We start from the raw sequence: 72089 nt of genomic DNA, 5'->3' as shown, positions 1-72089 counted from the left end.
GACGCACCAGGGGTCCACCAACGCCCATTTAACATTTTAAACTTATAAACTATTGTGAAAAAATTATTCGCAGCAGATGTACAATCAACTCATGATGTAATAGCGATAAAATAAACTGGCCGATTTTACGTTGAATATTTTTTCAGTATTGATGGTACTGTAAAAGCTGGAACTATGGTTAATCTTAAGATTTAAGTGTAAGTCTTAGGATTTACCGACATGAGTTGGTAAATGTAAGTATTTTTGAAAATACGAGGATTTTTTCGAGCTTTTACCATTCGAATTCAATATATGCTAGGTTTTACCACTGTCAGCTGGTAGATGTTGGTTTTTGGATTAAAACAATCAGTAATTCTTAATTATTTACTTTAATGAACTATTAGACAAAACAGGTACATAGTATTATAAAGGTATCATATTATGATACGTGTCTTAACTCAGTTTTGAAACAATTAAATCTATATCACAATTACTTTGAAGTGAATTTCAGTGTGTTGTAACGACCGTATGTTATCAAAGTCGAGGATCTGACAGATATAGAACACATTGGTCTCTTGAGAATGTGTGAAAATGAAACGCCTCCTAAATATTCACAATGAAAGATTCCACTTCATACAATATTTATTAAATTCGCTACAAAAGATCGCCTAACAAGGGTATCTGAAATACAATAAAGTACGAACCAAGCGACAAATTTTATTTGTAACAAATTATCTTTTAACTTCTGCGAAAATCAATCACATCTATTATACAGCTGTCGATTGATACAGTATCTGAGTCTTATTGTCAACGCCATTAGAATTAAAAAAAGTATAAAGATGTCAAAAGTCACTTCAAAAGCCAACAATAGAATTTGATTGCTCCGTCCCCATTCAGAGATTATTCACGGCTATTATATTCTATTTAGTTCCAAATAACCGTTTAATAATACTCACCGGTGCCCTTAGCATGCTTATTAACAATACAATAAAATAAATAACAAATAACACAAAATAAATGCCACTTTACACCTTCTTGGAAGCTGGCAACTTAAAATAAAAAAATATCCGTCTCTTTCTTATTTATACGTTTATCTCCGTCGAATTTCGTATTTTAATTTTGGAATACGCGGGTTTTTTGACATTTACAGCATGGGGCGTTTTAATACGGTTCGGAATGGTTTTGAGTTCGCTTCGGGTATTAGAACATAATAGATTTAGATGAAGTGGAAAACGATATAGTGAACATGTCAATCCCTTTTCAATGTTACGCTAATATAAAATTAATATTTGTGTCGTTAAGGACACAATGGATTGTGTTTTCGGTTAGTTGGGTAAGTATTTCATTAAATTGCTATAGAATTTGATGAGTTCGAAGAAAATATAAAATGGATTCGAGAAATAGTTAATAAATCTAATAATTGGACTGGTTTTTTAAACATTTTTTACACCGTGATGTTTATAATGTTACAGCAATCGCAATTTATCAGTTTAAGAAGTTTTATGAAATGTTTTTTTAAATTAAATTTATCAGCTAAGGAAAGTTTTTTTCTAGCTGAATCGATTTGATCATACAGGGTTTCATTAATTTTCCCCTAACTCCTGATGCGAGTTCTCGGAAGTCCGAGGTCAACTTTTATGACCCGCACATGACCAGAGTTTAATTGCTTTGATTCTTCAATCACTAATAATGATCTGACACTGATACATTTTGATTCATTCACAATTTAAACAAGTATCACCTTTATCCCTGTTGATTAGACTACATTTTCCCATAAACAAAAATTTGGGAGTACAAAAAAAATGAGATTATCGTATGATACATTTTAATATGTAGCCTTGTGTGGCCGAAATTACATATGTCGTAAGTTTGTGATAAGGGATATTATTCGCTATTACTTTGGGATAGGGGTATATTTGGCTTGTATATCTGTAAATTGTTAATAGTTAACGTAATGACTTGAATACTTAGTTGGATGAATCATTTGTGTATTAAATTTAATAGTCCTTATGTGTTGCAAATGCATCGTACGTTGATGCTAAATGCTATTTTGAATTAAATACAATGTGCATTGCATTTTAATATACCACTAATTGTAATTTCTGAATCCTATATTGAATTTAAATTAAATGACATGGTAACAATTAATCACAAATAAGAAGCAAGATTATAGGTATAAAATACAGAAAAACTGACTCTTACTTTAAAATTATTAAAATGAAGAGGGGTGTTTGGTTGCGTTAATTTCAGTAACTGTGATTAGACAGATTGAGTAACTGGATTAAACAAAATGTGTTGGACTCTATCAGATATTCATGAAATTATATTTAATATTGTAATGATCACTAATAAAATGTCAAATACTTCGAAAAAAATTTTATGCAAAATATCTATCCTTAGCAGTGATATTGATGATTTTGTCAAGTATTCGAATACTTAGATATATGTTTGCACGGGCCTGATTAAAGTTTGTTCCTTTAAATAAGTACGCTCACGTTACTCTAGATTTTCATACAATTATTATTACTATTCTCTACGTTAACAATTCCATAGTAGCAATCGACTAAAACCGCACGGAAATCTGCTAGGTTGTTGGATACCAAGCAATAACTTGTAAAAGCTATGACCCCTAAACCCAAGAAATGTCCACATCAGAATAATTAAAGTGCGTTGTGCTTTTCCCTTAAAATGTGTATAACTCAGATCGTCTTATAAAATCCAGGCACGAACACTTTGAGTTACTGATGTGACATTATATAGACATATACGTGGTTTCCGAATATATTACACCTCACCTAAATGTCTAATAACTCGTCACTACTTGGTATTCTCAAAGCACTGCGTTCTACCAAAGACCATGTCCGTGGATATAGCATCAACATGCCATTCCATTCTCTATACCATTGGGTTATAGACTACTGTTCTATGGTCTATGAATTTAGGTTTGATGTCGGAAAAACCAAGAGAATTTTCCGTTGCTGGCGTGAAAACTATCTCAAGGCAGTTGCCAGAAATGTATCAAATAATTTGTTTCTTGATAGCTTAATGTGTAGCACAGAAGTTTATGTTGATGTCAGGTTTTATATGTTGTCTGTAAGCAATAATACTTGTTGCAACATGGCTGGCTATTAACGTCATTTAAGGGATGTCCAAAATTCGACCTCCCATACAAAAATTAATCGTTCCCGTATCATGCATGCATGCAGTGCCACCCCGGAGGCAGGAAGGAGGCTCTGCCATTAAATGATTACATTTGTACACTTTGTGAATGACAAGTGGCTTATATTATCGAGATTGATCGTTCGGAATGGTAACTGTTAACACGAAAGATTTGCTTAAAGGCTAAATCCGTAAAACCTTAACCAAAATAGAACACACAGTCAGAGACTCTAGCGTTGGTAATACAAAAGATTACTAAAGATTAAGATTTATAAACTTTTTAGGTCCAGACCTTAAAAAGGGCCTTACAGAGGCCTGGGCCTCAGATTTCTATATTTTTCACGAGCATCTAATTAACTAAGTCTGACACCGTCGACTTTTCGGGGCCGGTCCTTACAAGCGAGTCCATTTGTCACAGTTGGGTATTGTACTTACGACCTCAGGGCTAAGAGAAGCCCCAGGCTAAAGGCACTACTGCTTCAATATCCAACATTGCTCCAATATACATGATACGATTTGTGACGCCCTCTGGAGGTCAACGATGTAACATCTATAGTGTATGCTATCTTCGGAATGTCTAACTCCATTTCGTTATAAACGTTTTTCGAGGTATTTTTATTTATGAGAAGAACAAACCCATTACATCTTCTAAAAACAACACATATGACACGACAGCTGTATCCAAATCACCTGTAATTACGTCTCGTGTCCATAATTCAAAGAATATTCAAAAATATAGGATTCCTACCGCAACAGCCATAAAGTTTGTATTCAATTGTAAACAACGATTGTTTGAATTTGAATTCACTGCGCGGGCGCAGTCCGTGTGGTCAATAAGGATGTATCTATGCAACGCTCTTGCATGGGTGCATTAAAAATAACTAATACGGGAAATGTGATCGGAATCACAATGAATTACATTGACCTGAGGATTCTTATGAATTTTGATATGAAACGCGAAAATAATTTTAGAATCTGAAGTGCTTAAGATATGTTTCTTAATTTGTTTGTTATGTAGGTTTGTATATTGTTTTCTTCCAATTATGGTTTCTCCTGAAATCCAACACAGGTTCCATGCCATCTGCTACTAAGCTATGTTAAGTTTATTTAAGTTAAATTTATGCTAAGTTTACGTACAAAAATTTAAAAATAACTTGAATTAAAAAAATAAAGTCCTGTTGTATATTGGACGTTTATTTCTTTTACCGTTTACCTCATACTAGCATTTGTAATTACCAATTTATGGGGCGTCGACAGTAAAGACTGACTAAGTCAAGATATGTGATACTTCTCAGAATTTGAACTTAAATCTCGGCGATTAAAAAGGGTGGCAGAGTGTTTCTTCTTGCCAGTTCTTCTTGCCCGCTCTATACCTTTGACTTGAGAACTGGTAATAAATTTGTTTTTAGAATCAATTTAACATTTTATCTGTTGACGTTTTGTTGGTACAATGAATAAATTATTTTGAGTTTGAGTTTAAAAACTCTACGATGCTACTACTATTCTCCACTTAATTCTCTATCACTTATTCCACGTCATTAAATTTGAATCGATTGACTTCTCTACTCATCGGCAAAGAAGACAGAGGGTATAGGCCGAGAGAAAAAGCGGGCGTAAAAAGCTTTCGCAGAGTAGACTAGAGATCTGGTCATCCTGGAATGCAAAAGCAAATCAACGCAACATTTTACGACGCACGGTGGCTTTTAAAGCCTGTAATCACCCTTGCTATTGGAAATATAATTGTCTCGCCTCATGAGGAACCTTCAAACAATACAGTTTAGGTAACTCCTATAATTATTCGAATTTCCATATTGTTTGGTTCGCAAAAGAACTGCACACATTAGCCACAATTTAACCGGATTATGAAAAATGCTTATTTCAAGTAATAGCTTTAATTTGCGAGAGTTAAATAAATGACCAAAGATTACAGATTACACCGACAGCGCTACCACCAACAGCGTATATTAAAATACAATTAGATTTGTTTTCACGCAGCGTATCATTAAAAATGCATTATGATTTATTTTATTCATTTTAAGCAGTTATTAAGTGGCCATGTAAAGAAGTTCTATAGGAGGTTCTATAGAAATATAGGACCTGTACCTAGTCTGGCCATAAATATTGTTACATAAAAATTTTTTTAATTATTTTAAATTTGGAACATTAATATACATGTTATAAAATTTTCAAAACCTTCTTTCGATTTGCGCCATTACACAGATTTTTTGGTGTCCATTATCAAATTACAATATTGAATGTCGTATTTAAGAAACTAGGATTCCAGTGATCGTCGTGCACAAATTTCGTATGGAGCCGTCGGTCTTATTCTAGATACTTCAAGGCTTGATATTGTATCTTAGTTTATCGTACTATCGACAGATACAAAAACACTTCGAAGCACAGAAATGAAAATGACAAAGTATTTACAGTGGCGCAATTGCGCCATTACTCAGTGCGTAAATCCGTAGGTGAAACAGACAAACAAAAGGTGGCCATTTCGAAAAGAATATTTTTTTAGAGACTTGTAAATATGTAGGTATAAATTTGAATAATACTACATTAATTTAATTGCTGGATATTTAAATAATAAAATATTTCATAAATAAACGTACAAGCGCTAATCATATCTTTCAAAAATTTGTTGCAGTCTCTAGCTGACAACGACACTTGTCGAGTAATGTTCAGGATGAAGACGAAGTTAAGGACCGGCACCGCACTCGAGAACTCTCACTATACTACACTTTAATAGGTGTCTACAATTCAGTTAGATAAGCCCTGTTCTATAAAAAAATGTCATACAACGAATTTTCTAAAAACTTCCCTTTCTATTGAAAGGCAACATGTCTTGTGTATTTGTAGTTTGTGAGCCTCATAAAGATGAATTCCAACTAAACCACTTGAAAATTCGTATTAGAATAAAATAATTCTAATTCCTGGTACATGTTAAGTCCAAATGTTTCCCGCGCTCCGCCCACCGTTTAACATAATAACTGATGATTGATTGTACTCAGTTAAAACAAATATTATGCTCATTATAACTATTGTTTAAATTTAACGGTTAAACGTGATAAAGGTTTTTTAAATTTTTTCTAGTTTTTCCTGGTATTTTTTTAATCTCTACAATCCTATTCCTATCTAAACCAAACAATTCGTACCAAATGAATTCACGTCAGAAATTTTTAGTCACAAATGTCGTTGTCTCTGACCTACATGACGGACTTCTTACAATGTACAAGAACCCCGCTACGACCTGTAAAATAGTTTTGTTTATGTGTAAATAGGTTAGTTCCGTTCTGACATACGGTGTAGCGACATCTAGTGACTACAATCACTGCGATGATGTCATCATAAAACGCGCTAACTAAGCTATTTCGGCCGCAAACGATGTTCAACTTCGAGCCAGTTAGTGGGTACACTGGTCGAAGATCCTGCTTTTAGGTCGGAGGAAGAGCAGGACCCTCTACAGAGCCTGCACGCGGTCGAATTTGAGATCTTACGAGTAGGTTTCCTTTAAATGTTTCCTCCATCGTATAGGTATAATTGGGTACATAAAGAAATAGAGGTTAACACTGCTCGCTCATAGGAAAAGGTATAGATACTAGATAGCTTTTTGGTAAAAAGTATTTTCACTGAGTTTTAAGTTGTATGAGTGTCTTTTAATTTGTTAAAGGTATAAAAGAGCAAGGCGGGATTATTATCTAGATCACTATGAATTTGTCTAAATCTTAGTTCATGGAAGCTCAGGCTGTGGACGGTACGTTTACTGTTGTGTTCAACTTTCTCTTTCTTTCAGTATACCCACCTCGCTCTCCCATCATTATGTTATTACCCCGGGTTGCGCTGAAGAGCTGTGATCAGCAAGTGATTAGGCCCCATTCAGCATAATCATGTAATTATTTATTTATGTTTAGACGCTAGTGTGTTTTGTGCATAGTATAGTAAAGAAAGCAGATGCTTAATAATAATAAGATTCACTATCAATGCTACGCACTCCCATAGGCCTGGTCATCCTGTAATACAAAGCAACCAATCGACGGGCAGAAATATTTAACCATTTAATAATAACCTTTATTTATAAACCAAAGCCTTTAATAGAAAACACGAACTTAGTGTCTTCCTGACTGTAAGTAGTGATATTGGACACTTTCTTATGTTTGAAATCCTTGTTAGTAAATTAGGTTAGACTTAAATTTCTTATTAGTCTTAAGTTGGGCTAGATCGTAATACTCCATGATGTGTCAGTGAAGAGACAATGTATTAAAAAAATACAAAGCCTGAAAATGATATACAATACAAAATATTAGGTCAAATGTTTCTCATACACAAGCATACACCATTAGTACACTAATATTCAGATTAAGTATATTTTACTAGGTCCGTTAATGTCAATTGATATTTTTATATTAAATAATATGAGAACTATTATATAAATTTAAAATTACAACTAATTGCTATTATTCTTTATTTGATTTTATTTTTAAACGTGTGTATTACTTTAATTTCCGTTATAAGATATATTATTAATATTTAATAACATAGTTCAGTGCATTCTATAATTTCTTATGTCGGAGACTAAAGGTAAGATTTTGAAGCAAGACTTAGCGCTAAGTCTGACTTAACTACGTCAAAAATGTGTTGGATTTTGACATACGGTAGTCGTAGTTTCATACCTAACTAACTAGTTTCATACTTCGTTACAGGTAAAAAATCGTCTTCCGACACTTTGTAACCAACGCATCCTGAGTTTTTGGATATGTTCAAAGAGTTCCAGAAAGTATAGAAGAAAATATCGTAACTGACAGAGTCAAGGCCTATTACAGGTCTTACCACCACCCACGTGCAGAGGAGCACAGTTGTTCGGCGCCACTACGACCTTCAGAAAAAAAGAGTGCTACTGTAGAAGCAATAGTTACGCACAATTACGCTAAAGTATCGTTTTGGACTCTCATTCTAATACTTATTTTGGGTCGGAATAAGTAACAGTGTAAATAGCAGTTGCACTTAACTTGATATTTTTAAATCTCGTCTTTTTTGTATTGGGTAAAATTATCTGTTATTTCACCATATACTGTAAACTGTGAGTGAACGGCACGCAGATACGATATCACGACCGCTAATGAAATGAACGAATGAACGAATAGTCGATTACCTGCGGACTAAAATATTGGTTTTATTGCGTCATTAGTTCAAGACTAGATTGACATTTAATGTATAGAACATTAAGTTTTATCTGGCTTTACTAGAAACGATGCTTCTTTTCATTGAGATATGTATGCTATGTGTACGTCGTGGACTCTGGCGTTTGCGTTGAAATCTTTAATTGCCCTTTAAATTATAATAAAGAAGAAAGCTGAGCTAAACGATGTTAATTCAATTATTGAATTCAATGATGAACATGGTGTAATAGTTGCAGCTCCTTACAAACGATGTGTAAAAGAAAAAAAAAACTATTTAAAAGAGTGGCGGAGAGTTTATTGCCCGTTCTTCTCTTCCGTTCTACGCCCTTGACTTGAGAACTGATTTTTTTTAACGTTTATAAGTGTCTATTGTGTTACTTACATGAATAAATGATTTTTGATTGTGATTTTTTTATTTTTGATTCAATATAATAGTATACATACAAGACGTTATGCTACAAAATTGCCATCTAAAGTTCTAATATGTAATTACTAAACAAATAAATAATTCAATAGCGTTTATTTTTTCTAGTTCCCCCTTTCTCTCTCTATCTCAATCTTTTTCACTATAGCTCTCTCCCTACTCTCGCTCCATGGCTATTTACTTCATGCTATTCGCCCTTTCTCACTCTCTCTCAATCGGTCTCAATCGCTCCCCCCTTTTCTTCAACAAAAACGCTGCACATATTCGTGACGCTTTATTATTATAGTGTTTCATTGTCATGCGCCTTAAGAAGTTTCACGTCAAAAAACTCGATTTACTCGAGACACTTGGAATTACGTGGAACTCACGTCGAGACTGAAGTTATATTGTAACATTGCTGGGATTATATTGCAATTAATAATCACAATATTATGATTTATATCTCATCACAAATTAATGCCATATACATGTAGTGTAAGCGTTTACTAAGGCATCGAGATCGTTGTGATATTCGACGTCTTCATTAACAAGGCAAACTGTGCAAAAATTAAATATGTTAATATATCCAAATAAAAATTGTTAAGCTATATTATTATTCGGCAAGGCTGATGTTTAGACTATACCGCATTGTCTTACATGTACATATATTTCTCTAGCAAATTCGAAAATGTCGGCATGTATCTTTTTTTTCATAATCCAATTTTTTCTAAATTTGAATTATTAAAGACAATAACCCCACTAATAAGCGAAATAAAACCTCCTCCTGCTTCGAAGATTATACACAGCCACTTAAAAAACGAATGAACCTAAAATCTTTTGTTTTCACGTACCAAAATGACTAACTAACCTGCAGTTATATGTATAACAAAGTGCTATTAATACTGGAGTGGCATTTATGGGTCTTAATAATTGGTTTACTAGCACCTCGTTAGTAGGTTTGATTCCCGTCTGTCAGGAGCTTGTTAGCAGTCCTCCTGTTACACCGACACGATTTATTAAGTGTTTTTTACTTGTAAGAACCTACTGTTTTAAAGGGGACATAAACAACATCGGGGATTTCAAGTTTATATAAGCCTATCAATAGGCTTTTGTATTAGTTAAGGTATCTGTCGATTTAATCGATAATAAGTAGACTTCATAAATCATAAATCAAGAAAAGAATTAAAAAAGAGAAATTATTTTAAACAGGTGTTATGTCAAAAAAAATTGTGTGAATCATTAAATGTTTACAATATTTACATATTTTTTGGCGTAATGAATGCATTTAATATACGAGCACCATACAAAATAATTTAAAAAACGAATCCCATATTAAAAGATTTAAAACAATTATCTCAGTCAAAACTATAATTAAACCATAGTGAAAATTTTATCATAAATAATTGTAATAAATAAAACATCGGTGTCATGGCGGCCTATAATTTGGTGGTATGTATGCACTTTTATAATAGTACCTTATTAGGATAACCAATAAATACGGAGAATTCTTTTACACGATCATTAAAACTAATAAACGCAGGGAATCTGGTAACGAAATTTGTTTTTTTTTTCTTTTCAAATTACCATTTAAAGGTTCTTGTTTCGTCAATACATTTTGAGTGTTTGGAAAAACAATAATTGCTGGAACAAAACGTGTTTATAATAAAGTTAAATTTAAAATTGATATGTGTATTAATACATGGCGAGATAATGCGTAGGTTTGTCTAAACAATAGAACGTAATACTTATAAAATAAATTATACCTTTTGATTAGACCATTAGATAAAGAAAAGTAATAAAAGAATTTGATTTTGCGCTGGAGATTCTCATAACATACTCATTTAAACACACGCGATGCTGCAGAGCAACGGTAGAGATACTTCTATGTCTAACAGTTCCTTTTAAGTAGGCAATTTACGGATCAGACTTCGCATATAACGAAACAATTCGCAACGAATCGATCCCGAATAGCATTAGCTAAATCTTAACCACTAAGCTATGTCGATGGTTTAGGCCTACCAGGAAAGGCTAGCTTCAAATAAACCCATAACCCACCAATTAAGGCCTGCAGCGCATAAATCAATCAAAAAAACCGACCATAACTAATGAGGTACAAAATTATCAGAATTCCCACAAACAAACGTAATTATCATTTAACTAATCTCAACCGTAGCAAGGTGTTAAACCGATTGAGACAAATAAAAAGAAGAAAAAAAAAAGTATAGGACAATCTTTTGGGATCTTAATTGGGGTGGACGGTATGTGGGGAATGTTGTGTTGCGACGCTACGCTTTTTTGTCTTTTTTTTCGTATAAAACCTTTTTCGTTTAGAGTTCCGTTAAGTTATTGCATTTTGCGGAACACACATGACAGTTAATACATCCAAGTTAAGATACTAGAAAATAGAGAAGCAATAATACTGTTACAAATACAAAAAAAAACAAAATGTTTTAAATAATTTGAACTAAAATATAGGAAAACTCTTGTTAAGTTAAAAGAAAATTAAATTCTACGTTGAGTGTTACAGAGCCGTTGCTTTGAAGTATGTTATCAAAGCTAGAATGAGGTATTAAATCTAGGTATCAAACAATTTACATGAATTAGGACAGGTCTTTGACCTAATTTAAAAACCAGGCGTCCGGCACGCCCTTGACCGTTTTTTATTTGTTTTTAGTCTGTGATTGTCTTTGGCGCGCTCGTACGTCTCTGTCACAGCCCGTCCGTCAGTGTTGCCATTTCAATTTTAAATCAACGTCGGATTTACGCGCGAACATCGTAAAAACGGTGTTTCTTTGATTTTTTCACCGTTTAAAATATGTCGCTTTGTTTTTTAACCTAATTTGTGTAAAACTCTAAATTGTCTCAACTACAGTTGGGAATGTTTTTTTTACAAAAATGTTTTAGTAACCCGGTATATATTATTAATCCAACTTTACGTGTTTACACATCCGACTTAATATCGTATAGACTATTACTTACATAGGTACGAATGTATTATTCATACTCCTTACCTAACATATTATATAATTTCTCTTAAAACTTAACATATGATTACTTTTTGTATTTTATTTTTTTGTTATTCTAATTTCCATTATTTTAAATATACTCGCTTAGGGTCATAGAGTGAGTGTCAATAGATAAAATTACGTTAACGGTCTTCATCACTATAATTATTTTTAAATTAAAATACATAATTGTAAAATTATACTAACTAAACTTGTTTACTCCGCTAAAACTGTATTATCTGTGTCACTTGTAAATTGTAGTTGTACGATATATATACAATACATTTGAATAATTTATTTTTTATTGTATCGTGGCACGCATCATTTTGCAATAAACACTTGTTTTCTGTATCTCGCAACATCATAAAGATATCATCGCTAAACTTGGAACCACTTGTAAATAACGACTTTTTTAATTTCGCGTTTAACCTACTTTGCAGACAAGTAAAAAATATTTAAATTATTACTGTTTTGTGACTGTTCTTGCAGAATAGTCGATTTATTGTAATTTGTATATTTCTACATTCTTCAAAACACCTGTCAAATTCCATTTATAAGACAACTATTTGTCCAAGTATAAATGTATAGTAAGTAAGTTAGTATATTAAGTATAGATTTTACCTACTAAAAGAAAATACACGGACTCGGCTGATAAATAAACTATTAAATTTTATATGTGACCTATTTGTCAGGTGTTGACAGATGACATCGTATGATGGTAATACACAGTTTACAATATTTCTTATTTCCAGATTTTACAATAGACTAAACGAACTTTGCCTTTTTGATTCTATTTATTAGAAGCGTGCGATTCAACTCTGAGGTCTTGAGTTCGAACCCAGCTATGCACAAACATATTATTAAGGATGGATATTGTTATATGCTCTGGTTAAGAAGAAATACCTACATTCAAGAAACTTGACCGTGCGGTAAAAGACAAAGTGCTGATAACGACATATCTCAAGCAAATAAATTGACTAACCTAAGGCCAGGAATCCTAAACTGATTAAATAAATAAAGGAAAATCGGCAATGAAACAGACACAAAAATGTATCTATATTTAAAAAACCTCAGTTCTCGTTGAATAATTCATTGGATTGAAGTCGCTTAAATCCGCACAGTGTGTAAAAGGCTTGACTAAATTATGCCCCCATTATTTAAATAACCCTCACAAGCATTATTTAAACGGACAGTTTGTTAATTGCTGGTTAAAAAATCAATATTTCTGTTTATCCAACTTGTCAAAATGACGTATGCAGCTTTGTGCTGTAATTGGGACTCCGAACGTTATAATTTGTGATGAAGATGGGGTTTTTGTCGATTTTGTGCTATTGTTAATAAGGCGGTAGCTATAAATTGTTTGTTTTTACAGACATTTACGATGGAGGATTGTGCTTTAACTGTATTTTTGTTCTAAGGGCTATTTTAACCAACTCTAATTTTAAAGTTGATTTGGCCTGAAAGAGGGTTTACGATTTGATGTAATTATTGTTTGGGTGTTTTTCAATAGACTTTCAGCTGGCCGATGCATAATCTAGATGGTTGAGTCGTCAAAGTATCCCAATTCGACATTCAAATGTGAGCCTCATACTTGCCCTTGGATATCAATCAATTTTTACACTAAAAAAGCTAGAGTGCAAAGGTTTTACTTTCACTTTAATTTTGGTCCCTTTGGAGCAGAATTTTTATGTATGCATGTAATATTATTATAATGTATACATATTTAATTAGCGTGTATTTTTCTCGATCTCCCTTTCTCACTCTCTCTCACTCGGGCTAACACAAACACGTCAGAAAATAGCTCTTTTTTTAAAGTTGGTTTAAAAGTCGCATATCTTAGAGTCAATATAACCTCAAAATAAGCGGAGTTGGCGACGCGCGCTCATGTTAAATTGCGCTTAAGAAGGTACTGATTATGCGCATCGCCGCCAACGAAGGCTCATTAACCAACTGTCAATGGGAGGTCATGTTTTTCCTCTTTGATTAATAAAACTAGCTAATATTGCCGACTTCTCATCCCATATAAACATCAAGATAATTTTTAATCGTAATTATAAAAACTCTGGAATAACAAAAACAAATATTCGAATTAGAATATATTTATCGACCACGATCAAGGCTCTATCTAAGCATTAGAGTAATATTTTTTTATACCAATTGAGCTTACCATATACCAATTTTAGCGGGTTTCTTTGCCGGCCTTTGAGAGATCTCTATGATCTTTTTTAAAGCATTTGGAGGTCGTAGTTCCTAGGAAAATACTGGGGGTCGATTCCACAGTTCGCTAGTTCGTAAAAGCAGGCCAGTTTTGCGTGGCCATTCTATATTATCGGTAAGATAAACAGCGTTTGAAGCACATCTACTAAACAGTGCCGGTGTCTTTAAGTGGGCTAAGATTGAGGTCCAAAAAACTTCCAAGTCCAACCCGACAATAACTCTGATATATAATATACTAATAGAATACTCTGTCTTGTCCTCGAAAAAACAAATTTCCTTACATAGAAAATTAAGCTAAAAATTTAAAATATATTGATAGCATCCTTTAGTGGTATATTGTAGGTCAACATGACTTCTTTGGAAACTTTTACAAAATACAAGCAACATACGATACACCCAACTTCTTCATTTCCGTTTAAATTAATTAATTTTCTCAGAAAATAAAGAAGATCCAATAGGTTTATGAAAAGTTCAGTGGCCATGCGCGAGAGCAATTAATTTCACGAGCCGTCGGTTTGAATATCGAACGACGCCATTTTATTTTGCACAAAAAACGAGGAATGTTCGTATGCAATATTATTTAATTACACTTTGGATTGAGACAAGCGAACCTGGAGTGATGTTTGTTGAAAGCCCAGCAGGTTTAAAATTATTTTATTAATACAGTAATTGCTTTGCGAAAATAAAAAAATACTGAAAAAGGGTATCTACGTCTTCATATAATGAACAATGACATAATTTCTTATATTGATGACGAAGAATTTGATATAGTGTAAGCCAGACATTAATTTATTACCAAATGAACTGGAGAGTGATAAGGACAAATAATTCTACAGGTTTGAAGTTTACTATTTATCCATAAGATACTTTATATTTAATACGGGTTTTCTTTGACCGTGTCCTTGTATTTGTAGCTCGCAGTTTTTTAATTCGATTTCCAGACAATAAAATGATATATACATTTTTTCTTTTAAAATTTTTAAACTATGCAATATTATGTGGCTCATTAATATAAAAGTCGATCGCGCGATTAATTCCCTATTAAATGTTTTGTAAGGTACCAGAAACCAGTTAATATAAAGTCAAAAGATTGAAAGACGCGGGCTCCAATATGACCGTTATTCATTCATTTTACATTATGAGCGGAAATTTAAAAGTAAATATTTTTTTTACTATATCCGTGCAATGAAACAAATTATTTGCAGTTCTTTGGCCCTGTGTTGAGAAAATATATAGCCAGCTACGAAGCGCGGACACGGCTAGCAAAATGGGGGCGTCTCAAGTCTAATTAAATTCTATAAATAATTCTTGAACACCTACACGGTTTAAGCCAGTGCATTGTCTATGGTTTATGGGAATCGGCCCAATCGGTGTTCCATTTTCAAACCTCCTTTGACAAATCGTATATTTAGGCAGTCTGTAGAGAAACATGCAAACTGTCTCTCAAAAGGGAAAATGACGTTTTTAGTCACGTTGAGAATTAATTAAATATATTCTAAGCACAGTTGTGTTTTAGTTAATATAGCTGTGAACTGCAATTACTTACGCAATAATTAACACGGAAGCACACAAGTAAGCTTCTAGCGAGTCATACTTTACTTTGGGTCGTATTTAGCACTGCAAAATATAATATACTGAAGAATTTATTTATAACTAGCTGAACTGGCAAACGTCGTTTTGCCATGTATATCATTTATGGTTATTGTGCCTCACTCGACATAGATAGGTATAGTGTGTCGCAGACTTTTTTGTAGATATTTATAAGATCTACAATTACTTAGAACATTTTATGGTGCTATCTTTAATAGTTTAGGCAGGGAACGCAAAATAAGTAACTTTTTGGTTGATTTTTTACACCTTGTGTCCGAAAAACCCTAATATCTTACTGAACCCTATTTTTGTTCAAAATTAAATATAGCCTATATTACTCGTGGATAATGTAGCTTTCGAATGGTGAAAGAATTTTTAAAATCGGTCCAATAGTTTATGAGCCTATTCATTACAAACAAACAAAGTTTTCCTCTTTATAATATTAATGTAGCTATATGTACGTGAGTTACTTGTTTAGTGAGGGAATACCTTAGGAGTTTATTCAGATATTTAACTATTGAAATATCTAATAATTTAAAAAACGTAGCACACCCAATTTCATTAATAAATATTAAATTAGAAATTATTTGATAACAAAAATGATTTTGGAAGAAGCATCACGTTAGAGGTATTGAGATGGATATCCAATGATAGGCTTCGTCTAAGAATTCCTGTTATGCTGATGTAAGCAGAATTACTTAATAGTAGGAAACAATCCCTTATAGGGGAATATATAAAAATGTTTTTAAGCTATTGCATAGATTTTATCGCCGAATTAAAAAAATCCGTAACGAAAATAAACCTCACACACGATGACGTAATTCATATAGGTTCGATTCGTTCGCGTTCGATACGCGTTAAAAAATTAAATAATTACATAGAAAAAAAATACTACATATATAAAAAATCAATAATTCATTATAATTGCATAAGTTGACATAAAAGCAATGCAATAGCTTTACCGCGGCAATACCCGAGTGCCACACGTTTTTTTTTTTGTCTCTGTCTGTTGTAATTGATTTTTTTTGTACCAATTGTATTTCTTTTTAACTCTTTGTTTTATAAGGAATGTAATGTGTGATGTGGCACTTCAGGTTAAACCCATTAGTGGTTTTTTGGTGTTATTAAGCAATAATAAAATATAACAGAAAGTCAAAAATAACAATTCATATTTTTTCGTTCTTCGAAAAATGTAGTAGTATCCTCCTATATGCACTAGCAACTCTTCATAACAAATAAGTACTTATTTAAAAGCTGTATACTTTCTTATTATAAAAACAAATCGATAACTCGATAATTTCGTAACCAAATTACGCCCGTAGCGGGCATTATTTTATGAGCCCAATTTAGGTGCTAAAGGGTATTATTTGGGCCAATATCGGCTCAATTATAGGCCCCTTCTCAGAAACAAATGATTTGTTGTATGCCTAAAATTTAATATGAGCTGAATGCAAGGTCAATCCCACACGGGGTACTTTAGAAGTGTTAATCTTTTATTTAGTTAAATTATTATAATAAGATAAATGACATAAGTTCGTGCTTTATGTTAAATAGAGTTTTCTCGAAGTGTCAAGGTTCTTTAAATTTTTTTTTTGTTCAAAGAAAAAATGTGTTATAATTCCTAATTATTAGTGTAAAATAATGTTAATATTTTCTCCAAATATCATAATTATAATTCGGTCTTCCGCGGCATAATACCTGTGTGATTCCATTTCAATAATGTTTTCGGTGACTCTAATATGAATTTTAGATCAATTTATTAGTTTTGAATTTTAATGCAGTTGTTGACGCCTTAATGAGCGCCCGCGTTCGGCGTCTTAGCCGTTAATCATTAATAATAACAAGAATATCAGTTTATTTGTATGTATATTGGTACATCCAATCTCTACCTAACGATATTTTATTGAATAATTAATAATCCTTTAATTTCCGCCGTGTTTTAGGCATTTAAACACTTTCCCAGTTACCTTACTGTATTAACTTAGAATTTCTTGTGTTTTTGTTTTTTTCCAATTGGGTCGATGAGGAGCGTCACAATTGTTATTAAGCTAACAACTAATTTGCAGTGGTCCATCAGCGTATACCTACGTGATTCGGTAAGTTTTCAGTATGCAAAGCAGCCTCAACAACACAAATTATTATATTTATCTATTTATTCAAACTTCGTTGCAAAGTAACACAAATAACAAGGGTTGCAACGGGCGGCCTTACCGCTAATAAGCGATCTCTTCCAGGCAACCCTAGATTATTAGCGGATAAATATATTTTCCTAAAAACGATAATAATGTGCAAGACGTTGTTGACTAAATTTTAGTCTTCGGCAATTAACCAAAAAAATTTTCTTAAAAGCCTTTAATATTTGTTTCTAAATTGTATTGTTTTAAGTATTACTATTACAAGCTGCCTAGACGTATCTTTAGTATATTTTTGACGCGTAATGTCATTCTTAGTAAAAATAATACGCAGCATAAACCACATTCTAGAATATATAGTCTGTGTAGTTTGTAATTCTTGCAAGAATTATCATACTGTACGTGACCACTTTGAGAGGATCAGAAACATGTTTTTATGTTTGTTTATAGTGTAACTCAAATTTACTGTCTTTAGTGACCTGTATTACAAGGCTACTGCTATTTTCTCCAAGATTTCATGCATTTTAAACTATTAAAAGAGCTGAAACAGCTTAATATTAGCTGGATGGATCAGGATCATGTCAAGAACTGGTGAGCCCGCGGGTAAGTGGGCCGATTTGTTGTTAACTCCTTTAATTTATAGCTGTTGAAATGTTCCTCTTAAATTGTTATATTGATCGCGCTCGTGAAGCATAGGGTTGCCACAACATTCTGAAAAAAAATTGCTGCTTATGAATCTGGGGCTCTACTCATAAAGATAATAAAAATATAATAAGTGGCTTTCTCTTTCGTATTCTTACGTTTTTCTTAAATAGCCATGTCAATTGCGCCTTCATCGTAACTGCCTGATTATTGATATAAATCATTTACGTAAAAAACAAGCGAGTTAACACAAACGTGTAGTCTGTGGATAGCCGAAAAAACCCAAATCTGTACGGTGAAATGAGATTAAGGATTCTGTATTGTTAAATTCGGAGCTCTTAAATTAATACTGTCTGACAGAGCCAAAAAAAATACCGAACAGGAATATTCCTTTTAGAGTTGGTTTAATTAAATATATGCTTGGCAGCGCAGTGTGTGTATATAGTTGGTATACATATGATTTTGAATTGTAAAAAAAAATTAAAACATTGATAAGTGACAACCCTACTACCTTGCTCCGCCTATTACCTCAGCGAGCTAAAGGCGTAGTAGGAGCCAATTTAAACTAAACACACACACAAACAAATTACCCATTCTCATTTATGTACTTAGAATAATACGCATTAACTACCAACACTTAACCAGTAAACCATTATTATAATTTTTATATTTATGAGGTAATTTTAAAATAAAATAAATGCTTTAACAAGACCTAATAATTAACAGTTACTTAAGAAAATTATATGGTAACATTCGTTTTGTATTCATAATTCAATAATAAACATATTTCATGAGCTATATGACGGTTATAAGAATATTTTATTATTCATTTACAATTACCTCATATATACCTCAATTGGAATAAAAAAGTATATAAGTATATATGTTTTGTAGACATAATAATTTTTCTACGTGTATGTTGCCAATGTCAGGGCTTACAGACAAAATAAACAAAACACTAATATTTTTTTATGTTACAGGAGACAGATGAGCAGGAGGATCACCTGATGTTATATGCCGCCGCCCATGGACACTCGCACTGCCAGAAGGCTCGCAAGCGCACTGCCGGCCTTTTAAGAATCGGTACGATCTTTTCTTGAAGGACCCTAAAAAAAACAAACACTTTACAACTAACCAATACAATTAAATTCTTACAGCAAACTAAAAAGATGCCTACAGGATTATCCGATACCCATTTCAGTGAATCCGCTGTCGGCCTTTGACAGAGTAGTAAGCTTTCCATTAATAATAATTAGATGTCGCATCTCCCAGGCGAGGGCTCTATCGAGTACGCATTTCGCAAAAAAAAATTTTTACGTGCAATTTGGTCTTTTGTTTTTGTTTATATTAATATGCTTTGCAATTAATACATTATTACATTTTTATTTGGCTTCACATTTTCGTTTGAAAGTGTTCTCTGTCTGAACCAAAAACAATAGAATTCTGACGTAGAAGGTAGACAGGAGCATTGCTTCTACAAACAATTGTCTTAAACAGACCATATCTTATAAAAACGGCTATGAATCGTAGTCTGAGCAATAAATAAAATACCCGAATGTCAAAAAGTATTACATATATTTTTCGTCTAACATTTAATAGAATTTTTCCCACCAAAAGCTGCTAAAGAAGCCGTTTTGTTTGTTTGTCTCTACTTCCGGCACTTTGTGAGCGGCTAAACTGAACCTAATGGTGTTATCTCTATAAACAGCTTTATGTTAAATACAACCTCCAAATGTTAATAAGAAAAACATTACTAAAACGATCTGTTTTTAATTATAAGGTGTGGGTGGCCTAACCTGTTTTAACAACTTCAATTGTCATTAGTATTTGACAATTTTATTTATTCATTATTTAGACATTGAAAGCAGTTTTGGCTTAGTGGCTTCAGAGTGCGACTCTCATCTCTGACGTCGAAGGTTCGATTTGGCCAATGGACTTTCTGTATATGTGAAGGAAAACATCGTGAGGAAACCCGCATGTCGTAAATTTAAAAAATCTACTATATATGTCAGACAGAAGGTTGATCATCTATTTGTCTATGAAATAATCAAGCAAACAGATGCCCTTTGAGAGTTGTAGCGCCACTGGATTATTATTTACAGGCAAAAATGAAAATTTTAGAAAATTTTATAAGAGTTGAGAAGAGATCTTAGAGTCTAACTCTAAGATTTTGAAACGCATAATAAATCGTTATAAGAAAATATTTATTCCCACAATCACAAATCTCCAGTATTGTTTAGATTAAAAGAGAAAATTGCATAAAATACATAATCTGTAAAACTTGAGAAAAAAGGTTACACTATCGAGAAATTTTAGAAAATAATTAAATCTTGATAAAAAGAAGTCTAAAACGAACTTAAAAGGCTTGATCTCTGTGGCAGTGTAACTTTAATCCTGGCATATCCTCGCTGTATTGCGATACTTATTCGTGAGCCAGGAAAGCAGATCAGGGGTCACCGGTACTAGTTAGAGTCCGTGCACTTGAACCTTATTCATGACACTCCAAGGGAACAAAATCAAAGTTGTAAAGGAATAAAATATCTATGGACTATGGTCTCAGATTGCATGTTATTTTGATATTTATCTTTCTGGCCTTCTGTAAGTCGAAGTTCCAAAAGTTGGTCCCTGGTCGTTCAAGCAAGTGTTGTGTGTAACTAGACGCAGATTAATAGATATCTCATTAATCAGAGCTATGCGAGTTATAGACAATTGCTACTTACCAATAATACTTGAATAGCGTAGGACTAATAAATCAACGGTCAACCAGAACTCCATTGTTAAATATTGGGTGTTGACCTTCATTAAACTTGAGATAAATCTATTAGATTACATATGAAACTGATTAACTTTGTTACTCATACGTTTCGACACTATTCATGTACTCACTGCAACCACATCAAATATTCAATATTTGTAAACACTTATACGCAAATTAATTATTAACTAGCGAAAAGTGTTTAGCAAAATATTTTTTTGTTTCGTTTTCGTATTTATAATAAATACAGTTTATTATGATAAGACTGAGGACCCAAAGGATGCCTGGTGCCATGTTTGTCCATATATAAGGTGTTATCCGCCTGAAGGTCACAGCACACAGATCAACTCGGAAAGGGATCGTCGCCGTATGCCCTTTTCGCCTCGCCGCGGCCGTCAACCAGGCATCAACCTAACGTATGCACTTAACCACCGTACCAGCAGCTTGTACGTAAATTCGGCTATGGCTAGGGATGACGAGCCGTTAGCGCAGGAATTGTAAGTTGTCATAGTCATAGTGATAATAGTCATAGTCATAATATCTTAATTCATTTAGGTAAACATGTACACTTATGAACATCAAGACTTGACTTGACTACCACATCGCGGTTCGGTTCATACAAATTAAGTTTTCGACTTTCTACTTGACTAATCCTCCAGGCTGTTAACGTGCCCGGTTTGGGGTGAGTGGGGGGGGGGGCACAATCGGTGTGCACAGTAGCGAGTCCCATATAACCCTCCACACGGCAGCCGCGGGAAGCATTTGCCAAAGAAAAAAGAGTTGAACTTGGAGTCCCGATGCCTAATTGACTGCGACTTAGTACTGTCAGGGTATATACTTTATAGGTATCGCATTCTCTAAGCAATATATCTGGAGTTGGTTTAGTTTAACATACTCTTGGTATATCAATTATCAACTGATGCCGATAATTTCATATCAATTAAAAGCTGTTATTACACTGAATCAATTTCCTAGTTAATTGATTCCTCCGTTATTGGTAATAAAATGGCTTTTAATAATTAATTAAAAAAACCATCATGTCCACTAATATGCAGACCGTACTAAAAGGCGCACATAATTGGGCTTAAAACAAATTTCCATTGATATTCGTGATGGGAAAAAAGTATAAAATCGCTGTCGATGAGATGTATATGTAGTCGATATTTACCAAAATACAACACTAAAATACCACTTAAAAACCTATCGTGAACCTTAACACAACGAGTGAGGGGCGAGTATCGATATTTTTATCGATAAAAATATCTTTGCGAGCGCATAATAGCCCACTTACGAACGCCGCAAATTGTCGAGAATTGCATTGGGTTAAACAAGGTGTCAATTTGGCAGAGTTATGAAAGCTGATGTTCTTGGAACTATTTGTTTTAAGACGTATCGCGCTTACACATTATTTGTGTATTGATTGGCGAAGCAGTGGGCGTTGCTTTATGATATGTTTTATTGAATGCGAACTTGAAATATTATAAATTGCCTTATCTGGTTTCTTAGGGCTTGCAAACAATATTTTTAAGGTGTTTGATCTATTGTGAGATCTTTAAAGAACAGATTTGTATTTGTGATATTTTATTTAACACTAAGTAAAAGCTTGTTATGCTATTGATAATCATGGCCATAATATAGTTGGATAATAAATAATTTCAACGAGCTCATTGCAATAAACAATTAATAGTCGCTTACGTTAAATTTCATTTTACAATATAAATATAATTAACATGCAGATAAATTATCGATTAAAAACACAATTTATCGCTACGCCACATCCCTAGAGCGTCGAACAAGATTTATATCGCGTCATTACTTATAAAATATTTCTTTTAAACATATAATTAGTTGTTATTAATATAATAAATAATGCTCGTTGCCCGAAGCTCGAATGGAGCCGAGACACAGATGGGGGATTAAAAATAGTATAGCATCAAAAAACTACATATTTCCGCACTCAAGTAGCACTTTTAACGATATGCGTTATTAATTAAAAATGAGAATTGAATCAATGTATTCATCGATTTTATTTTTAGCAAATAATCATTACATGAACCGTTATTTTATTTTTCAAAGACAATGTGACAACTTTATCTTCTGAAAAATAAAGTTATTGTTCATGGAAAGATCATTTGCTTATAAGTCCTACTTTAATATAATGATATAATGTAACATTTAAACATTCCTTGCGTTTTTCTCTCCCTTCAAACTGTTTATATTTAACCTGTGATCATGTATGTCGAAGTCGTTTGGGTTTTAACTAGTGTTTAGTTAATGGAGATGGCGGCATAAAATGCTACCTTTAATAATGTTTAATTACCTCAGAACAGTCTAAAATGTTTATAGAGAAAATTATTAGTAATGTAATATGATGGTGAGACTAGCTTCTGTCCGTGAAGAAATTTTAATACTATGAATATTTAATTAAATTATATTGCGGTAACATATTTGTTGTAATAATGACAATATACATTTTACGATTCACCTTCACATATAAACAGGCCTTAACAAAAACTATGTCGGTTCTAAAGAGCCTGCAGACCGAATATCGTCAGAGCTAAAACTGTCAAATGTCAGCTGTCAAGTGTCATCTATTAAATTGTGCCCTACCGTAATATAATTAAAATATAGAATATATTGAAATCAATACATTTAGGTCTTGTTAATATTTTTGTGTATCAATCAATTTTCAATGACAACAGAGTTAAGAAACAGCTTTTTCTTAGATTACTTTATATCTTCTTTATGCCACATAAATCAATTTTCTGTTCGTTTTGGTTTCCTCTGAAATATTTTATGTCTTTAGCGAGGGAATTGTCATGTGCCACCGTTGTAATATTGTTTAATAAATTAATAATTGCTATATATGCTAGGTATCTGATGTTTTTTATTTACCAGAAGATACTTGTCAAATGTCAAACGCAACATGTGAATACGACGTCATCGATAAGTTTTTATCTGGACTTCTATAGCATAACAACGGTTTTTCCACAAATAATCAAATCGAGGACCAAGCTGATACTGTAAGTTACTACATATAGAACGTTAAACTTGTTAAAAACGCATCGCGCGTAAATATTAGATTAAAATTATTTCCTGAGCGCATTTTTATTCAGAAGTCCTCTTTAATGAGTCGATAATAAACTTTAAATGAGTTTTGTCAACATTCCGATTTATACCTGAACACATTATAAACCAGACCAGTCATTATGTATAATTACATTCTACATCGGCAATTTGCGTACCGAAATTACAGAATTCAAACCAATTATCCAAGAGAAGTCCACCATTTTGGCGATTTAGGGTTTTGATACGGTTGGATGTGTATCGTAGCGTTTTTTGACGTAACAACTTCTAATAAACTGATGAAAGCCAGCACGCACGAAAACTCAGTGTTTAGTTACGTTCATTGTACACTCGAGCCCCATCTATCTGTCTTCCACTCTTCTTTTCTATTGCAATAATTCCATCAATGTTTTGTGATGATGTTGTAATGTAAAAACTGTCGTCCGTAAACCGACTTTATAAAATATTTCTGAAAATCTAATTTAATGGGAGATGTATCTATTATAATGGTTGGTACAGGAGAATCTGTCTCTCAGTAATACTTAACAATTGTTTCATGACTCTTATTTATAATATGTTTTGTAAAACAAAAACACCTATTTATGGTTTCATTAAATTACACAAAAGGATATGATATATTGGCATATGGCATGTACAAGTATTTACTCATTCTTACTTTATACGAAGATGACTTTAAGCGTAAAAGGTCTTTCTTCAAAGGTTTCAATAACTTAGTAGATTTAAATAAAACTTCAACGACAATATTTATTTTCTAAATTTGACATTTTTAATAAAACAAAGGCCTACAAAAATGATATACAACATGATTTATTAAGTACAGTCATACATTCTCACAAACACGCACACGTACGTACACACAGACACCAATGGGTAGGATAGGCCTGGGAATTCTGTGTTCATTTGGTCTTGTAATGTTTTAAAGCTGTTGGCTACAGAAACAAAAAAAATATTAGGTATCGTAAATTTATAATATTCAACAGGGGCCAACACGAAATTTAGACTGACAAATAACTTTTTTCAGCGTCAGTAGACATTTAATTTTTTTTTATTTTTCATGTACGTTACTGATTCTTAGCTAAACTTTAGTGTATATACTCTTATTTATGATTCCATACTTTTGACGATGTGGAGTAGTAGTGTGAACTCAATTTGGTTTGTTGTGCATAAAGTCCTGGCTAATCAGAAGTTCCCTGGGCACTTTTCAGGCTTTGCCGAGGATTTGTGTTCGTTAGGAAGCCACAGTCATGCATTCCGGAACTACGTGGGTGACTGATTCCTCTGGGGTGAAACAGCCTCTCACAAGGGACTGGTCTAAGATAAGACCTTGAGATGAACTTTAAGGAGACAGTGTCATGTAATTCCTTATGATCTAAAATATATTGACCCAGTCGAATATATGTTTTGTGTGTTTGTGTACGGTACGCGCGTTTTCTGTCTATGTAGACTTCATAAATACGACGGCCAACCCCTCCGTGTGTAATTAGCCTAAGGTAATTTTAAGTTGCGTCTTTAAGTAAACTTTATCGGTAAATTTCTTGTGTCATTAGTATTCAAATTTAGCTCTTATACACGTTGTTTTAAAGTTGATTAAGTTAATGTTTTTAAATCAGCAAACATAAGACTAGTGCTGGGCCATTATTGAATTTATTTTAAATAATAACGGTTAATCACTTGAAATCATCGAATAAGGCTCCGCGGAGATAATAGAGATGTGTTGTTTATCGATATTTTTCGGAATCGTATTTATCTGATGAGCGGTGTTGGCCAAGTGGCTTCAGCGTGCGACTCTCATACTTGAGGTCGTAGGTTCGATACCTGGCTGTGCAGAAATGGACTTCTATTTGCGCATTAAGCAATCGAAATCATCAGGTGAAGGAAAACATCGTCACGAAACCGCCGTGTGTCAGGCACAGAAGGCTATTATTATTACACTTGCCTATTAGAGTGACAAATGATCATGTGATGCCACTGTTTTTTTATTAAAAGATATTTCTAGTCTTTTGTTAGAGTCATTTTTTTTTAGCTCAAAGCTAAATAGTTTACCAAAGCATTGCCGCATTTTATTTTAATACTTCTAAATATTATACATCTTGTTGATATTACGGTGGCATAGGAATGGCAGGTAAAGTGTGATAAACCAATTTTGATTATAACTTTTGTATGAGCTTCTGTTAATCCCCTTTTTTCATTAAATTAGTTAAACTCTTCAGTAATTCATATATATACACTCTGGCTATGAATAATTGGTTTGTTTTAGAATAGCTCAGAATGCCGATAAACCTGACCAAAACATACAAAGATCTATCCTACATATTCGTGGTAAACGTATTCTGTTTTACGATATAAAGGAGATTATCGATATCGATTAAACCGGAACTGCCCTAGCGCCCGAGGCGGGTCGTGGGCGGGGCGGTCATTTCCTCCAATAATTTATACCTTGCATCTTTAAATAATCGCACTTCAGCACTTTTAGCGGGATTTAAGCACGCACTGATAATTATTGGTTGGCTGTTTGCGTTTATCTAGAGTAATAACTCCTAATGTTTGTAAGAGAAAGAATAGATGGAAAACACTTTAATCGTTTTTTTAATTATACTTCTTCTTTTAGTGCCTTTCCATTACTGGAGTCTCATGAAGGGTATTTGTCCGATGCCAGATGCAAGATGCAGATGCCCAAAAAGGGCAGTCATCGCAGCCCATAGACACAATTTTTAGTGGGTGCGTTTCCAGCCTTTGATGTACGCTCAAATTTTGAATAGTTGGAGGTCATAACTCTTAGGGAAGACCAGCGCCGGGAGTCGATTCCACTGACTGTGGAAGATTTCCAGCTATCAAGGTGATGTTTTTTTATGAAATTTCCTTGTACCAACACGTGCTAGATTTTACCCATAATAATAATTTGAAGGTGGTAGCGGTGAGAGCATAGCCCGTGGCCCAGGTACACAACTTTCTGTTGTTTAATGTTCTGCATAAGTTTTTTTAACTCAACCCGACAACTTGATTAAGTACTTCGTTAGAGACCTTTTGGATCCAGATTATACGAAGCATGGGACGATTACACCACAACTCAAATGCTCTGTTTAATGGTCAAGTGGCGCACGTACTATCTTCATTTTTTTAACTAATAATTAGATATGATTTGAACCAATAAAAGTCACTTTGTAGGGACAATATAAAATTGAAAGTAACTTAATTTAACGAAGTATTCTGTGATGATTTCTACACAGTATCATTAACTAAAGCAGCTGCCGCTTTCTATCAAATGTATTAATGCTGTCATGAAAAGGAACAGAGTATGTAACCTAACTGCATATTCTTTTTTTATTCGTCCAAGTTCCAAATATGAATATAAATAAGTCAATAAAAGTTTGGTGGAAACCGTATTAAAATTCGTTTAAATTTTTTTAGTTTATCGCATTCATATAGGCATCTAAACTAAACTTAAAACTAAAAGGGTTTAGGGCCTCAGATATCTGTTTGAGTCAATCTTATAGGCAAGTAAGTGATCAGCCTCCTGTGCCTGACACACGTCGTCGACTTTTTGGGTCTAAGGCAAGCCGGTCTCCTCACGATGTATTTCTTCACAGTTCAAGCGAATGTTAAACGCTCGAATAGATAGAAAGTCAATTGGTTGGAAAGAGCTGGGGATCGAACCTACGACCTCAAGGATGAGTCGCTCGCTAAAGCCACTAGGGCAACACTGATCTTTATAAAAATTATCTGTAATACAATATTAACCTAACGTGTACGACCACAGACAAAAACAAGTCTAGCTATAATTAAGAAACGTCGTATTTATTATCCATAAAATTACATTTAACAAAAAGTAAATAATTGTACCGTGAAGCGAACATGGCGATTAATTACAAGTCATTAACTAAATTAGTTAATCTCATACAAGATTCATAGTCTAAGAGATGGCCACGATTTTACTTAACTTAACTTTTGCGTCGAAATTAACGATATTTACTCGTTATTTTTGTTTGCAATTAAAAAAATATATACATGTTTAGACTGCTAGGATTATTATTATATTTTAAACTGATTTGTTTTTTGCAGATCCCAAATCTAAGTTTTAATACGATAATTTTAGAGCACCATAAAAATTTCAAGGAAGAATTACTTTTTCCGAATGAACCAATTCGATGTCAAGAGCGTACTAGTTCATTATTCTATCGCAGGCATTGAGTGTTCATAAACGGTATTACTCATCAGTAGTGCTCGTTAATCCCCTGTTCTATAAAAAAAATACAGCCAATTTCTGATTGTAATTTTTTATTTTTTAAATTTGAATTTCTTCTATTTCTTAAGGATTTTGTGTCTTGCCTACCGTTATAGCTTTTTACTAGTGTAATTGACAATTAATTTATAAGCCATGGGGATCAAAGGCACAGGCGCTAATTAAAGAGGGTTAAGTTGGCATCTGGTAGATAGTACCCGTGATCCCAGGGCTGGCGCTTTCCTCGCTCTATGAATAAGTATCGGAACACAGCGAGGGATTGTTGCCAGCTAAAACCCACCCTGCTACAAGGTCCAAACTTTTTACGGCTGTTTTTATTTTCTATTATAAGCTACCTTATTATATTATTTAGTATATATTCTTATGTAAATAAAAATATATCGTAATATTCTTAATGAACAAATTTTCGATCTTAAACTGTTTTTGAATACAAAAGACGCCATGAAATATATATTTTAATATTTCTCTGCTAAAAGATTATTACTTATTTAAACTAGCTTGTAGATATATAGACGATAAGGCCGCCGGTTGCCCCCTTTTTATTTAATTATTGTAATTGTAGGTACTGTAGCTTTGTATAACTGCAACGACGTACAAATAAATATTGTTTAAAGAAATTCTATACGGATAGTATCCCCTCTGGTCGCCGGTAATAAAAAGGCATGACTCTTGGACTACATGTTTGATTTATGCGCAGAACCGTGAATTTTCATTGATAAACTTATTTTTAAATTTAAAATATTATTAATTCATACATACAAAAACTTGTACTTTACTAATTAATTCATAATATATTTAAAAATACATTGTACGTGTTTTAATTAACTTCAAATTAATTTAATTTATCTGTCTCTTTTCTTGGCAATTAAGAAATTGGTTTGCGGGATTCGTAAATATCGAAATAACTTATTTCTCTTTGCCATAGTTTCTACCCGCGTTAATCATTTGTTATTTATAGCCGTTGTTTTGTTTTTTTTTCATATATAACTATGATATTTAAATGTGTTTTTTAATAATAATACAGAGTACTTACGTAAGACTATGACTTATATACATTAGGAAAGCCCTAAAATATGATTAATAAAGTATAGCCATAAGAATTTGTGTTTGTTAAATTTTAAAAACAATGTTAAAGTAAGCCCGCTCTTTGTGTCTGTAGCGCCGTAGCGCCTTAACGGATAAGCCGATTTCGATGCAGTTAATTGTAAACTTTAAAACTACCGAAGGTGTTAAATAAAACTCCTGCATTTACAGAATTTGTATTAAGGCCATGGGTAACTTTTCATCACAGAGTTAACACAATTAAAACTAATTAGTAGGATTACACAATACGAGGGCATTTTTGCAAACACCAATGTCTCCCTTATTCCTGCGAAAAAAATTTTTTTTTAACGTAACAGGAAGCAAACGGATAGGCTCACCTGATGTTAAGCGATACTGCCGCCCGGACAGTTGTCAGAATGCTCGCAAATGCGTTGCCGGCCTTTCAATAATTGGTACGCTCTTTTCTTGAATGACAATGAAATAACTTTAATTAATTTCTATAATATTTGTTTGAGGCCTGCTGAAATATTGCCGTTTTATGCAATACTAATATGTACCAATGCTTGAATAAAATTTCATAACTTCTTCCTAGTATAGGACTTACGTACATACATTATTCTGTATAACATGTAATAAGATAGAGTCGTTGGAACTAATACGTATTAATACGTGATACATTATCGGGGATTACGGTGCGATTATAATTAATTCATGCGTCCACTTCACACGCGAGCCTCCGACCGATCATAATAACAGGCACCTATAAAAAATTAGACCCGCTCTTTTAAACGTAGAATTTCTATACATTGTCATTTTGACAGGACCGGAGATTGCGTGCTGTTCAGTAGTCCTCTACTGTCCTTTTCAATTAAAGTGCTTGGACGCGACGGACTTGTGATAAATCATCAATCATTGTTTTGTAAATTAAATACAAATCGTTAATAGGTAAAAGACAATAGAATATATAACGCCTTAACACTATCTCGTATTTTTTAAATTAAGAATGTCAAAATGAATGTTTTTAATAATGTCAAATAAATGCGTGTTTTATACACAGATTAAATAAGACATAACTTAATGAAAAGAATGTTGTATTCGGTACCATGCAAATCAAATGTTACTTCAAAAGATTTAATTCATTTATATACAAGGAGATTCGAAATTTTGGGAAATTAATATTTATAGATAATCTTTACTAAAACCGTAAAAAAGATTATTAAGATATATTCAAGTTTTAAAATACCTTATAATGCAGTTGCTGTTTTAATTTTCTCCTCTTTACTTAATATACCGAAAGGTTGAAAGTTAAAACGTTTAACATTCTTTAATGACAAGTATTATTCGTTATATTTTGTTTAAATGGAGTAAATTATAAAGATCAGAATATCCTGCAGGACCAACCTTCTACACCTTCATAGCTCTACACAATCACAGCATTAAATTGTTAAACTGTTTGTCAAAGTGTAAAAGGGACAGCACGACATTCCGAACTGTGCGAGTGGGACAGACTGAGAATTTACGTCACAGCGGGGCATCTTCCTTCCACACCATCTTTTTTCAACTGCCAACCATTACTAACGAGCTGTCTAGACATTTTAAACACTACTGCTGGCTTTATTCTTTACATTCATAAATATTCAATACAAAACCGGCAATGTAAACTGTGGTTAGTATGAAACAAGTTTTGATACGTGAATTGTGTAAAGTAACTCGTTAAGTGAAGATGTGTTGGTTTATTTTCATAACTACCCATATCTATCACTGTTAACGATGTTTATTCAAGCTGTTTTGAAGGTGTTACCATGCTTTTAATATGTTTAAGGACATTTTTGCTAATAAATTCTTCGTGTATCATGACAAAGATACTTTATTAATGATCAGTGTTGTCTTATGGCTTCAGCGTACGATTCTCATTCTTAAGGTCGTAGGTTCGATCCCCGGCTGTGCACTAATGAATTTTCTTTGTATGTGCGCATTTAACATTTGCTCGAAAACCGCTTATCTTAGACCTAAAAAAATGACGGCGAGTGTTAAGCTGATCACCTATTTAAATTGACAAATGATCATGAATCAGATACAGAAATCTTAGGACCAGACATAAAAAGGTTATAGCGTCACTGGTTTATTTATTTTTAAACATTATTTATAACCAACTTAATGACAGGATGCATCATGCTTTTAACAATTAAATATGGTCACCCTATCTAATAAGTTTAGGCTTAGCACGATAGACAAGTCACTTATGTTGCAGTAGCACTATATTACTAGGATATAACGAATATCTACCCGATTTCGACGAAATACTGGTAGTAGTTAAAATAAAGTTGTTTTTTATATTAGTCCTAAATTTTAGTTTTAGTTTAAAAATAGATACATTAAGAATTCTTCAAGCTTATATATTTATATTTTATTACGTATTGCACAACTTGATTCGAAATCTACGCTACTGTCACTGTAAAAAATCTCAAAAATCTACAATTAAGTCACTATTTATGATAAACAAACGGATGAAATGTAAAAACCTTTAATTTAACAGATAAACATTGTGTGTAAACCATAGATTAATCAAAAGATCAGTCAACAAAGCATCGAGCTGTCACTCAGTAATTAACATATAACGAACTGTCAGACGAACTGAGGAGTTAATAGAATCCCTCAGGGATCGGTTAGGATCATTTTACACCGACTAACTTTGTATGGGATCCTCATAATTCTGGACTATTTTAGTAAAGATACTTCAAAAATTTTGCATAGTTTAGTTTCGAGAGATTAGAATTAGTTTGAGCTAGCTTTTGTGAGCAGCGAGTGAGATAAGAGAATTTTGCCAAAAAAAAACGATTTTAGTAACTTTTATTTTCATATGACAAATTTAGTGAAATTACAATCTTCGAAAGGTTTTTGGTGTGTTGGCGACTTATGTCCATCGCGATAAGTCCATGGTCTGCGATGCCTACCCTTTTGGCAGGGCCTCCCGTAAAATAATTGCCTTCTATCCCATAAAATATAGCATATAGCGAGGTCCCAAAAAAAAGCGATAAAAAAGTCAGGCTATACTGTATTTACAATTGTAGTTACTTCTAACGTTTGGTGTGTGATTTACAAATATCTTGATACTTTAATAAATTTCTAGTTTTGCCCTTTTTTGGTAAAAAATCAAATAAGTGGGGAAAGTATAAAACATCAAAACATTTAATGTATATAATTATAATAAAGCTCTAGGCCATTACTGGCCATTACGATAACGCTAGACTACACACTGCACAATAGACTACAGAGCTTCAATCGAAATGTCAAAAACATCCACCGTACTCCCCAGACACTGCTCCAACAACATCTTCAAAGATTTTATTGATTCCCGTTTTTTTAGTAAAGGGGTCAATTTAACCACCCATAACTACTAACTACCCATAAATGGCAAAAGTGCATAGATAGCAATAAATTAAATATATTGTGTTAAAAAATTAACTTTTAGTTCCTCCCATACAAAAAGCATCTTACATGTAAGGACCTAATGTTAGTCGTCTGTGAATATGGACTCCGCTTGGGTGAAAGCTTCCTTGCAGACTTTTCACTTTCTTTACATCTTTGCCAATAGTCTGCCAACCTATTTCTGCTATTTCTATCAATCCTCTTCAGGGCTTCTTTTCTAATGTATTCTGAATACAATAATGTACCTAGAACTACAGGTCTCGGTTTTACTTAGTTCAGGGGCTCAAATATCTGCTGAAACTTGTTATTGAATAAAAAAAATTGAATTTTTTAAATATCAAAATAAATACTTTATATATTTGGTATCACTTAACATCAGGTGAGACTCCTTTGCCCCTGTTCTATAAAAAAAAATGTGTATACTCTATATACTTTTCTTACAATTACAAAACAGGCGAACCAACCCATTTAGTCCCTATCCTCAACATCCCGTCAAACAAGCATAGTCTAATCGGCGGCTAAAACACAAATGCCATCGACCTCAACAAAAAGGGACATCTCAATAATTCAGAGCCTCAAAGAAGCGTTAAATAAACACTTTAAAGCGTGACTTTTAATATCTTTATCCGTTTTAAAATATCAAATTATAATATTAAGTATTCTGATGGTGGATTCATTTATTTCTCTCATACAATGGCGGCCCGCTGTGAGGGTGCAAGATGGAATATGAAGCTACTCTTAAGATGTTTTCGAGAGATTAGAATTAGTTTATATGACTCTTTTTATGGTAATATGGCCTTTGTGTGCCAAGTGCTTATTGATAAGGAAGTTATGATCACAATTAAGTACTACCGTTTATAGAACTTTTTTACATACGCAAATTCCCATGTAAAATCGATCATAGACTTACTTTATTGTTTGGAAATTGATTAGAGATTTTTATTAACAGGCGTCTTGTAGCCACACACACACCAAGCACTAACTAACTGCTGTCACAACAACAACTTATACAAGTTACACACTTAAAATGGGTTTTTCTTTGTTTTTCATTTTATAAGGTATTTTTCTTTTTTGAGTATTATTATTATACCTGTGTGTTTCCGTATTTGTTTCGTTCATAAAAAAATATTATGTATATATACATATATATGTCTTTGTCTATCGCGATCAGGCAGATCTCTGGTCGAGAAGTTGGGCAGCAGGAGAGTGTCAAATCTCACCAAAAAAGGTCTTTATTTGCTTATACTTAGGTATCTACCGGCGCGGCGATGCGTTCAACTTAAAATTTCTTGCAATACAGAATATCGTAGGTACGGAAACAGTTTTATTTTTGTATAATGTTTTGATTGGTAATAAAAGCTTACGATTATTTGATTAACCTACTTTCGAATTGGCTAATAAAATATATGAATAAAGCTTTCGCGTATAAAATAAAAATTAACTCAAGGAAGTCATTCATAGTACAATAACCGTTCAAACCGAGAAAAGTCCAGTATAATAAATAAAAATTACCTTGATAATAACGTCGACATGTAAACCAACACTTATATTGCATTTAATTTTAATAAATAAAGTCATTCGTGCAATAATCGCGATTCCTCGCAGCGACTGCTATTTAAACAAATTACTTTTGTTATAATACGCCTTATTCGATCTTATTACAAGGCAATAAGAGCCACAATCACCTGTATTTTTAAACAAGAAAAGTTTGTTTTTAAAACATGTTTAATTCTGATACGATATCGAGGAATATTATCGAGTATATTTTTACATTTGCCACTTTAAAGGATAATAAAATGATTTTTTGTAACTGGTATCCCATTGAGAGATTGAGCTATACATATAATACAAATGTATCTCGTCTGTACATAGACAATTTTGAGAGTATTTTTTTTAGCGACTGAGGCTTGGTCAAATATTTTTTCTATCACCATTACCCAAAACAAAAAACAAGATTATTTTTGTTTTTTAATAAAAATGGATGGTTGCGCTCGCTAAACACTCAAACTCGACTAATTTACATTGTCTTTACTTTATCACCGTACTAAAGTCACCTATCAAATTTATTTTGATAATTAGGTATATACCTATATGTAAAGAAAATACTTAAGCAATTAACGGGTTTTACTTACTAAGTCCTTTTTAAGTAGCGAATCTTTGACGTATTTAAATCTTATGCCCGTACTGCATTTAGTATATATAACGTATATTAAACTTAAATCTAGTTTCAAGAACGCTCAACCCGAGTTTTCTGTATGAAATTTGACAGACAACACTCAAGACGAGATTGTGTCTTAGAAAGTGGATCGTATTCAAAATCGACAGACCTTCATAAATTGCATACAGAATACAGAAAACCTATAAATTATTTTTAATCAGGCAAAGTCAGGGCTGGTTAGTTGCAATAAAAAATATAATAAAAATGCCCTTTCCGGTAAAATGTTTCGACTAAATGACTATAGCGTAATTAGAGAATTTTGCTGATAAAGTTATCCGACGTTTTTTTATTTAATTACCTTTTTTATTTTTCTGACGTTTTATATAATTTGAAGTGATTCCTGTATGTGCTTTATTTTTCGAAAGTTTTTGTAATCACTTCATTCTTTTATTTTTATATATTTTTAATATCCATTCTGGATTCAGTTGAGTATACAGTGTGGGCCCTATTGTAAGGATTTAAATTGTCTATTGGTTTTGATAGTATTCCTCATATTCTGTGGTATGTGGCTACCACGATTGTCAAACAATAAATCATTACCGTCACAAATATTTTGCTTCATCGCGCAAGTCATCGCACTATGAGTCATATTGAACGAATTGTATTATAATGGTTCCGTATTAATTTTTTAAAAGGCTTAAATCCAAATAGGAATTATAATAAAAATATGTTTGATAAAGTACATCTTTTATGATATTATATTAAGCATTTTAAATTTAACATTAACGATCTTATAGGTGTTATGAAAAAAATAAAAAAATATATTAATTTGTCTATATCGGGTATGGATTAAACTCAAATTGTTTTTCACTCAACGAATAATTTGTATTGCATTACAGCGAGGAAATGCCAGCATTAAAGGCAGACTACTACAGGGACCAAACTTTATTTCAATTTTCTATTTATCCATTTCTAATTACTTGTATATAAAGTTTAAGAAGAAATACTCTTTATATTTATTAAATATACTCACTATTTTTTACTAATAAGCATGACATTTTTAAGACACTTGAGATACTACTTGCTTATGCCGGTGGACGGATAATGTTCTGCTATTACCGCATCCGAGGGAGATTGTTGGTGGCGCCTTGAGGTATTAGTGGGTATCTACAATAGCGAGTCCAACATAACCCTCCCCCAATAAGGTGCGCCGCGGAAGGATATGCGCAATGCTTATATTTTTTTATCACAGTCAAAATATGATAACAAAAAAAAGTAGTTTTTTTTGATACGGTAGAAATATATGTGCGTCATCTCAGTTATAAGGACTCCACCTACTCAAGACTAGGACAGGACTATCCTGTAGTATTATCCGCTGCTAGCTCCTTGGATTGCTCAGCAATCTTCCATTGTGTAACCATAGAGCACTAAATAATATAAATGATCCCTAAAATCATCAAAACGCGTAACAAAGTGACCATTTGAAAACAAACTGGAATCATTAGCCGCTATTAGGTGCGCGGGCGCAGTCGTTAATCATTACATCATTATCCTGATATTTAACGATCATTATCGGTGACTCGATTTATTGACACACAATGATGATGCCAAATATTGCTGAGAAATCCTTAATAGCTTTGAAACAATGGTTGATTTTTTTGTTTTGGGTATTTAAGTTATTAATAACGTTACTAAAGGCTTTGTCTGCGAATGGAATCGAGTAAAAGATCACCTGTGACATGAAATATTTTACGAAAACCAGGACGAAAAAGAAGAAAACTTATTAGGAAAACGAAAACATACTGATTATTCCTTTTTTTAATTAAAATCAAGTCAAAGTGCAGTATTGCAAGCAGCAGATGATCAGTCTCAATCATGTCGTCAATTTTTGGATTTGAGACATGTCGGTTTCTTCACTATGAAGGCTCTAGGCCAACACTGTCAAGTCTTTTGTAAATCTCACAGTTCATTTATAACCAAGAAGCTACAAAAGAAACCTAGGTAGGCAATTTAAAAAGTGGGCCGACAAAATCGTGGAAATGGCTGGAAAGACCTGGACGAGATTGATATACAACAAAGAAGATAAATAGTGAAGGCATTTGCCCGTGGGCACACAGAATCTGTTGTCGTACATATTTTATATTCTGATATAAGGCTATAAATAAATAAATAAAAATGCTTCTTAAAACTAAAATATATTTTTTATTATATTGTGTAAATAAAGCCTATCAATACAAACATAACGTATGTCGTAATTCGGTGGGCCTTTTGTTATAGGCCTCCCATGACTCTCTTCATGTTGTAAAACTTAAATCTGTGGTCTACGAGATAACACACTTCATATAAATAAATGAAGAACAACCAAAAAAAAGTCCGTAACTTTATCAAAATAAAAAGCAATACCAATAAATACAATCACATTTGACACTTAAAAAAGTTAAAAGTCTTATCTCAAGTTACTTAGATATCTCTACAATAAATAACTCATAATTACACCATTTTGAGATTATAAAATCTTAAGATGCCGTAATGGTGGGGTCAAAACAAATTACCTTATCTTAAATACATCTCACACATGTTTTAATGTATTGCATAATTTTAAACTGAGTCTGAACATTGTGGCAATTTTAAAAACAAGAATTCTAAATTTAAATATTTCACCTGTAGGCGAAGAAGTTTTCTAAATAACAAAATCATTTAGACATAATTGTTTCGACACTTAACTGGACGTACGTAAATACATACAGAAAAACATTTAGCTAAATATGTACACTTAGGGACGTCAATATTTTCTACAGGAAGATCTTTACTTACATTTATCAAATCAAGGCGTAGAGCTCCATCACACCGCATTCATACATTTCATAGATAACCCCGTTCTTACAAAGAGGTTCTGCTAGGCTGTGCAGCCAATCTTAAAAGAGATTGACAACCTAAAAAATCCTTCTAGGCGTAGAACGACAGTCTCGCACGCTACCCACATTTATTAGAAATTACCTTAAAATCTATGTTATTGATATGATTAAATTATCTCTATATGTCCATATGTTATTTATGTATAAGATCAGAGTAGTGTTGGCCTAGTGCGACTCTCAATTCTGAATCTTCACAAGATTCTTTCTTTCTAAGTAAGAAAGGATGTTTGTAAGGCAAACATCGTGAGGAAACCGGCATGTATCATTTGTCAGAAGGCTGATTCTATTGTCTATGAAATTAAACCCAATTACTATTGTAGCATATTATTATTATTATAAATGTACGCAATTATGGTAATAAGAATATGTTGAAATTATTATTGGGTCGCGATCATTTGTGGAAATATGAAGGACCCGAAGCATAATTTGCAATTTTATGATCTTTTATTAAATTAAATGAATATAAATAATGTATGAGATGATTATCGTTATTTAAATGGTATAATGACAATTTCAAAGCAGTCTGCTATCGACTCATCTGTTCTGAGAAATGATGTCAAATTTAGATAAAGGTAAACAGGTGTCGCTTGATTTATTACTGGACATAGACATAGAAGTGTGTCTGCATTAGACAGGAGATTTATATTCTTGAAAATTGATTTTCATGAAAAAACTGAATTTTGAAACGTTTTCACTTTTAAATGCGAAAAATTGGGTAGACATATTTTTGGGTCCGTTTTAAAATTGGTTGTAGATGAGCCGTCTGTGCGTACGAACCCGAAACAAACCCTTGATTCTCTGGGGCCACACCCGCCTTACGCCATATGCGTCCATCACTAAAGGGGTGGGTCTTGTTATATTAAGTTTTTTTCTAAAGATTTATTTAGAGAGACTAAAAGCCAACTTCATGGCAATTTTTTGATTAGGTCTTCCTCATCCTGCTGTGCTTCCAATAACTGAAGGTCGGTAGATAATATCCGAAAACTCTGCTTGATTAGATTTAATTAAGTACTGTTTTAAAATCTAGACGTTTCTATGTAAACGGAATAGGAAAGTCAATAAACGTAATGAATATTCCAAAAAACTTTAATAATTACATTACACCTCATTACCATTAATTTATCTGCGTCTAATTAACCGTACACTTCAGGACAAATTAATTGAGACGAGATCGAATCAGTTTCGTTACGGTTTAATAAAATAAAATAATGCAGCGCGAGCATCGCTGGGCCAATTAGTTTATTAGCGGCACATGTCCTTCTGGGAATGGCGCGATAACATCAGTAAGGGTCGGCGTATACTGAAATTAATTTACTTTATTTTAAAGACTAAAGGACTGGCTTATGAAAACGCCCTATGCAGTGTTAGAGCTGCTTCTGAGACCTAATATGTAATTACACACTTTATTCATTCACACACTGACTCACTAACACATTTGCACCCACACACTTACTCAGTCACTCAGGCGTGTTGATGACGGTTGAAAAAAAATAAGGTTAAATAATGTGATTATTTTAAGCAATTAAGGACATGGAAAAATTGGTAGATACCAATTTTAACGTAATAAGCAAATACAAAGAATCCAAAGAAACAAAAATCATTGGCATGTTGGCTGGAACAACTTGAATGAATGGGCCTAGATCGGGAAGTGGAGAAAGCATACCTAAGCCAGCCTAGTGATCGAAGACCGCCCCAGGTACCATCAGCAGAGTGGAGCTTTGCCGTAACTGAAAGCCAGCAGTTGGCCGGGAGTAGCATAGGACAGGGAGTGTTGGAAGTTTATCGTTTCGAAAGCCGAGCCATATTTTGGATCGCCGAGACAATGGCGTAAGTGTGTTAAATCTTTTAACTGAAGTTGCGGTTGAACTTGACTGTGCACAATTAATACATGGATATACTTACGTTGTCGACATCACAGACCCAAAATCTATGAAGTGTCAGGCACAGAATGCTGAGAGTCATTTCAGGAAAGTCGATTTATGAATTTAATTATTTTACTTTTTCTGAAGCTAAACCACTTGAACTCGCACAAATTTAACAAAAATTTAAAAAAATGGTAGATCCATTTGGAAAGAGTTTAAATAAAACTCATTATAATAATGAACGCCGATCCTTATTGTATTAACCCATGTTTAAATATTACTCACATTCTATAACAAGGCTTCGATAGATTAAGAAAAAGTTTATCTTTTGTAAGGTTTTGTTAAACATCTAAATTTGGTACCAGAGACCACTTGACGGCTGCCGTAAATAATGCTTTTTGTAAAGATTAATCGGCTATTTTTGTGTTATTTAAATGGTTGGGTTCCATGAATATTTGTGGTTTTATAGGCGTTAATGCTGCATTAGTGTAATTTGATGCGATGGAGATATTTCTAATGATTTACGAGAGGGTTTAGAGCTAATATAAAGAACAACTCCTTTGCAACGAAACCATTGATTATATTGAAATGTCGTGTTATCAGGAATGTATATCTAATATTGCGGTGCGCTGGTAAAAGATGGGAAAAGCAATGGGTTGGTATAAGAAGTTGTGGTTGAGTACGGGAGTGGACCCTCATCATATTTGCCGGGGAACTGTTTCTCTTTTTTTATTTTTGTTTATATTTTTTCTTAATTGTTTTATACATTAGAGATTACCCGTTTTGTATTGCTCTGTTTACATGAAACTCAGAAGAGTATCTGGCGACCAACACAGAGATGTCTTTGGAGAGTAGACATACAATATTGTCGTTTTTTAAATAAATAAATTAGAAATATCAACCATGCCAAAATGCCAACCTTTAGCCATAAAGAGGTACCGAAAATAATGCAAAAATACTTGGAGAACAATATTAATTTTCCTAAACACGGCTGTCATACAGGTTTCTCATTATCATGGCCTTAATCTTTGTAAAAATATTGTTATATTTATAGATATTATTAGAATATTAATAGCCGTTATCTTTAGTGTTATATTTAAAAAAAATATAAAAGTCAGGTCGTTATAAATAACAACTCCTATTGTTGAGTTTGTTATTGTATGAATGTTAATTTTACAATTATTGTGAAAATTAAATATTGTATTGTAAATTATATATTGTTAAAAAAATAACATATGTATATAAATAATTATAATTTATTGCTTGTGTTATACACGAAGTCGCCACTAATCATGTAAGGCGAATTTTATTAATTAATTCGTTTTTATTTGTTTTTAATCGGTGCAAATATCGTTTTTGTACATAAATATTTTCTTTTATTTACATAACTTTTACACATTTAAAGAAAAACACTTTTTTAACGTTTCTGCAGCTGTAATACTTTTTGACATTTAACACCTTTGTCTTCAGTCACCGTGACCACGCACGCTGTAAAGCACGCGAAACGTCGGTTTAAATTTAAAATTATGTAAAAATAATTATAAGTTTAAATATAATAATACATATCTATAATCCGTTAAAAAAGTGTTTTTCTTTACATAAATATTTATTATGCTGTTCTTTTCCCATACTTACAAATCAAATATTGAATAGTTTCGATAAAATCTTCGAACAAAGCCCATAGACACGATATGTTTAGATAACCATACATTTATACCCTAACTAGGATTTATTATAGTTAATACTTATGTGTAGTTAAATCAAGAGCTTTAGCGTGTGAGATTTCTTGAAAAACAAATGCTGCCGAGCAAGTAAGTTCTTAAACATGATAAAATTGTTTTTCTCCTAATCTTGAGTATATAATTGCTTAGTCAAAAAGCTAGCACAGGAAAAAAGGGCTAGAAGATTCTTATTTCGAACACTTTTTGTGTCGCAGTGCCGAAGTAAGTCTACATAGTAACTGTTTCGGTTAATGAGATTTATAGTAATATAATATTTTTTATAGTAAGAAAAACTTGGTTTTTAACTAAATGACAATTTTATAGTGATATCTGGGGCTACTTTTTGTTTCTTTTGTTTAATATGTGGCAGAAGAATTGAGAACAGTTCCTTCAACCAAAAGAGAGTTTCGTCTACCAGTCTCATTACTGAAGGTTCCAGTGACTAAGGCCGAGAAGTTTTATATATCCATAAGCGAGGGAATTAACTCGCATTTCAGGGTATGTTATACCTATTTGTAGCCTAAGAATATAGATGTCGCTACAATAGGATAATGTATAAATATATCACGAATCTTTATATTTAAAATACCTTCAAAATTATTACACAATATATAAATTAGTAATATTTAGATAGGAAATGTGATTTATTGTCTAGTCTAAACTTGCTGTTACCACTTTATTTATTTATTTGATTGTAGCTTGTGTCTTGGACCACTCACAGCATGTGCGCAATAGAAGGGTCGTTAAGTGAGAAGTGGTATTCGGTACCTAATCAATTATAACGAAACGAGGTGTTTAATATATTATCTTTAAGAATGTTATTTGACTGTTACAATCTATTGAAGGATTGGGAATATAATTCGGTATTTACATATTTTATTTATGTAGTAATCAGGGATTTAATGAAGCAGAGTGTAAAGAAGAAATAAATATACTATATACTTTTTACTTGAGTAGCAGTAGCCTGGTAGTTTCAACGTGCGACTCTGGGGTCGTAGGTTCCATCACCAGTTGGGCACCAATGGACTGTCATTGCTTGTAACGCTATTCGTATTCTTATCAGTAATCCTACAGCTAAAATACATTTATAAGTTAGGAATACATTAAATTGTAATAACATAGATTAGTAGATGGTCATACATAAACGTAGTTTTTTTTATAGAATAGAGGGCAAACGGGCAGGAGGCTCACCTGATGTTAAGTGATACCGGCCATGGTCTTAACGCCAGAGGGCTTGCGAGTGAGTTGCTGGCCTTTTAAGAATTGGTACGCTGTTTGCTTAAGGGCCTGTAAGTCGAATTGGTTCGAAAATACTTTAGTGAGCAGCTGGTTCCACAAAGCGGTGCTGCACGGCAAAAATTGTCTTGAAAAACGATCCGTTGTGGAACGGCGGACGTCGAACTGATAAGGGTGGAATTTCAGTATTCGTATATTTCAATTAATTTTATTAGAATAAGTACAGATGTAGAAAAACTGCTGTACGTGTCACCTCGAGGGGATATTTAATAAATGACGTTATAAATTAAACATAGATTGAAATAATTTAGGAGTCACTTCGAAACTTCGCAAAAACTGCCCGCATTTTAGATACAGAGTAATGTTATTATAGAGGTGATCTTTTAATCTCTAAAAGAGTGTGAATATATTTATTGAAAATTTTTATACGGCGGTACTACGAGGTGTTGTTTTATTTGCTACGTTTTATTACTTGACTTGAAAATTTATCAAAAATAATATAGATTAGAAATATAATAAATTTGTACGGTCAATGCAAAAAATATTTTTTAATCTCGTCTCCACATAACCATAAATCGAAATGTGCACAGCATTGGATCGAAAATTTAATAATTTTATTTTAATACAAGTATTGATTTTGTTTTTTAAATAAACGGTCGACGTTTTACATTCATTAAATTAGGCGTCATAATTTATTTCGCTGATGTTTTATAGAAGAGAGAACATTGTTATAATGTTGGAGGGAAAGGCAAAATTAGCCTCCAAAAAGCTCGGTGTGCTCAGCAGGGCGAGACGGTACTTCACTCCGGGCCACCGCTTGCAACTATATAAAGCGCAAATTCGGCCCCACATGGAGTACTGTTCCCACCTTTGGGCGGGTGCTCCCCAGTACCAGCTTCTTCCACTTGACCGTATTCAACGAAGAGCGGTTCGAATCGTTGACGACCAAAATCTCTCCAAGCGGCTTGATCCTTTGGCGTTGCGTAGAGATGTGGGGTCTCTCTGCATCTTCTACCGCATTTACCATGGAGAGTGTTCAGAGGAGTTGTTCGGATTAATACCTGCAGCTGAGTTTCATCATCGGACGTCGAGGCAGAATACAAAATTCCACCCGTATCACCTCGACGTCCGCCGTTCCACAACTGCGCGTTTTTCCAGGCAGTTTTTGCCGCGCACCACCACTCTGTGGAACCAGCTGCCAACTGAAGTATTTCCGAACCAATTCGACTTAGGGTCCTTCAAGAAAAGAGCGTACCAATTCTTAAAAGGCCGGCAACGCACTCACGAGCCCTCTGGCATTGAGGGTGTCCATGGGCGGCGGTATCACTTAACATCAGGTGAGCCTCCTGCCCGTTTGCCCCCTGTTCTATAAAAAAAAAATTGTTATAATGTATCTGTAAAAACTAATTATTACAAGCATGTAAAAGCTTTATTATTTTTAATTTATTATGTCAGGCCGAATATAGATAAATAAATAAGATATTTTCCACCGCAATTATTTAAGACCACAATCAAATTATCATTCATTTTTTTTGTGCAGGAATGCAATCAATATTTAGAAGACATACAAACTGGAACTTCGAATGCCTCTATGTAGGTAGTAGAAATATCGATACATACTTTCACGTCTTAAATATTGACAGTGACGTTTCGTGCACTCTATGCAGTAACTCATCTATGTCTGCCATAAATTCAGTGTGACATCTGTGGTGGGACGTCATTTTGAACAATTCGCGGTATAATCTTACAAATGTTCTTCGGCCATTACGTGCAGTTTCACAGGTTTTTCGCGACGCTTGACGCATTGGTGAGCGAGCGGTGCTGGCTTTATCTAAACGAGTGGTTTCGCGGACAGAAGGGAGCGAATTTCCGGATCTATCCTGTTCTAAAGATCTAATTGTTTTTTTAATAAAGTATTGCAGCGAGATAAGTACTTAATACGCTCTCTATCTATTTAATAATTTCGTTATTTGTGGACAAACCTAACAACATTCTTATTTTTTCAAAGCACTGAAGTATGTACTTCCGAACCAATACTGAAGACTTAGGGTCCTTCAAGAGAAGAGCGGACCAATTCTTAAAAGGCTGGCAACGCACTCGCGATCCCTCTGGCATTGAGAGCGGCCATGGGCGACGGTATCTCATATCCTCAGGTGAGCCTGCCCCGTTTGCAAAAAAAAAAAGATTAGGCACAGGAAGCTTCGGAGACCACTCTTGAACAAAACTTCTTTTTTTAATTTAAAAATATTATATATAATATTACTTTAAATATACAGTGTTAACTCTCTAAAGCGTCGAAATCAATTGACTTTGGTTGCTTTAGCTTGTCTACCATACAATGATACACTCTACATAGCATCACACACACTCATCATATAGAGTTTTCACTGTGTATAATATATATTCCTTTAAATATATTTTTTAATCGAGTCCTATTAGAAAATGTCATGTTTTGTACGTCCAAGCTCCCATAACACGAGCGATGATTCAAATGGCCCAAGTAATAAGACTTGGGCCATACACTCAAATATGTATTTATTTATGAATGCCACGTTGTGTCTCAGCGAACGCTTTTTTGTCCCTCCTGTATAATAATGCTACAGATTTGTTCTGAATAGTCGATGTGATACTGTATATCCAGATCTACTTAGACACAAGAAATACCTAATACTTTCAGTATGAAACTAACTCATAAAATTTAATCTTAAAATAAGACTAGTAAACACATCTCTTAAGTGGTCAACACTGTCACGTATGTATAGGTCGAAAGTACTCTTAAATAAAAGCAAAAAATATTATAATATATAATTACAAAATGTATAAAGAAATAAAATTATAAAGCTAAAGATTTTTTAACTATTAATGTGTGCAAAAGCTCAAATATTCCTTTTAGCCTTAATTAAACAGCTTTAAATTACCTTTGAGGGTATATAGAATCCGAGATCAACTTATAAGTAAAACAGATAAGTATATTAAGTTTACCGGTCTCAAGATCCTAGAAAGAGCTACAAAATCTTAGTATTAAAATCACACACCCAAAAGGTTATAAAATTTAGTAATAAAATCTCATTCAATAGTTATGTAACACAATCCATCATAAAACAGATACATCTAGTAATTTTCGAAAACACATATAGTGGTCCCCATAGACTAATAACAAAATACCGTGTAACGAAATGTCGTGGGGTTGCGCCCTAACTAAAACTTACTTATGGCGTCCAAAATCTTCAGAAAATATTAAAGGGGTTTGATAAAAATATTAAGATTCATACCTCCAGTTGAAATGGGGTTTACCAAAACACATCGTGATGTAATCAAGTCTTATGTTTTTTGTAATGTAAACCAGATAAGTTTAGAAGCTGAGTGGTTTAAAAAAATACCTTTATTTTAAGATTTTTTTTTTAGTTTTAAGGCCGCTAACGCAGTCGCGAGCCCTATGGCATTGTGGAATACATTTATTTAAACGCCTCGTTAAATAAGGAATAAGCCAATATATTCTTACACTCATGGATGAATGACATCGATTGGTGAAATGAAACAATAAATCTTATAAGTAATAAGTAAGTACCTAATAAGTGTTTGTAATTTTACTAAACTTATGTAAATTGGGTTCCAAGTGGAATTTGATTTGATTGAGACAGACCTGGACCAAATCCAGGACGAAGAGCAGAAATAGGTTAGAAGTAACCATAACCGACGAGCATGCATGGTGAATGTCCTGAAAGTGGATGAAGCGAAAGAGCTATATTCGGACCATAGAAAGTGGAGAACCGTAGTGTCTGCATACCCCACTGGAAAAAAGGCGTAAAAATAACATAGATTTTACTTTTTCATTTACAAGATTAATCTTATAGGTATTAGAAGAAATATTCTTCGTTCAATAATCAAACAATTGTCACCGAAACACCGCTTACAACTAATCATTTAAGCTCGTAATTTAACCGTACCTAATATATTGCAATAAAAAGCTAACCAGTTTTAAAAAACCGCATACAATACAAGAATGGAAAAACGGTGTGAATCAACCCATTAGTTAGTTTTTGTACAAACGGACGGACGGTATTATGTTGTCAAGCTAACGGTGACACGAATTTCATTAAGACATTTTTATGTACACAGCATTTTGAGAATAACCGCTGGTTTAGTTAGTCAAAATACAGCCCCGGGCGTAATACAAGTATCTATACTTGGTTTCGCAATATTCATTGGAAAAATCAACTGAATAAAATTGTCTAAGTAGACATTTGGAAAATAATTTAGACTCCTCAACGAGGCCTCCAGACCTCCAAAGAACCTATTTTTTTTCTTTTCATATACGACCCGTACGGTTTGTGCATTGTGGCCCAGGTTAAAAACAGGGAAACTGGTAAAAAATTATAGCTATCGGATGAAACGGAATTAAGGAATAGAAAATAATCTATAAAATAAAATATCATTTCTTATACAGATAGATAAAAAAGTAGTGTAAGAAAAGATATTTACATAATATATATATTCATGTTATCTAAATTTTTATATCATTACTTAAGATAATAGTTGCTTAAAGTTTATATATATTATGTATGTCCATTGAATTTGTAACAACAACCTATGTTACATCATTTTCAACATAATTGTTTATATAGCTGATGCGACATGCTTCGATCCCCGGCTGTGCACCAATGGAGTTTCTTTCTATCTGCGCATTTAACATTTGCTCGAACGGTGAAGGAAAACATCGTTAGGAAACCGACATGTCTTAGACTCAAAAAGTCGACGACGTGTGTCAGGCACTGGATGCTGATCACCTAGATGCCTATTAGATTTAAAAATGATCATGAAACAGATTCAAAAATCTGAGGCCAAGACCTAAAGAGGTTGTAGCGCCACTGATTTATTTTATTAATCTAAAAATGAGGTTTTATATATAATCTTATTTATATTTTTGAGATAAAAGGGGTAATAATCGTGACAAAATACGAACCATATTAGCCTAGCGCGAGGGCCCCTTCGTTGGACTATTATACTGGATTCAGTGGTACGGCGTATAAAATAAACTAAGACTTATTAAGGCTTAATTTAGAGTCGAGTTTTAGCGCTAAATATGACAAAACTTGTTAACTCGTATCTATTTAGAAATGCAGTCTGAACTCCGATTTTAGAAATACGTACCTATATAATATTATAGAAAGAATTGCTAAAAATAGACATTATCTGCAAATGGAAACAATATTTAAACCATACAATCAACCGGGAGGCATGGGAATTTCATATTTAAGTATTTATGAAGTATAATTCTTTTGTCTGTTTGTATTCACTGAAGCGTCCATCACGCTGGACGTACGATTGTCCGTCGACCTGTTTTTGATGAATATTGTAAGGACTTGTCTATCACGTAATATAGGCTAAGTTGTAGGGATTTTTTGTGTCTATGAAGCGACGTAGGTGACATTAGTGACTACTTTTGGTGCGATGACGTCATTCGCGAGTAAAGAAGTTATTCCGACCGCTAAGGATACGAGTATCGTCTATTTATCTTATAGGAACAGTAAATGTTCCTATCCTCCATATAAGTATGTTAAAACATTACAAAAACAACTTTCAGAGTAGGGACTGTCACTAAAACTTTATTTTTTCGGTAAAAAGTTTGTTATCTCGCTTGAAGATTTTTGTCTAAGTTGCACACACGTACTTGTCGCTACAATGGCGTAACTGTCAACTGTCATTGCCATATGACAGAAAGATTCATATATTATCGAATATAGAAAATAGAAGATATTTCATCTATATATTGACAATAACAAGTACTAAGATGATTTAAAGATCGTTTAATAGGTATACCTTGCCGTTGTATGTAGAAAATTTGTTTTAACATCTTTTAAATAGTTTATATTAAGTGTGAATTAAAATATAATTTACTTATTAATTTAGGTAATATACATATATGTTAGAAAAATCATTGCATCTCAAATTATTTACTGCCAGTTCTGAACAGGGAGAAAAACTGGCAATGAATGAGTCGCTCGTTTAAATCCATAAGGAACACAGAATATAAAAAAGAGACAATTTAGAAGGTGGATATACCAGATTAAGGAAACGGCAGGTGCAGGCATGTACATAATAGAAATGGTGGGATTTGGAGAAGACCTTTACCAAAAAAACGGGATATCGAAAAAGAGTGATATTATAGAATTATAAATTTGTTTAAGAGTAAAGTATCTAAAACAAAAGGCTTGTTAATATGTTTAGTTACCTACTGTTTTCTTTAGCTGTTTAGGTACACTGTGGCACATGGGCCTAAGCCAAGTGAACACAGTTTTTATTGGTGATCTTGTACAAGTTGTTCTTATCCTAGTTAATATTTCTATAAATCTGTGAATGATCTCACGCATTTTTACGCCAGATCAAAGATCGGTTGCTTAGAGTCGAAATCGTCTTTAGGTTTAAATAAAAAAACGATACCATTGTACACGACAGTTTAGCTGAACGCTAAAACGCGTGTTTTTCATAGATATTCATGGCGATAAGTTAGTGTTGGCTACAAAATGTCGATATTTGCGAGTCTAATATAACGATAGCCAAGTTTGATGCTGCGGGCAAATGGGATATACGGATGCAAATTTTAGACTTATCCGATACTTTAGCCGATTTTATTGGAATTTGAATTATTATTTTGTCATTTTTAAGAAGTTACGTTAGGGAAACAAAACCCTAAGCAACATCACGATTAAAACAATAAGTAAGGATATTTTTTTTAATTTCTCATTTCATAGATTTCAAAACTTCAAAAAATATACTAAATAAATACAATAAAATATGAAATCATATTTTTCAGATTTTCCTACGTTCACGCAGATGATATAGGCGCGTGTGTTTACCATCATTATGGAATCCTTGCGTCTCTCGTTTTGGCTGATTTAACGACTTGAGAATTTGTTCGTGCTGTTTTGATTGACGATTCGGATACATTACAATGACAATAACAATCAGCATTTTATGTTCATTGTTTATTCGTTGCCATGGTAACGCCACAAATAAGATATTAATAAAGATATATAAGAGAAAACAAAATATTTCTAATTTCGAAGCTAAGCAATCCTAAAATCAACGAGGACATAAAGAGTTTATAGTTGTAAATATACTATAATACATTACCAGATTTTTGCTTGTTTGCGAAGATGCCTATATATATATTCTCTATATCTATATATACCTATAGATTCTCCGGAAAATTGTAAAGTGCACACAATATTTTCATTAAGCTGCCAAGGAACGTTTAATATTACGAATTAAAACAAATTTGGTTCAAGTTCAAATATAATGCGAAAACACTGTTATTCGTATACGCGAATAATATAATATTACGCTCGTAAGCAAAAACACAAATATCTAATAGAAATTATATACTAGAAGATAATTAATTTAGTAATTTCGTCTAATAGCAAGTCTTACTGCTAATAAAAGCATAAAACCAAATTGATCCCGTTTATTATCAAATCACGGCCAATTATTTGCTCAATCTTATGTCATACAAAAACCGACTTTAGTACTTTAACAAAAGATTCTTTTTTAATACTTAAATGTTAATATAAGTAGGTAAGAGAGACGCAATTTAAACCCTATTGTTAAGATTTAAAGTTCAAATAACATTGTAAGCATCTTACGAGTGCTATAGAGTAATTTTCCAACAGCAAGGGGTGAGGTGTCTCTTTCTAACTCTATACTAAATAAGTTTTTATCCCTGTCTCGTGCTCAGATATTGATTTTCTCTCGAATAAACTTAAGAGGAAGGAATTTGCATATGGTTAGGGGTAATTCTAAATTAGTTTTTTTTTGTTGTAATAATACTTTATTCAGATTCAGTTTATAATAACATAATTTGATACTATTTTTATTTCGTGTGGAGACAATTCAAGAAATTGTTTAATATAAGCATATTGTTACTAATGTATAATAAAATAATGTGTTTGCATAAATAAGTTTTATACTAATATTATTTTGCCTCATATGTATTAAACTCAATTTCGTGCTAGTATGAAGCACATTATTAAATAATTATTTTCTCCGTGTGACAGTTATCATCAAATCTACTCGATCGTACCCTTAAACTAATGACATAATAATGCAAATTACAATTATTACAGCTCAATTGCGACCCTTAAACCACACCCATATATTATACGCAACATCAAACGAAGCAGTCCCATTGGCTTAGAACCCCTTCGTCTATTTGCACGTTATCAGTGTTGCAATATGGAAGAAATATTTTATGACGGAAATATAAAGGACTTAGGTATTACATTCATTTTATTTTTATAAGAATATTTCCAACGGAAGTACCGTTCTTTTGTATTTGACTGTTTCAGAAGAAATAAAAGTCCCATATATGAATTATTGTCATGATTTAGCTGCCCTTCCCAAAACCCATCTTTGGAAGCCATGGAATAATGTTTGGTTGAAAAGCAGCGAGTTCAAAGGCAAACATTATGCTGAAATTCAACTCAGGATCCCCAAGTAAACCATGGTTCTTTAAAGTTAAAAATTCTAAAATTGTTACTTTTATCATTTCCAAAATACGTTAAGGACATGTATATGTACTTACACCTCATAATTTAGCAAGGATTCCTAATGTTTCTGAGTGTGGAGAAGATCATGGTGACCAGTTTTATTTTGTATTCTTGTTCCATAATAATATGACCCACCTTCTTTCTGAATTCCTTACAATTACTAGATACATGTTCCGCTTACGACTAAAATCTCCTGCCTTTTGCTTTGTCCTTTTTTGTATTATAACTCATTATCTTCTTTCTTAATCAATAATAATATCAAGATTTAATATTTATATAAATATTATGTTTTTAACTGACTTATCCTTTTATTTTTTCTCGCGTTTAGTTTCCCTACCTTTTACTTGAAACTGACATAAAGTTTACAAGTTTCAAGTAAAACTATTGCCATAAAATAAAAATAAAAAGAAATTAAAAACAAAATCATTTATTTCAAACCAATCAAAAAGTCCATATGTTGTTAGTATAGTAAAACTTATAAGACTTATAACTATGTTAGTAGAATTATTAAAAACATTTAATTAATGTAGTATTTTTCAAAAGATATAGAGTTATTTTTTATTGCTTACTTATCGTTTAGTTAGTTCTAATCTTAAAGAGAATATTAAGTATATACCTAGGTTCAATTCATCTATTTCGATATGTTGTTACCTGTGTAAAGTCTCTATCAGGTACATTTATTATGTCTAATACAAAAATTCAGGTTATATTACAATTACCGAATGTACAACATAAACTTTCAGTAGCTACCTAGATTTAACAAGTTGTAAACTGGCCAAGTAACAAAACAAGATATTGTCCGTGGTTGCCAAATTTTATTGATAGAGGTTTTATTTGTTTCCTTTTTCAAATGCATTTTCTTTTATGGCTTGAGGGCATATTGAATAGAATTGGCGGCAAAGTTATTCGCTCTATGGCTCTATGGAGATTAACCTTTAGGGTTGCGATTACTGTTTGGGTTGTTTGGGTAGTTATCGATACTATGGGCAGTGTAATAGCGAAGTAGCTATATTTATTAAAACAAACTAGAAACTTATTACTTATAATAACTATTACTCATTAACTCAATCTTTGGTAGAGTAATTTGTTGTTTTATCTTATTACTCCCGTTCTGGGCAGGCTTAATTCTCTAGAGTCTAGATCATACCGCTTTATCTTACATATACCTATTTTCCTCTTGAAAATTCCACAACCTCATGGGACAAAAAAAATGCGATATACTAATTCAAGAGAGAAACTACTCATACCGTGATAATTATAATTTAATTGATTTATATAAAAAAGAAAATATTTTGTTGACGTCAATTTCAAAAAGCACACGAAATAAATTCCTATCGTTTTAGGATTTATACGGGCTCGAATTGGTTTTCGCTCAATAAACTGTGATTGGAAGTGTTCTGTTACCACGTTGTATCGTGTCGGGTTGCCAGCGTTAAAATTAAACCGGACCTCTGGGGGCAGTTAGCCCAAAATTTTTATGTTTTGACAGTTGCGTAATGGCGCGAAAATGTTCTAAAGCGGTATTATGTTTCTCTTGTTAAATATGAAGAAGTGCTCTCGTTTCTAGTTAAATCTTACCATATTTTATACAATAAAATTATTTTGTAACTTATAGTATGATATCAGTTTTTATAGCAATTATCGATTTTTATTTTTTTATTTACACAAATGGGTATGGTATAGGTGCGATAACAGAGATGGTACATTATTATTTTTCCCCGATTTCTGCCTTTTGCAAGGGCGTGCAAATTTATCATTTTTTTTTATGTTTTATATTTCTCTAAATTAAACATGAAATTTGATATTGCTATATGTTTATTCTTACTATGTTACGAAATATTTTGGTAAGTAAAAAACATTTCCAATCGCGTGAACCCAGCTATTACACTAGTTTCACAGTAGTTGTACAAAAAGCAAACGACATCGGCCGAGCGATAGATTGTGATTGAATTTGTTTCGATACATTTTCCTTTATTTTATTTGAACGGCTGAACAAATATCGGACCTTTGTATTCGATGGGATTCAGGTTTATCGGTACCAAACACCCATACAATGTAATATTAATGTTACTATTTAATTAAATAAAACGTGCGTTTCTCCACACTAATCGTGAGTTCTAACCCCAGTTGCACTTCGCCCAAATATATTAATAGAGACTTAGAACTAAGCATGATTCACATTTGTCAAAAACATTAGCACTAACTCGTAACTCTGAATCTTATGTTTAGAACTAAACATTGCAGACACACCAAATACAGAATAAGAGAAATATAGACATTAGACATTTATTATCATTTTTTCTCAATTTTTAAATGGTAAAGCCATGACTGACTAGGTTGTTCGTAATTATTAAGAAACCATAAAAACAATTCAAGTCACAGTCATAAATTACCAATCTTCAAAATCCCGTGAAATTACTTCATATACATATATTCACTAGTGAGACAAAAAAAAACAAAAAGGCCGCTACTTTTAACATCTGTAAAATTTCGCGCGTAAATGGGTGGTCGCCAAATCCACTTAATCCGACCTGTTTAGATAACTAATGAGTTTAAAATCTTCGAAACTATATTCTACATTATGTCATCTTCTAATCTGAGTCATTTAGTGACAAAAAATAGGATTAAGTGGATTCAAAACTTGTAATGTGACACTTAAAAGGCAATTTTACGACCGATGTGTCATGTTTAGCTTAGTTTTAAATGTTTGTAAGGAATATGGATTTTTTAAATTCCAGTAGTACCTGAACAGCAATAATTTGGTTACTCCTAGGTCCGAATAAGTAAATTAAAATATTGTAATTTGTCAGCCACTATAAATAATGTACCTACCTACCAATTTCAAAATGCGGTAGGTATTAAAGCCATTTTACTTATTTGTCAGAATTCAATTATTATGTCAATCACCACTTGATTTATATATACATACCATACGAAGTAGTTTTTCTAAATAAAGACAGCTTGTTACCTAAAAGGGCATTATTAATGTCCTGTTAAAAAAATGTTTCTTTTATGGCAACTATTTTTATTCGTAGTTTTTACGTCCTTGACAGAATGATAACGAGTCTTAATAATTGTTTAAATGACAGACTTAAACCAAATCGGTGTGATTAATTAGGGCGCGGGAAATGGTAAAAAAAGTGTCAAAGATTGCCAGTTGTCACATGTTTTCTATTCTAAATTTGAAACTTTCAAAACCTGTACAAAGTACTTAAAAATTACCATTTTAACTACTTTTTAAATTATCTAGTATTATAGGCATACAAAATAAATTGTATAATAAGATAAGGAAAAAAATTATAGCAATAATAGAAATTATACGTAAATTAAAGAAATTAAGGGTCTTTCTTTTTACATAAATTCGGATCACGTCGGCTACCACCAAGCATCATCAGGATGTTTTCCCGTGTTGTCATCGTTTCATTCATTAGAAATCCTCTAGAACCAAAAATTCCAAGAATTTTTTGTAAGTAACCTGTCAACATAGGAGACTTTTATAATAACGACACGATAGGATAACAGGCATATTAAAAGTTTAAGAAGACCAAAATTAATAATGCACAACCTTCCTCAGAATAGTCCTTCTAATGAAGAAAAAATACATCACTCGTCAACTCATAAAACCCAGTTATCGTGCCATAAATATTTATCTACATTACTTAATGCACCTCAATGTATCTGTGGTGTAAAGCTGTCATCGAGACATCTTCGCGCCATCAGGAACAATATGACAGCTATTTAATTTTCCAACGTCGATATGCCTGCTATTACTGAATGTTTTGCTAAAACGTTTTTGAACGTAGTTTGCGCGCACTTACTGAATGTGATGATAGATGTAATATCGTGCAGAAAAGTGAATGTTGTTGCCAGTGGATAAAAAAGTTACTGAACACATTTTTCTCTCTATGTATAAGCGAACCTAATAAACATATTTCAGAGGGTGTGTTATTAAATTTCTATTTTATAAAAAGTTAATCAATATTGAAGACAATAACTCCCAAGTTAATTATACACAATTTTTTTTATTTGTTGGCCTAGGATAAAGTAAGGTAATTGTAATTGATTATGAAATGAGTGATCACATAATAAGGCAGACTTAATTTCATCTTACATATGTATTCATTTTCGTGTTAATCATGATCCACAAAATCTTTTTCTTATCATAGACTGGCCGAGCTGCGATGACGGACTCAATGAATACATTGCTGTGTTTCTTACCCTGAATTTCAATTAAATAAACATATTGTCAAATATCATAGAAGATGTAGATCACAGAAGATTGATTAAAAATAATACGTTTATTTTCTTTTAATTTCAGAGCAATTGAAAGAGTTTTTCACCTGACTGTACATAATTCAATAATAAACTAATGCATTTATATTTAGGCCGCGTTACCCGCTTATAGGTTTTTTATAATCATATTTATGTTGATTTGCCGTTGAGTAATTCCCAGTTTATTTGAGCAATTTGATGTACTGACTTAAAACATTTAAGTGCTCCTAACAAATTACTTTCAGCTGACGCACAATAATGTTATAAATTTAGTTCATTGCTGTTACTTATCGTTATTATTAGGTATATTACATAAGTAGTTATATATCTAATAAGATTTGAATATAATATGTACTTTACAGTAACACCAGGAGCCCATTTTATGTAATAGGTAAGTTTGTGGAAAAAAGTGAATAATAATATAAAATATTTGTGTTTTACTTTGATCAAGTTCTTGAATGTTTTATTGAGTATGGGGCGAACACATTTCTGTTTCTGTCTTTATTAATAATAAAGGAAATTCTTTGCCATTTCGTACGTAGTCGCACATCTACATAAATTGATTCTTATGACTTATGATTCTTTTACTTCGGAAATTTACCTAATGTATACAAAGAAATCGAAATTGTTGTCTGTCGCATAAAAAAATATAAAATATTTAATTATGATACTACTGGATGTACACAATAATAAATATTTTGTAATTATATTCTTAACTTGCTCAAATTATTTGGTAAATTTCAAACCTTTGAGACTTCCTTAGGTACGGTAAAACTACTATTAATCATCACTACATAGTATAAAACAAAGTCGCTTCCTCTGTCCCTATGTCCCTTAGTATGCTTAAATCTTTGAAACTACGGAACGGATTTTGGTGCGGTTTTTTTTAATAGATAGAGTGATTCAGAGGAAGGTTGATATGTATAATAACATACATTAAATAGTGGAGAAGTACTGTTATTTTTGAGGTTTCTAATGTGACGTCGTATATAATTACATTTTTTCCGCTTACATTGAAAACGCAGGCTGAACCCTACGAGTTTTATCAAAATAATGTACTAAGTATTGAAAAGGTCTACAGAAATGGTATATGTTTATCTCTTATAGATAACCCCCATTTTTATATACAACGTTCACAGTCTTTCTGTAGTGTATTTAGTATCAGCATTGCACCCGTGCGAAGCCGGGGCGGGTCGCTAGTTAAATTATAAATGGGTAATACTGCAAGAGGCATCTATTTTAGAAAAGCAAAAATTTGTTTTGCGGTTTACTGTCATCTATAAATGATTTACGCTACTTAAGAGTTTTATTTTCAACCATATAGATGGCGCTTTGTGAGATAAACGAACATCAAAATTTTTCTAGCAACGCAATTATTTTATGTATTTTGTATGAGTTTGTTAAAAATATAAATAACATATTTGCACTATTACTAATTAAAAAATATTCATACTTAAATTACACAGAAATTTATAATTTCATTTCTTCACTTTTGCCTTTGACATCTGGCAAAACATAAAAAGGAACGTAAAAATCTGCAGTGCTGCCAACTACTAAAAGACGGAAATAACTAGTCCCAAATGAAACCTCAATCCACCATTTTCCCTTTGTAACTAACCGGTGTCCAAAACACGTGCGTACTATCAAGTTACATGGAATTCTTAACTGTTCGCGATTAAATATATATAACGGCTATAATAAAAAAGTGCAGCGCGCTTTTATTTAACAGTCACACGTCTTAAATCAACAAAATGAACACGGAGAAGCTGAAAAAACTGCAATCACAGGTGCGCATCGGCGGCAAGGGTACTCCTAGGCGCAAGAAGAAGGTTGTCCATGCGACGGCTGCGACAGATGACAAAAAGTTACAGTCATCATTGAAGAAGTTATCAGTCAATACAATTCCTGGCATCGAAGAAGTTAATATGATCAAAGATGATGGTACGGTAATCCATTTCAATAACCCTAAAGCACAGGCATCGCTCGCGGCGAATACATTTGCAATTACTGGTCATGGTGAAAACAAGCAAATTGCGGAGATGCTGCCCGGTATCCTTAGCCAGCTTGGCCCTGAAGGACTTACCCAGCTCAAAAGGATAGCATCTAGTGTGGCTGCTCCAAAGCCTATTGACGAAGACGACGAAGTACCTAACCTAGTTGGTAACTTTGACGAGGCGTCAAAGCAAGAAGCAAAGGAAGTCATTACTGAAGAAAAGGAAAAAGAGAAAGAGGAAAAGAAACCTGAGGCCGAAACCAAAGTCTCCGACAAGAAGACAGATTAGACATGTTTAGTTTTTAATTGCTCATTCAAAGTGAACGCTAGGGTTTCCAAAGCAGTGAGATGTGTCTCAAATTTGTTATGTCAATACACATTTGAATTAATCATTTCTTTGATGTTTTGGTGACGGTGCCTTGTGGACTCATGTCTTTGGAAGCCTTCATCCATGCTATACCTTGCACTAACAATCTTGTTTCATAAGTGTTGTAAAAACTGTTAATATTGGCAATATTAAGTACATAAGTTTATTTGAGTCATAGATGTTGGTATATTTTAACTATGTAAAATCTGGTTCGCTTTCAATTCAACTTAGATGCTCTTCCTAGAGCCAATATTATATAAAATATAAAAATTGAAAAATGTGTAAAACGGTTAAAGTTTTTGTTATAAGTATATGTGACATAAACTTTAATCTCTGAATTGTGTTTTTTTATCTTTTCTGTTTCCCTTTTTATTAAATACATCTAACCACAAATGATAATAGGTTTTAGTTGTTGTTTGCTTTTTTCAATATAGATAACTATGCCTATCATTCTAGAAATAATGAAGTATTTCAAAAAGTGCTTATTTTCTTTAACTTCGTGTCCTAGGCCATGTTTAGTTAAAAGTGGTTGTCTTTAGGGATGTGAAATTCTGCATGAAAATTGTTAATTTAGCATGAGAAATCGATTTATTCCTAATTTTTGAATTCATTTCAAAATAAACACCTTAATTTTTTTTTATCATATAAAAATTAGTGTTCAATTCAAATTTGAGTTTTTGTAAAATTGGTTTTATGATGTTTATAAAAAAACTGAAATACATTGAGTATACAATACACCTTCAAAGCATTGGATCTGTTCAAACTTCAATGTAATATAATACCTATATTGCATTGTGGTACATCGATGCATATCGAATATCCCTAATAGTTCGAGGTCCGGGTTTTAAAAGACCAGGCTATGTCGGGAGGTGGCAGATGAAAAATCGACTATGATTGATTTTCAATCATAAAAATAATCGATTATTTTTAATATAAAAATCGCGATTATCGCGCGACAGTAATCTCGAAATAGATTTTTTAAATAATCGATTATTTTTTCACATCTCTAGTTGTCTTCTAATTATAACAAATTTTAAGTCTTTATTATATACGTTAAACTAGTTAATTTTAGAATTTTTAAGATAGCATGCAAGAAACTTATTTGTGTAGTTTGAATTCTTTAGTGCAAAGCAGGTTAGAAAACTAGTAAGAGAAATGTAGGCGTTCAAATTTTTTACGATGGTCAAAACTAATTATGTCGTGATCACAGTTCACGCTTCGTGGCAAAAAATAAATATTAAGTAATTTTTACTTAACAGAAATTAAAAGTTAGAAGTCAGAACTATGAGCATAGTTTGACTTTGAAATCAGCAGTGTTGCTCTTTTACTGGCGTATCGATCTTGAACCGATACAAAATATAGAATATTGTTCTAAAAACTTTTTAAATTCATTTAACTGTATACTACAATTATTATAAAATAAACTAGAGTCCTAAAATGGGAAAGATACGATTAAAATATAATCTCTTAAGCCTTCAATAAGTTTTGGAATCGAGACGTAACACTTCAATTTCTTACTTAACCCTGAGTATATCAATTCTATACCTATATAATATGTAGTCCAATTTTTTCAACCTTATTTATCGGGATTTCTGTTCATTAAAATAAAGTATATTTTTCCTAATGCTTTAGTTTTACTTTTCTCTTTAAACTATATATATATATATATAGTTAGTCTTAGTGGAAAGTTTAATATATAATACAAATTGTGACAGAAAACAAAAAATAACAATGTTTCTTCCGTATCTATTTCCACTCTTTTTCTTTACTTGCCTTGAGGGCGAGTTGATGATGGAAATCTGTGGAAAGATCAAAATATATGAAAGTTACCACAGGGCACAGACCAAGATTCAATCATAATAGATATGTTGCTCTCAAGTCTCAATTTGTGTTTTATTAAATATTTTTGGATTTTATGTAAATAGATAAATAAAATTAGCATTATTAAAATTTAATAATATTACTAACCTTGCATTTGCATAATTTGTATTTAACACTTATATTGGACTAAAGGCATGAAGACTGTTGTGCTGTAAAATAAGAAAAACTCTGCGATAGCTAGTCGGAGTAAAGGTCCCGAGAGGGTAAAGTGCAACTCAATATAAGGCTGAAATCTTTTTAAAAAAATGATTGCTAGACCCTGGACCGAGGATCTGCCAAAGTGCCGAAATACCTGCGTAGCCTCTTATTTCTCTCACCTGGGCGATTCTAACTCTACAGACGATTGTTTATGTTTTTATTGCCAAACTGAAGATAATTCGTAAGTAATCGAATTTCATCCATGGAATATTATCAATTTGCATTACATTTGGATTTGGTTAAAACTTAATGTTTAATATCAATTACAGCTGCCTTTATGGTGTATTTGAGCCGCACAATGGTTTAGATGCAGCAAGGTTTATAATGCAGAGAATGGCTGCAGAGCTTCTGTTCCCCCCACCCTCCTTAAGCAATACAGATGAGGAAATTAGGGAAAGACTTAGGTATTCCAAGCCAATTTTTTTATCATATTAGGTCTCGATCTTTATTTTCAAGTTTAAAATGTTATATCAGGTGCACTAATTAAATGAAGTCATGCAACTTGATTTGTAATTTGCATAGATTACAGTACAAACTGAATCTAACTTGTTTATAGATTGATTATTATAAGTATTGATAATTTTAAAAAAATTGTTTATTTGGCCTCAACTTTTGCTTGGCATTCAGTATTACAGTAGATTTTGTGATATTTTATTAATTAAAATTAGTTAAAATACTTATTTTGAAATTGATGAATTTTATCATGATTGAAATATAGATCTACTGTTAGTAATTAGGAAGCAGTGTAGTATGTAATGATATTAATTTACTTATATTACTTTTTTGTAATATTTCAGAAATGCTTTTATATCAGTAGAGAAAGCATATATAGAAAACTATGATGGAATGATAGCTGAACGGACAAGTCTTCAATATAGATTGCAAACTTTAAATGAAACACAAGTAAGCCGATATTCAAGTATTGTATGCTAAACAAAACAAATTCACAGATGTATCATTTAAGCAACTATCCATGTTAGCATAAACAAATGTGGGCATCACACTCGCAAGCCCTCTAGCATCGAGAGTGTCCATGGGTGGCGGTATCACTTAACATCAGGTGAGCCTGCTTTATTTTGCATTTGCCCCCTATTCTATTAAAAAAAAAAAATATAAATGTAGGTCTCACATAATGTATGTTATATTTAAAAACTTGTGTCATAATGTCCAACTCCAACTGCTTACCAACATTATATGAATCTATGTGTGTGTATATATTTGGTAGGTTTGAGAAGCTTGTAAAGTGTATTTTACAGCTCTAGGTAAAATAAATCGTAAACTTATTAAATAGAATGAAGTGGTGTGATATATGTGACTGCATAGACCTTTTAACAAATTTACATTATTTTTGTTGCCTTAATGGATGGGTTGTTGACGTCCTGAGTAGCAATTTCAGTTATTTTTAGAAATAAATATGTTTTGAAAAAATATAATCAATTAAATTATAACCATTGTTTATACAGATATCCCAAAACTGTGATAACATCCTCCATCGCCTTAAAGAAATTGATCATCACCTATCTGGTGGCACTACAGTAGTCTTAGCTCTTGTTCATAACAATAAGCTTTTTGTGGCTAATGTTGGTGAGACTCGTGCACTCCTTGGCAGAACAGATGATAATTCAGTGCTTAGAGTTGTCCAATTGACCATGGACCATAGTTTGAATAATGAGGATGAGTTGCTACGACTTTCACAGTTAGGATTGGATGTCAATAAACTTCGGAATGGTAAGTTTTTACGGTTGATTTTATCTTGATGTGTAACTCATAAGTCCTTGTTTGTTATCATGATTATAATATTTTTTGAAATATAAAGCTATTTGCATTAATTTTGAAGGCAATGTTTTAAGTGGTTATTTTATGGGTTCATTGAAAAATAATATATCAGTGGGGTTAACTAGGACTGCAATCTTTTTAGATTTGATATGATGTATTAGTTACAAAGAGTATAGTAATGTTTATAAAGATTCTATTCATTTAAATAAAAGTAAGTATAGGTTTGTTCAGGTGTATATATTAAGAAGATAAAAAATTTTTTTCAGTGCAATATCTAGGTAACCAAACTGGAACACGGTGTCTTGGTAACTATCTAGTAAAGGGTTTATATAAGGCATTTCCTAGTATTGGTGCAGCTACGTCAGAGCCTGTTGTGGCAACTCCAGAGATACATGGACCCATATTGCTAGATGAATCTTGCAGGTATATTTTTTATAGTGTATGATTTGCTGTTACTTTTCACACAATATAATATCAATTGAAAATTATAAAAAAGCCATACTAAAAGATAAAATATAGTAGGTGCTTAAAATGACGTCTAGTTATATAAATCTGAATTTTACTTTATATAGTTTTTTGTAAGACTATATTGTATTTATGTATTCCAGGTTCTTAGTTCTAGTCAGCGCAGGAGTCTATAAGCGCATTCAAGAAGTCCGAGGCAACAGCGAGGAAACAAACAAACAACTGGCACAGAAAATTGTTGAGAATTTCCGTAAACAGTCAGAATTTACGCGTGTTAGTCAATCAGTGTTAGAAGAAATTGAAGATGATTTCGTCACATTTTGCCTTCAAAATAATTTAACGCCAAAACCAAATACGCATATAACCCTACTAATACGAAACTTCAACTTTCTCCCGCCAATACCAAATGACAGCTGTCAGAAAAACGCCTCGGTCAGATTTAATCCGATAGTTCAATCGAAGTCGAACACGCTCTTGAACGAAATCGATTCTGAATTTTCTAATGATTGCGAGAACGATTCTATTGTTGACACGAATAGATCGATCGAGTCGACATCCGATGTATACCCAAATCGCCCTTATGAAAAGGATAAACGCATTAAGGGTTATGTCGATTTTTCATGTTACTATGAAAATGTGGCGAAAGCTCGAAAAAATGGCACCTTGCCAAGTTTTATTAAGTGATGTGATGATTATTTTATAGACAATTCAATTTTCATAGGTACTTTGCTTTTAAGTGTTGGTGACTAAAATTATTATTATTAACTTCAATTTATGTATTAATAATATGAATAGAGATTTTTACTAAACAGTATTGATTGTTGTTTAATTAAATATTTATAAAATTTACGTTTTAGTGTTTTTACTAAATTATTATTCGTTTGCCAACAAATTGTTATTACTAAATTATTACAAGTTAGCTGACATTTGTTATGCTGAAGTTATAGATAGATATCCACACATATATTCAGTACATATTTACAATTTTACCGAACGTAATAATAATAATTATAAATTCTTAAAGTAATAGCGAGTAGCGCTTATCATTTTTAAGTACGGTAAACAGGCAGAGAAAAGAAAAAATAAATTCTTCAAAATGTATGTTGTCACATAAGTTTCCCTTATTTCAGAGATTAAAATACAGGCATGGTAAGTAACGCCATCTATCTATCATAATAGTTTTTTTAAAGATCTAATGCTTCGGTAAGTTTCCTTACTATGTATTCCTTAGTGGCGAGTGTTAATTGTCCACAAATCCATTAGTTTAATTCTCTAGTTGAGGGGCGTACTCAAGCCACTAGGCTAACACTGCTCAAAAATACTCATTGCATGTAATAAATAACAAATAAATTTTTAATTACATTTTATATATTGAATTAAAGAAATTAATAGAAATACAGGTAAATATATTAATTAGACGGGCTTGTAATCCAACTTGCTTTCAAGTTTCTTGTTATCTGCTACCTTACGTACTGCTTTCATTAGATCCTCCTGTAATTAAATGAATTATTATATGTTAAAAACGAAATAAGAGATTTTAATACAATTAAGTGTCTCAAAAATAAGTATACCTTGTTTGTGTCGATTTTAATATGTTGGTGTAAAACATTTTTGACACAAAAAGGCCTAAAACTAAAATTGAAAATCTTTTACTTAGATAAAGTATCATTTAAAATAAAACATTATTATTTAGGAAATTTATTTGGGAAATAAATATCTTTAATCAAATCGCGTATACTTCCATTACATATTACAAAGTGATAAAGTTTACCTGAATAATATATTCTCTCTCAGCTCTGATTGCGAACAAGCCAGCCTCAGTACAGACATTTCTTAAGTCAGCTCCGTTAAATGTGTCCGATAGTTTGACAACTGCCTCATAATCCATCTCGCCGTGTTTAGCAATCGGTGCCGCGTGGATTTTCAGGATTTCCAATCTGAATAATAAGATATGTTAAATGAAGCTATATATATAATGTAGAACTTTCTTTCTATGTACGCAATTAGTATTTGCTCCAACAGTGAAGGCAATCGTGGCCAGGAAAAGGGCTTTAACACAATAACATGGTATGGTGTAAGATGAATTAACCACCATTTTTAATTAAATTAATTTAATTTTACGTTTTGTAACAATTCACTAATAATTTAAAGTCGACAATACACAAATGTGCATCTCGTAACAAGGTCCAATGCGCACTGACCACGTACCAGCCGGTTACCTTCGTTCGAGAATAAATTCGTGTGAATCATGCAAGACCTGTTTTTCTGTAGGTACATGTGAGTGTCGATGCAGTGATATCGATGTAAGTGTCAAAAATACAGTACATGTATATGCAAAACGGTATGTGTCACTCACAGGAGTTGCCTATTATACTAACAAATGAGGAGTATAAAAGCAAAGGCGCTTCAGTGACAAAACACTTCAACTGAGTTTTTGAAGTGAAACTTCTTTAGAATCGTTGTGATTTCAAACCGGATGCAACGGAAAAGCGACAGTAAAAAGAGACAGAAACATTAATTCATATGATTTAACGTGGGAGAAAATGAGATAGATAAACTTCTTTAGAATCGTCGTGATTTCAAACCGGATGCAGCGGTAAAGAGAGACAGAAACATCAATTCATAAGATTTATTGTAACGTGGGAGAATATGGGATAGGAGGCATTATACAGACTCTTTTTACTGCCGCTTTTTAATTTTATCGAATGTCAAGCTTTCGATATTTTTAGATTTTGCCAAATTAAAGATTGATATTAAATCTATAAATTACAATTTATCATTAAAATATACGGTTTTAAAGAAAAGTTTATTACATTTAGATAGTGAAAAAATTCTAATTTATATAAGATTAATTATAAAAATTTTGTGTTTGAAGGTTTCACTTCTACCACGTGTGAATTACACACATGTTTTTTTTTTGTATTATTCTACTGTGGAGTAAGGAATTTTTATTTTTGGCCAGATACTATTATTGGTACATTATTTAGCAAATAATGAAATTTACGTTTTATTTATCATAATTTAGAAATACTTTTAGGACTTAGGTGCATATGCATTTAAACATTGGGATGAAGTATGTTTGCTCTTCATTGCTTGGGATCGAAGCAGAATTTGCATCTCACTATTTAATCCACATTCACCTTACAAGAAAAAGTAACCGAATCGCCATCTTAGAAAACTTGAAATAGCGGCTTCGGATTGGTTGATTGAGGCACAGGCGTATTTGCTTCTAACTAATTTAGGATCGAAGCCGTTTTGCACTTAATGGTTTTTAACTTATTGTCGCTGCTTTCGAGGGCTACATTTTGGTCTGACCAGCTAAAAAAGCTATTTTGGACTGAAGCGCCTTTGCTTTCACACCCCTCAAATGATCATTAAACAGACACAGACTCATCTTATTATACCTATCAGGGAGAACTTTAAATTATTCCATATTGTTTTGTTACGCTTATATGCATATTAATTCGTTACGTCACAACATCTCAGATTCACGGATGTTAAGCGGCGCTCGGAAGTTTCAGTTCCTGGATTAAAATGTACTGTTGCATTATCCTAAATCTAGGATATTTTTTTAAATATGCAATCAGCGATTTATGATGGATTAAAAATACTAAAAATGTAAAGACTACATGATATGGCACTGAGTTATAATAAAAGCAAGGGTTGACTCGCGGTAGAAAAATGAATTTTCACATTAATAAAACCTGTAGTAAAAAATGTAATGTAAAAAATAGGACAAGTAATCTATGGACCTGGCTTGCTCATTTGGCAGCGGTATCTCAATCTTCCTGTCAAGACGTCCAGGCCTCAACAACGCAGGATCAAGCGTGTCAGGTCGGTTCGTAGCCATAATTATTTTCACTTGTCCCAGGGAATCGAACCCGTCCATTTGGTTCAGCAGTTCCATGAGCGTCCGTTGGATTTCACGGTCAGCGCTGGTACCCTCAGAGAAACGTCTGCCACCTGGAATTAATAATTATAAAGAATTAATAAAAATAACTAGATGTCTGAATTTTATCCATCTAAGAAACGCGAAAAACACCTAAAAACCCGAAACCATTGTTTTGAATAGACTATATATAGACAGAAGGCTGATAACTAAATTATACATTTCAGAAATGTGTCTGCCTAAGGTTTTTTATAGAGGACTTGAATTAGATCATGAATAAAACCTTAAAATTATGTTATATTAGCATGTTATTTAATGTTCAAGGTATACTTGCTTACTATAATATTAAGAAATATTGAAAAAATATTTTCTATCTAAAGCTTTTTCTGTTTATTAATTAGAAATTGATATATTGCCATTTGGTCAGTAAGACAAATATAATTATGTTTATATACTATTATTTTTGAGTGCTTTTTTGCTGCTTTTGCTGACAAAAAAAGTGAGGGTGGGTATAAATTGCAGTAAATCTGCTTAGGTTATACTTGAACGGCTTCTTAACATTTATATACACATTGATATCTTGGGAAATCTCTTTGAAATTACTATTCAGTCACTAAAAATTTAAACTGTATGTAGGAAAGGCAAGCCTCATGGGGTTTCAGGTATCAATGAGTTATCAGATACTTTTAAATGGCTTAATCCTAGTGGCCCCATCTCATATAATAAGGAAAATCTCACCAATGGCATCAATTTCGTCCATGAATATTATACAAGGCTGATGGTCTCGTGCATAGTTAAACATCTCACGAATAAGACGCGCTGACTCGCCGATATACTTGTCGACGATTGCAGAAGACACTACCTGTAATGTGTATTTTCAATTTCTGAATATGATAATTATTATTAAATAAAATATTGTCTTAAGTGTAACTAAATGTTTGAAATAACCTAGTTATGGAGATGGGTTGCAATTAATAAAATTTCTTACCTTTAAGAAGTTAGCATCAAGCTGTGAAGCAACAGCTCTAGCAAGCAGGGTCTTTCCAGTTCCTGGAGGGCCATATAAAAGACAACCTTTTGGAGGAGTTATACCAACACGAACAAATAGCTCGGGGTTCATTAAAGGCAGCTCAATCACCTGAAAAAATATTAGTGTGTGTTAAGTTTTATATTTAAACACTAGCTGACCTAGTGAATGTTCTGCATAACAGTTAATGAATGAGCAGATATGCATTTAAAATTATGAAGCTTATAAAAGTAAACTTCTTGAAGTATTTTAATGACATACCAGAAAGACAAATTCCAAAAACTCAAAAATCAGCCTACCATAAATGGTGAAATTAACACAACTTTGTTTATATAGATAAAATAAGTTTGACTTAGTTTAGGTTTTTAAATATTAATTATAATGAAATAAACAACATTTACATATAAAACTTTTAAAGACAGTTGGTAAATGTATAAAAATACAGCACAAACCTCTCTTAGCTGTCGTATCTGTTCCTGCAGGCCTCCTATAGCAGAGTAGGTGACATCTCCTGGGTCTTCATGGCTCATGTTGTATACAAGAGGGTCTACCTGAAATTATCTCTATTAATTAGTTACTAGTAAATAAAGTACTTTTATTCTTTTTTTTATTTAAAAAAAAAGTATATATATGCCTCAAATTATCAAAATTGATGAAAGTGATACTGCACAATGTATTTATATCCTGAATTGTTAGCTAAATCGTAGGAATTTTGATTTATCCAAACTACTAGTGTCAAAGGTACAATACTGTACTTACTTTACTTTCTTTGACTATAAAAATCATACCTCTCTTGGTAAATGACGCATAATGGTGAGAGTAGTCATATCTAATGCAACTCGAGTACCACCCTTTAGCTTGTTCTTGTCCAATTGACGCCTGCATCCCACAACATATCTGGGACCATTTGTTGCTTTTACAATAACTGAAATTAAACAATGCTTATTAGATTATTATTTTTATTTAAACATTATGATTTAATTATGATATCTCTTATATTTCAACTGCTTATTATTTAAAAATTAAGTGTTGATACACAATTTTGAACAACAATTGTCAATATAATTTAAGGCATTTATTGTTGATGCATACCATAATTTTATAATATTGATTCATTAGATCCAATTTAAGGTCTATAAATAACAAATAACATTATTGCATTGTAACAAAGTATTTCTTACACTTTTCTTCAGTAAGTTGCTTCAACACTTCACCAACAATTTGACCCACACTCTGAAGGGCTTTGAGATCATTTTCACTCTTATCATACTGTTTTGTTAAATCTTTTAACTGTTCTCGCACTGGAAGTTAAATATATTAGTTACATGGGTTACAAATACATAAAATATCGTTCAGAAGCACCTTCATTGGGGTACATATATAAAAGTTAATTTTCTGAATACCTACTAAGTTAAAGGAAATACCTATAAGACTTTAGCATGATTTGTAGAACTGTTAAGAACATCTGACGCTTGAACAATGTCTAATAATTATTTATAAGGCAGTATTGTAGTATTTTATTAAAATCATCAACAAAACCTGTCAGATGATTCGGCATAAATTGATAAGTTTGGAGTATAATACTTACTATCTTTAAGCCTCGACTCAACTTCTTTATGTTCCATCAGCTTCTTTCGATAATCTTGAAATGCTTTTTCTCTTACTGGCTCCATTTTATTCGTTTATATTATAGTATTTTAAAGTTAAATATAATTCGAAACCAACAAAAATAATGTTGCTGGTGAGAATCGAAAATCACCACAGATTACTTCTATTTCAGAATTTACAATTATGACAATGACAGCTCGATGTATTAATATAAAGCCCTGGTACAGATTAAAAATACGCAAGCGCGTACGAGGTGAGAAGTAATGTGCTAAATTCTATCGACATTGGTTTTATAACATTCAATAACGTGAGATTTCCTTTATAAATAATTATCTGATATTGAAAGTCGATTATTTGGTTTCATGTAACATTTAAATGTTGCGATGGAAAAAACTAGCTCAGTTGAGAAAAGTATATACGTACTTTATAAATCATATTACAATTTTATGTTTATGGAGTTAATTTTTTTTTGCATACGTCCTTACTACTTGAGAGATCCCCTATTTAAGAGATTTAGGAAGTAAGGTAATGTAATGTACATTACAAAACTGCACCTAATTAAGTATTCAAACAAACGTGTGATGCTGACGGTAATAAAACTTCAGCTAGGCTATAACGGCTTTAAACACACACTCGTATTTTAATACCCCTCATCATGCAACAGTTTTCCAAACTACTGTAAAAGTTTACTATTGTAACTTTATAGGAGTATTAATTATTTTAATCTCTTTGTAGTGAGTTTAATAATAAGAATTACGACTTAAACATAACTATTCATGTTGTGAAAATAGCAATTTTTTTACATACCATCCAAAATAAAATAGGCTTTAAGATCACGAGCTCGGACTTAACAAATTACTTGGCTCGGGTGACTCATTATATCGAATTGTATACACAAGTATGAGTAAATATACAGTAATATTGTAAGTCCTATATAAATAGGACAGTAGTCGACAATTATTTGAAGAAAACTCTAAGCTTTTTAAACCATTACAATTTGTTGAAGCAGATTTCTTAAAACATAAATTCGTACTTAGCTGGACCCTGGAAGAAACAAAAATCGTTCCTACTACATCTTAAGCACACAATCAAATCTACAGGCCAAACGCATTATGCCCCCAACGGAAGGCTATTTAAACCATGTTTGTTTTGGGAACGATTTTTCAATTTCATTATTATTTCAAGCTAATAAAGATAAACCATTTACTAGATTCAGTGAAGCGCACAAATGCTGACCGGATCTAAAATTTTTAAATCAAACTCAGATTTTATAGCTAGTTTCACAAAGGAAATTATTAGAGTTGACTTGGCACTAGCAGTTTGGTCACGCGGAAGTGACTTTTGAGGAAATTTGATTCATATTTTTTTAACAAAATATTGGACCGAGTTGTTAGGGTTTGTTTAATATTTTATTAAATGATAATAAAATATTAAACAAAATAAAACTTATATGAATCTCTTTCCTATAAACTGACTTTTATCCCACTTGAACAGAAGGCTGTTCCACGTCTTTGATAACCGGTGGTGTAGTATTGTTACAATATTTTATTATAATAACGTTCATGTTAATTATGGTACCTATATTACTAAAATATACTTTGACTATCTTTGATTAATACAAAAAAAATAGCAAAAATAAATAATATTATGAACACCTAAATCATAAAATTGTTGTAGTCAAAGTTAACTTTTCAAAAGTACGAGAAATGGTGTTATCGAATAAAGAATTGAATTCACAACAAAAAGTGATGTTTTGTTTGAAAATAAAAGATTTGGGGCGGAAGTTTTATCGTGCGGTATTCGGGACAGCAACTTTTTACAAAAATTCAACTGATAATGTTCCTTGCTTGGTTACAACGTCTTTTGTTATTTTATCTGAGTTTTTAATTTTCCATTTGCAGAAATGTTTCCTCACAACAAATAGCAAATAAAAGACTATAGTTTATAGATAGCGTATTTTATTATAAATTTTATTTACTTCCATGTATCATTGCTATATAAAAAAAGGATACATACAAGTTAACTCACGATTTTTTGATATTACTATATGAAAATTTCTTCTTACTTTGTAGATATATTGACAAATCAAATAAACCCTATAATGCGTTTGAACGAATTAGACTTTGATGTTATTAAATTATAATTAAAATGGCAGCTGATGCCAGCGCCATTTCTACGATATACATATACAATGACTTAAAATAAATAGATATACGACGTTTTTTTGCGATAACCTCTGCATAACGAAATTATAAGAAATATGTTTGTCTTGCCTTGTTTAGCCTAACTCATGTCAGATGCGTTAACACGTTCTGACAGCGTTACATTCCTCAAAACATTAAAATAATACATTCTTCAGGATTAACATAACGCATTAAGTCAATTTTGTTTTGTTTATTGAAGAAATTTATATTTAAACTATAAACTAATTTAGTACACGTATACACAGTGAACATTGAACACAGAAATGTAATTTTCAATTACTGCTGCAAGTTTAAGGGAACATTTCCCTCGTGGCGGAACCTACAACTTAGTTTAACTACACACGGTACTTTTATTTACCAAACGTACAAATATCTTACGTTGTTTGAGTAAAAAACCAATGGATTCATGTTTTTTATACTACAGGCCCGACTTTACTGCTTTTGGCAAGTGAATGAATTATTATGCCACAAGTATTTTTTTATAGACAGGCAGGCTCACGTGATTGTGAGTGGCTGAAGTGATAAGGCTCGCAAGTACGTTGCCGGCATTTATTTTAATTATGTGGACTTTTTTTCAATTCTCTTATCCACATAAGACTTAAGGAACTAAACAGGATTAAATTTTTATTTATATACAACAAAAACCAAGAAGTTAAGGAATTATTTAATTAACGATACTGAAATTGAGTATGATTTTTGAATTAATATAAAAACGATATTATTAAAAGTGGTGCTTGGAAGAGATCGCTCTAATGCGATAGGGCAAAGCCGCACTTCTTTTCATTTAATTATGTCAATTATATTGTTTCAGCAACAAAGTATTAATTATTAAACAAATAAAATAAGTAACGAATATGAATGTACCAGTACCACACGTATTACGTATTTATAGCACCAAGACAAGAAAACTGTCCATAAAAAAAATAACTTGTATGACCCAAATACTTACAAATATAAAAATAGTTTCCATACCGATGAGACTTAGTATTTTCCAGCTGTTTCGCATTCTTAAAAGCAGAGTGTAACAGTGCTATCTGTGGTCCATTGTGTGAACTTACAGGAAACTCGCTCATATTGATTGGACGTTGGACGTTTTGTAAGATATTTAAGCT

The 72089-nt window shown here is 32.5% G+C and overlaps 3 protein-coding genes across 3 annotated transcripts; 2 read left to right on the top strand and 1 right to left on the bottom strand.

Moving 5' to 3' along the window:
- The first annotated feature begins 57134 nt into the window (after window positions 1–57134).
- Window positions 57135–58267, top strand: LOC111004215 (transcription factor BTF3 homolog 4-like). The gene has a single exon (XM_022275170.2). The coding sequence runs from the start codon at window positions 57321–57323 to the stop codon at window positions 57849–57851; it is 531 nt and encodes a 176-aa protein (XP_022130862.1). The 5' UTR covers window positions 57135–57320; the 3' UTR covers window positions 57852–58267.
- Window positions 58268–59748: 1481 nt separating this feature from the next.
- Window positions 59749–63098, top strand: LOC110992156 (TGF-beta-activated kinase 1 and MAP3K7-binding protein 1). The gene is made up of 6 exons (XM_022257897.2): window positions 59749–60189; window positions 60278–60412; window positions 60806–60911; window positions 61472–61736; window positions 62051–62207; window positions 62393–63098. Exons 1-6 carry the CDS (start codon window positions 60056–60058, stop codon window positions 62931–62933), a joined length of 1338 nt encoding a protein of 445 aa, XP_022113589.1. The 5' UTR covers window positions 59749–60055; the 3' UTR covers window positions 62934–63098.
- A 501-nt stretch (window positions 63099–63599) lies between these two features.
- Window positions 63600–68935, bottom strand: LOC111003785 (26S proteasome regulatory subunit 10B). Its single transcript, XM_022274512.2, has 9 exons — window positions 68754–68935; window positions 68347–68466; window positions 67954–68090; window positions 67618–67716; window positions 67127–67276; window positions 66877–67000; window positions 66002–66212; window positions 64021–64186; window positions 63600–63740 (listed from the first exon to the last, which is right to left on the bottom strand). The coding sequence occupies exons 1-9, from the start codon at window positions 68836–68838 to the stop codon at window positions 63663–63665; spliced, it is 1170 nt and encodes a 389-aa protein (XP_022130204.2). The 5' UTR covers window positions 68839–68935; the 3' UTR covers window positions 63600–63662.
- Between the last annotated feature and the right edge of the window lie 3154 nt (window positions 68936–72089).

Source organism: Pieris rapae, chromosome 2 (genome assembly GCF_905147795.1).
Source record: "Pieris rapae chromosome 2, ilPieRapa1.1, whole genome shotgun sequence".
Taxonomy (NCBI): Eukaryota; Metazoa; Arthropoda; class Insecta; order Lepidoptera; family Pieridae; genus Pieris; species Pieris rapae.
Note: the sequence above shows the minus strand (reverse complement) of the source record. Positions and strands in the feature narration are given on the sequence as shown.

Coding starts and splice junctions, on each gene's coding strand:
- LOC111004215 (XM_022275170.2), top strand. CDS start 57,321: ATGAACACGGAGAAGCTGAAAAAACTGCAATCACAGGTGCGCATCGGC.
- LOC110992156 (XM_022257897.2), top strand. CDS start 60,056: ATGATTGCTAGACCCTGGACCGAGGATCTGCCAAAGTGCCGAAATACC. Junction 60,413..60,805: donor GAAATTAGGGAAAGACTTAG/GTATTCCAAGCC, acceptor GTAATATTTCAG/AAATGCTTTTATATCAGTAG. Junction 61,737..62,050: donor TGTCAATAAACTTCGGAATG/GTAAGTTTTTAC, acceptor AATTTTTTTCAG/TGCAATATCTAGGTAACCAA.
- LOC111003785 (XM_022274512.2), bottom strand. CDS start 68,838: ATGGAGCCAGTAAGAGAAAAAGCATTTCAAGATTATCGAAAGAAGCTG. Junction 67,717..67,953: donor TGCGTCATTTACCAAGAGAG/GTATGATTTTTA, acceptor AGATAATTTCAG/GTAGACCCTCTTGTATACAA. Junction 67,277..67,617: donor AGATACGACAGCTAAGAGAG/GTTTGTGCTGTA, acceptor ATATTTTTTCAG/GTGATTGAGCTGCCTTTAAT.